The 71785-nt window shown below is 45.4% G+C and overlaps 2 protein-coding genes across 2 annotated transcripts; one reads left to right on the top strand and one right to left on the bottom strand.

The window, feature by feature from the left end:
- Positions 1–15348: 15348 nt before the first annotated feature.
- Positions 15349–25136, bottom strand: LOC311221541 (endoplasmic reticulum aminopeptidase 1-like; the record flags this gene model as incomplete). The annotated part of the gene is made up of 9 exons (XM_084305603.1): positions 15349–15444; positions 15613–15744; positions 16290–16421; positions 17633–17746; positions 18299–18453; positions 18815–18935; positions 19517–19651; positions 20861–20997; positions 25055–25136. 9 exons carry the CDS (start codon positions 25134–25136, stop codon positions 15349–15351), a joined length of 1104 nt encoding a protein of 367 aa, XP_084161729.1.
- A 7608-nt stretch (positions 25137–32744) lies between these two features.
- On the top strand, positions 32745–52498 carry MELK (maternal embryonic leucine zipper kinase; the record flags this gene model as incomplete). The annotated part of the gene is made up of 17 exons (XM_084304677.1): positions 32745–32808; positions 33072–33157; positions 33599–33715; positions 34280–34423; positions 35742–35810; positions 36960–37052; positions 37875–37973; positions 40550–40618; positions 41188–41286; positions 42184–42270; positions 43407–43535; positions 46234–46380; positions 47105–47330; positions 49039–49132; positions 49582–49750; positions 51110–51213; positions 52321–52498. 17 exons carry the CDS (start codon positions 32745–32747, stop codon positions 52496–52498), a joined length of 1974 nt encoding a protein of 657 aa, XP_084160803.1.
- Positions 52499–71785: the final 19287 nt, after the last annotated feature.

Raw genomic sequence — 71785 nt, forward strand, 5'->3', positions numbered from 1 at the left:
ACCTTCCATCCCCTACCAAGACAGAGCTGTGTAACTACCACTGTTCTGTTTTATTCCTGATTCTCCAATAAAACTATATTTAATTTCCTTTTAATCAAACAGTCTTATTGAAACAACATTACCAATGCATGTAAGTATATAAAAAGAAAGCATATTACCAAAAACTTTTGGAATTAGTAAAATTAGTCTTAATGCAAACTAATAATCCAATTACAAAGCCAACGTTTTTCTCTCCTCTCGTTCATGTAAAACTTCACAATGTATAAATCCAACAATTTAGCTTGAAAGTACACTATATGTTTCCATATAGATTTTGTTATAAAATAAGCTCTTAGAAAATCAGAATAGTTACATTAACTCCATGGCTGGATATTTTGCTGATGGACTTGAAATCGGAAACAATAAAGGCCACGAGGTAGGTACTCATCTTGACACTGGTATCAAAATGGTCTTCAACAAGCCATGAATTTATATTCACAGTCTTCATCTAAAAAAAGACAAGCACAGCTCATCATCCGGTAGTACCTCTAAGGACTTTGGCACCAAAAATCAATGTGTTTCTTTTCAGTTTCACTAAGACAATTTCAAAGACAAGTTGGAAAGAAGTCAACCTTGTGCCAGCCCGTCCCCACACAAAGAAAACAGAAACATACAGGTAGTTTCACTCGTAAGTGTTACTTCAACGTTGCTAAAACTAGATAAAGATACTCATTCTAAAGCTTTAATTTTCCTCAGTGTCTGCCAGTACGTCGATATAATTAAGATCACACTTGAGTTGATCAGAAGTTGTCTAAATCTAAACATCACTTGTTACACATGAGAGAAATAAACTACTCCAAACAATGACTCGGCTCTCTCAGATATCTATTTCAAGACAAAATGAGTCGCCTGTTAGAGTTTTCCCTTTTGATTCGCCTCAGGTAACTAACTTAGACTTGGAGTATATTTAGCCACATTGGAATACTAATACTGGCACCCACCATTCATTCATTATTTTATCCACTTTTCAATGCAAGAACTGTTTTGTTTGTTTGTTAGTTTGTTTTTAACCAACTTCCAAAAGACTTCATTTTTTTGAAATGTACTTGGTGTATGGGGAGGCGTTATTCCCTCATTTAAAAGGGTTAGTTTCCTGGCAAATCACGAATCAACAATGCAGAAGAATTTGTGAAGAATCTCTTATGCACAGAGTAAGACCAAATGTATGACATGTGACCCACCCTGCATACGCCTACATATTTGTAACTGCAAACCATATTTGTAGGTGTTACACATACTCCACTTTCACAGATGTTTTGAAGGCCAAAATAAACTATTTTTGTTGTTGTTTAATATATATATAAAAATATATATATATAAATATATATATTAATAATAATTAATATATATTAATATATTATATATATAATATATTAAATATATAATATATATAATATGTATAATATATATTATATATAATATACATATAATATAATAATATGTATAATATCTATTATATATAATATATATATAATAATATATAATATAATAATATAGTATATATAATATAAAAATAATAATATCACAGAATCACAGAATCACAGAATTTCTAGGTTGGAAGAGACCTCAAGATCATCGAGTCCAACCTCTGACCTAACGCTAGCAGTCCCCACTAAACCATATCTCTAAGCTCTACGTCTAAGCGTCTTTTGAAGACTTCCAGGGATGGTGACTCCACCACTTCCCTGGGCAGCCTGTTCCAACGCCTCACAACCCTTTCAGTGAAGAAGTTCTTCCTAACATCTAACCTAAAACTCCCCTGGCTCAACTTTAGCCCATTCCCCCTCGTCCTGTCACCAGGCACGTGGGAGAACAGGCCAACCCCCACCTCGCTACAGCCTCCCTTGAGGTACCTGTATAGAGCGATAAGGTCGCCCCTGAGCCTCCTTTTCTCCAGGCTGAACAAGCCCAGCTCCCTCAGCCGCTCCTCGTAGGACTTGTTCTCCAGGCCCCTCACCAGCTTCGTCGCCCTTCTCTGCACCCGCTCAAGCACCTCAATGTCCTTCTTGTAGCGAGGGGCCCAAAACTGAACACAGTACTCGAGGTGCGGCCTCACCAGAGCCGAGTACAGGGGGACGATCACCTCCCTAGCCCTGCTGGCCACACTGTTCCTGATACAAGCCAGGATGCCGTTGGCCTCCTTGGCCACCTGAGCACACTGCTGGCTCATATTCAGCTGACTATCCACCATCACTCCCAGGTCCTTCTCTGCCTGGCAGCTCTCCAACCACTCGTCTCCCAGCCTGTAGCTCTGCAATAAGCGCCCCAGGTGCAGGACCCGGCACTTGGCCTTGTTGAACTTCATGCAGTTGACCTCAGCCCATCGCTGCAGCCTATCCAGATCCCCCTGCAGAGCCTTCCTACCATCAAGCAGATCAACACACGCACCTAACTTGGTGTCATCTGCAAACTTACTGAGGGTGCACTCAATGCCTCGTCCAGATCATCGATGAAGATATTAAAGAGGACCGGCCCCAGCACCGTGCCCTGGGGGACGTCACTAGTGACTGGCCTCCAACTGGACTTGACTCCATTCACCACGACTCTTTGGGCCTGGCTATCCAGCCAGTTTCTAACCCAGCGAAGTGTGCGCCACTCCAAGCCAAGAGCAGCCAGTTTCTTGAGGAGAATGCTGTGGGAGACGGTGTCAAAAGCCTTGCTGAAGTCAAGGTAGACCACATCCACAGCCTTTCCCTCGTCCACCCAGCGTGTCACTTTGTCATAGAAGGAGATCAGGTTCGTCAAGCAGGACCTGCCTTTCATAAACCCATGCTGAGTGGGCCTGATCGCCTGCTTGCCCTGCAAGTGCTGCGTGATGACTCTCAGGAGGATCTGCTCCATGAGCTTCCCTGGCACTCAGGTCAAACTGACAGGCCTGTAGTTTCCCGGGTCTGCCCTTCCAGCCCTTCTTGTAGATGGGCGTCACATTTGCTAGCCGCCAGTCAACTGGGACCTCCCCCGATAGCCAGGACTGCTGATAAATGATGGACAGTGGCTTGGCCAGCTCCTCTGCCAGTTCCCTCAGTACCCTTGGGTGGATCCCATCCGGCCCCATCGACTTGTGCACATCCAAGTGCCGTAGCAGGTCACCAACCAGCTCTTCATGGATGGTGAGGGCCACATCCTGCTCCCCATCCCCTTCCACCAGCTCAGGGTACTGGGTATCCAGAGAACAACCGGTAGTGCCGCTAAAGACTGAGGCAAAGAAGGCATTGAGCACCTCCGCCTTTTCCTCATCTCTTGTAACTAAGTGCCGTGGTTCCGCTCGAGTGGGCAGCCGAGCTCCGCCACAGCCGCTCCCTCACTCCCCCTCCTCAAAAAGGAATGGGGAGAAAATATGTGAAAATGGCTCAAGGGTTGAGACAAGGATGAGAAAAGCACTCAGTAATTATTGTAACGGGCAAAACAGACTCGGCATAAGGAGATAGTAAGATTTATTGCCTATTAACTAACAAGATAGAGAAGTGAGAAAACAAAGGAAAGAAACCAAAAGCACCTTCCCCCCATCCACCCTCTTCCACCTCCTCCCCCCGAGCGGCGCAGGGGAACGGGGGAATGGGGGTTATGGTCAGTCTACAGCGCTTCTTCTCTGCCACTCCTTCTCGGTCACTCTCGTCCCTTGTGCTGTGGGGTCCCACCCACGGGATGCAGTCCTTGATGAACTGATCTGGCGTGGGCTTCCCACAGGCAGCAGCTCTTCCAGAACTGCTCCAGATATGGGTCCGTACCACAGGGTCCATCCCTCAGGAGAAAACTGCTCCAACCTGGCTCCCCCACGGGCAGCAGCTCCTGCCGGGTCACCTGCTCCTGCGTGGGCTCCTCTCCACGGGCCACAGGTCCGGCCCGGAATCTGCTCCGGCAGGGGTCTTCCACAGGCGGCAGCCTCCGTCGGTGCAGGGCCACCTGCTCCACCGTGGTCTCCTCCATGGGCTGCAGTGGGGGACCCTGCTCCACCGTGGTACTCCATGGGCTGCAGGGGGACATCCTGCTTCACCATGCTCCTCACCACAGGCCGCAGGGGACTTCTGCTCCGGCGCCTGGAGCACCTCTCCCCCTCCTTCTACACTGACCTTGGCACCTGCAAGGCTGTTCCTCACTCCCTTGACTCTCCCGGCTGCTGTGAGGCGCAGCGTTTTTTTCCCTGTCTTAAATATGCTCTCACAGAGGCGCAAAACAACATCGCTTATTGGCTCAGCTCTGGAAAACAATGGGGCCCTTCCCGAACATGGGGCAGCTTCTAGATCTTTCTCACAGAAACCACCCTATGGCCCCCTGCTACCAAAACCTTGCCACGTAAACCCACTACACCAAGTTTCCCCCCGCATCCAGTAAAGGATGGAGATTCTCCTTAGCCCTCCTTTTTGTGTTGATGTATTTATAGAAACGTTTTTTGTTATCTTTAACGGCAGTAGCCAGATTGAGCTCCAGATGAGCTTTGGCCTTCCTAATTTTGTCCCTGCACAGCCTCGCTACATCCTTATAGTCCTCCCTAGTGGCCTGCCCACTATTCCAAACATTATAAACCCTCTTTTTTCTCCTAAGATCAAGCCACAATTCTCTGTTCAGCCAGGCTGGTCTTCTTCCCTGCCAGCTCGTCTTTGGGCATGTGGGAACAGACCGTTCCTGCGCCATTAAGATTTCCCTCTTGAAGAGCGCCCAGCCTTCCTGGACCCCTCTGCCCTTCAGAACCGCCTCCCAAGGGACTCCACCAACTAGTGTCCCGAGCAGCTCAAAGTCAGCCCTCCGAAAGTCCAATACAGTGGTTTTACTGGTCCCCTTCCTGGCCTCGCCAAGAATAGTGAACTCCACCATTTCGTGGTCACTCTGCCCAAGACAGCTCCCGACAATCACATCCTCCACCAGTCCTTCTCTGTTTGTGAAGAGAAGGTCTAGCGGGGCACCACCCCTGGTAGGCTCACTAACCAGCTGCGTCAGGAAGCTATCTTCCACGCTCTCCAGAAACCTCCTAGACTGCATTCTCAGGGCTGTGTTGTGCTTCCAGGATATGTCAGGGAAGTTGAAGTCCCCCACGAGTACAAGAGCTGATGATTTAGCAACCTCTGTCAGCTGCCTGTAGAATTCCTCATCCGTCTCCTCATCCTGGTTCGGCGGTCTATAGCAGACCCCGACCAGGACACTAGCCTTGTTGTCCCTGCCGATCCTAACCCAAAGGGACTCGACCTTGTCATTCCCAACCTCGAGTTCTACAACCTCGAAAGACTCTCTAATATAGAGAGCCACACCACCACCCCTTCTATGCTGCCTGTCCCTTCTATAGAGCTTATAGCCAGGCATTGCAGCACTCCAGTCATGAGACTGGTCCCACCACGTCTCCGTGATGGCAACCAAGTCGTAGCCTGCCTGCCGCACGATGGCTTCCAGCTCCTCCTGTTTGTTACCCATGCTGCGCGCATTGGTGTAGATGCACTTCAGCTGGGCCATTACCTTATCCCCCGGCCTTGCCATTGCTCCCCCTGGCACAGCCCCAACAATCCTTGCTTCAGCCCCATCCCCCTTCCTACCTAGTTTAAAGCCCTCTCAATGAGCCCTGCCAGCTCCTGGCCCAGGATCCTTTTTCCCCTAAAAGATAGCGACCCGTCTGAGGCCATCAGGCCAGGTGCTAAGTAAAGTGCCCCATGATCGAAAAAAACAAGATTTCTGCGCTGGCACCAGCCCCGGAGCCACGTGTTTAACAGGTGGGCTTTCCGTGTCCTCTTTGTTCCCCTCCCTGCCACCGCAGCGATGGATGAAAACACCACCTGCACTCCCGCTCCATCCACTAACCGACCCAGCCCCCTAAAGTCTCGTTTGATAGCCTTCAGGCTTCTCTCCTCAATGTTGTCATTGCCCGCCTGGACTACCAAAAGAGGATAATAGTCAGAGGGGCGTACCAGGTTGGGAAGCTTCCTGGCACCGTCCCTGACCCTGGCCCCAGGGAGGCAGCACACTTCCCTACGGGTAGGGTCAGGCCGACAAATAGGGCCCTCTGCTCCCCTAAGAATAGAGTCTCCAACAACAATAACCCTCCTGTCTTTCTTGGTGGAGGCAGTCCTGAGGTGTGGAGTCGACCTCCTCGCCCTAGGCATCCTCCTGGGAACACTTGCTACCTCTTCCTCAGCTACTGGTCTGTCGAGCTCCAGGGCCTCAAACCTGTTGTGTAAGGGCACCTGGGAAGGTGAGGCCGCAAGGGCAGGGCATCGCCTGCGATGTCGAGCAGGGACCTGTTTCCATTCCTCCTCAACTCCCAGATTCCCTCCCTCTGCCCGATGGCTACAGGGCAGGGGGTCCACCCCCATTTGGGATGTCTCACCTCGGTACCTCTCCTTGAGGCCCTGCAGGGAGTTGCTCCACAAGTCTATCTCTCGCTCACACTCCCTGATGGCCCTCAACCTCTCCACCTCCTCCTTGAGCTCTGCCACCATGCAGACCAGGTCATCCACCTGCTCGCACCTCACGCACGCATTTTCTCTGCCTCCCGCCGATGGCAGCAACAGGTTCAGACACTCCTCGCATCCCGTGACCTGAACTGCTGCATAAATTTCACATTTATGAGATAATTTAAGTACTTTCAAAATCTTTGGCATGCTAAGAATTACCATTTCTCAATCTGTGGTGGGGAACAGAAGTGGATACATAAAGCTTCTTGACCAACCCCCCTGATAAGGGGTTCTGCAGTAAGAGACAACTTGTCAGAGCCCAGCGAGTCCCCGGACTCTTCCTCTCACATCACTGCAGGACGGCTGGACGTGTCGGTGGATTAAGGCCTGCTAAGGCTACAGCCAAGAATCCCACAGCCCAGAAAAGGACCCAGCTCTCCAGCTTCACACAGGGCTTCGCCAGCCATCAGCCTTCCTTGCTGCATGGGCACGCTGCTGGCTTATGTTCAACGTGGTGTCCACCAGGAACCTCAGGTCATTTTCTGCCAGGCTGCTCTCCAGCAGGGTGCCCACAGCATGTCCAGGTGCCTGGGGTTGTTATTCCACAGGTACAGGACTTGCCACAGCTCCACGAGATTCCTGCCAGCCTTAAAGGAGTCCTTGCAAAGGAGTTCAAATGAAAATACGCTCTGTCATCACGGTGGGCTGGTCCGTTCCAAGCGTTTCTAACCACTCCTGTGGCACAGAAGTAAGTTCCTGGGTCCATGTGTACCACTGCTGAAGGACAAAACCACCCAAGGAATGCTGGAAACTCTAGGATGACCAAGGCAGATGACCAGAGCAGAACAACTACCAAAAGAGTTTCTCACCCTGCAGAAAGAGCAGATCTCTAGTAAAGGACAACAGGCTCAGATATCTCTGCAATAAGAACTGAAAATGGAAAAGAAGGTCCTCCGTGGTGGTGCTGGTAACCTCTCCCCAGGAGCATCACCAACATCAGGATGAAGGTACAATTTGAGATCTCAGATACAGACCTGCTAGCCTGGTAGCCTGATCTTTTTCTTCTCACAGAATCACAGAATTGAAGGGGTTGGAAGGGACCTCAAGAGGTCATTGGGTCCAAGCCCCCTGCCAAAGCAGGTTCCTCAGAGCAGGCTGCCCAGGGAGGCATCCAGATGGGCCTTGAATATCTCCAGAGAAGGAGACTCCACAACCTCCCTGGGCAGCCTGTCCCAGTGCTCCGTCACCCGCACCATGAAGAAGTTCTTTTGTATACTCATGTGGAACTGCCTGGGCTCCATTTTGTGGCCATTGCCACTTGTCCAGTCCTCACAAACCACTGAAGAGAGGTTGGCCATGTTATAAACATAAATAGGATCCCTCCCTCAGTCTTCTTTTCCCCAGGCTGAACAGACCCAGGTCTCTCAGCCTTTCCTCATAGGGAAGATGCTCCAGGCCCTTTATCATCTTCCTTGCCCTCCGCCGGACTCTTTCCAGGAGATCCCTGTCTTTTTTGTAGCGGGGAGCCCAGAACTGGACACAGTACTCCAGGTGAGGTCTGACCAGGGCAGAGTAGAGAGGGAGGATCACCTCCCCTGCCCTGCTGGCCACGCTCCTTTTCATGCACGTCATGATCCCATGGGCCCTGTTGGCCACGAGGGCACACTGCTGGCTCATGGTCAACCTGTCGTCCACCAGGACCCCCAGGTCCTTCTCCTCAGAGCTCCTCTCCAGCAGGTCATCCCCCAGCCTGGACTGATACATGTGGTTGTTCCTTCCCAGGTGCAGGACTCTACCCTTGCTCTTGTTAAACCTCGTTAGGAATGTTTTAACAATTCGTGTCCATAAAGAACAGTCCTGTCTGCCTCTGGGCCCTGCACTGGCAATTTAATTCTTGAACCACAGATGCAGTGTGTCCCAGTCTCCCCCTCATTCTAGTCAATTTATCAAGTCTTCAGAAAATACTCCTCAAATTTATGAACCTGTTTGCCTTTGTTATTCCAGACTTCTATTTCTAACAGTTACAGCCTTTTTTTTGTCTTCTTCGAGATTAACTTAACACTGCTATAGGTGTGACTGTCCCCGTGAATGGCTGGTGAGGAATGTTTTAATTACTAGTGAAGTGTCAATAAGAAAGCTGTTTGTGTTTGTATGAAGTCTTTGATGCCTGGGGGTTTCAGAACAACTGATAACAACTAGTGACTGTTATGGGATACTGTGCAGGCCTCTGATATCTGGCCAGGTGGCCAAGAGATTAAGAAGAAGAAAAAAAAGAAACTGAAGGATGGCTAGGAGACAAGACCTGCAGGGGATGCTGTATAAACTTGACACGGTGCCAAGGAGTACAAAGGGGAAGGACAAGAAAAAGTCTTGGAGAGGAAGACTACGAGCCTTCAGCATGAAAAACCCCTAGAGACCCCCAGAGGGACCACCGGAGACTGATGCGCATGCTCTAGTAGGAGGGACTGGACCCCGGAAGCTAATTATAATAACCTGTTTTTTTTAGAAGTAGTAATGAATATGTTTTAGTCTAGGAGCATAAAAATCAGCTACGTGATGTAACTGGTGTGCGTCCTGGTGGAGCGGAGACTCCCTGTGAACCCAGCGCTGTTTGCTTACCTCCATTCTTTTAATAAATCCTATTTTTTTATTTAATCCTATTTTGAAGACTGAGCCATTTCGAACAACCTCATTTGGTTTCTTCCTGCCCAGCTCTCCAGCCTGTCCAGGTCTCGTTGTACTCAAAATTCTCATTTGTACTTTCTGTAGTACTAGTGTTATGCTTGTGCCATTTGGTTGGAAAGGTGAATTTGAGAATTTTGTTGATATTATGTTGATATTTTGTTGACTCTATGTTCGGAATATACCCCTGGCCATTCATGGGTAGCTTCTTAGCACAATAATCAGTACAACTGCCAGCAAGTGCAAACAGTTGTGAGAGTGGGTAACAAATACGAGTACTGCTGGCATATGTCTGTCTATGAGGAAGCCCATTCCTTCTTGTACTTGCTGCTCATCACTGCCCCCACTCAATAGCTCCCTATCGAATTAATGTGATTCCAGCAGGTAACCTTACTTCTTCTAATGTCTTAGCCAATTCAGCATGTGTTGGTGCAGCTCTGTGCTTAAACCTCTGGGGTAAATGAGCAAAAAAATGCTCTATTACTTCCAAAGTAAAAGCAAATTTGTCTTGTTCCTGCCATGGTAATGTGACCAAAAGATATCTCGAACACCAACGACAGCCATCCTTTAAATCCTGCTGTATTAAGCAGATTAGGTATGTCAGACAGACTGGGTGCTGTGACAGTCAATGGTTTAGTAGCTGCATTCAACTTTCTGTAGTTTACTGTAAGCCATCATGTCCTTAACACTTGTAACTGGCCATACTGGAGAATTAAAAGGGGAATGGATTTTTTTAACAGTTTCCCTCTCCACCAAAGATTTTGTTAATTCACCTTTCACTGTCATCGCTAATTCTGGGGACAATCCCTTATTATACCCACACCAGAGGCTCAAACAGGTGCAGGAATCACCTCATCACCTAGTTTTTTCAATCATTACCCTCATGGTCAACTCAGGGCCAGGAAGGTTTGACAGACCACCATTGATCCTGTATGTGCTGGATTGGTTGTGATAGATTTAATTTTGTCCATAGTAGCTCATGTAAGTGCTATGTTTAGATTTTTAATGGAAGTAGTGCTGATAACAGACCAATGTTTTAGTTGTTTCTGCGTAGTGCGTACACGGAGTCGAGTTCTTTCCTCTTTCCAGGCTGCCTGCTAGCAAGTTGGCTGGGAGTACAACAAGAAAAATTTCTTTAATCAACATTTGGTGTGATTTTCAGTATCACAACTGCTATGAGGACTGCAAGAAAAATGCTTGCCAGGTTTGCAGCATAATACCATTAGCCTGAATAAGTTATAAGGCAATAGAAGTCCCCTAGTAAAGGCCGGTGTAAATGCCAAAACTTAATTGGACAAGCTGTTTCCTCCTGTGAGTAGATTATTCAGATTATTTCCTGTATTTCCTGTAACTGAAAAACAAACAAACAAAAACAAACAAACAAACAAACAAACAAACAAACAACAATGTTTACTCCAAAATTTATCCATTTTAAGTAGAACACATACTTTAAAAGTCTGTTTCTGCTACAGTTATGTGAAAGATTTTATCCCAAGTCTTCATTCTATACAGTAGAATAAAAAAAAAATAAATTCCAAAGGACAATTTTCAGCTTCACATTAAGGCCGGAGTCCACCTCATCTTGTAAGTCCCTTCTACCAGGTTAGAATATCACCACTAACACATTGGTACAATTCCTCTACAGCTAGTCAGCTCAGCTTTTGACATTTATATTCCAATGGGACAGGAACTGATTCACTTCTTTCAAAGTTTGTGAAAAGTAATTCCCCCACGCTTATTTTATAGCCTGGCTGAGCGATGCACTGAAAGAACACGCACTACATTCAAGCATGAGGCTTTCAGGTTGTCTCACCGAGACACATCTGACCATGACACTGTTGTGATATGCCGCAGGCGGAGTCCCTAATTATCCAAGATTTCACATTTTGTATTTTAGTTAGCATCATGGCTAAATGTTGCCGTGAGTAAACGGAGAAAGTCACACAACTTCAGCAACTTCAGCATCTCGGCCCTCCTTGGTGAGAGGTTCTGAACTCACATAGGAAAGGCTGTGTGCAGATGAGATTTTTCACTTGAGTGGAAGCTACACTTTTATCTCTTCTTAAATATGCAAAGCTACATCAGGCATGCACGTCTTTGCCAGAGATGCTTAAAACTGACGGTGCGTGTGCAACCAGCTGTTCTTTACCTAGACAAACAGCGGCAGCCAGTGGCCAGCAGGAGGCATTGGCAAACAATTGAGAGACGGTCAGGACAAACGCTTTCAAAGAGGTCAAATTGTTAGCCGAACAAGCAACTCTCTGAGACATAGAAATGAGATAAACCATAAGCACGTCCAACATGCTTGTATGAAAACTTGTGTTTTGCTCCATCATGGGTTCCTTTCCACGGAGGAAGAATTTCAATCTTGTCTTCAAAAACCCATTAGGGAGATCCTTAGAAATGCATTGTAAGCAATTTCACAATGCTCAGGGGTTGGGGCCCTTGCTCAGTGAGGAGGGGCTGAGGCAAAGATGTTTGGTCAGACTGCAGAGGAGCCTCAGAGCAGCCCTCTCGTAACTACAAGGAGGGCAGCAAGACAAAGCCAAGCTATCTCAGCAGGGCATGGTGCGATGATGACAAACAGCAGGCACAGTGGTACAAATCGCCAAAGGGAGATGGCAATTCTTTGGGTGTTATATAAGGGTGTTCTGGTGTCCCACAGACCTTGCTGATGCTGTTTTAAAATAATTAAAAAAGCGAGGTAGGAATTAAAATTAGTTCACTTATTGCGAACCCAGAAGAGTGGCTATTATTAAATTGGGGGAGAAAATACAGCACAAAGAGGCTGGAGATGAGAATGGTTGAATTAAAGGGCAGGGGAATGGGGAGAAAAAGAAACAAAAGAAACAATAAGTCCGCGGGGAAGCGCAGAGAGAAGGAAAAGGAAATATTCTCTACTTCCCATCAACGAGCCATGTTCAGCCATGTCCTGGGAAGCAGGGCATCAAAACATGTAGTGGTTGTTGAGGAGGAACAGCCCCCTTCCCCACGGGAGCCCCCCTAGGACTTGAGGACATATGGAGTCCGTTTAGGCATGATGCTAAACAGGAAGGAGTGGCTGACTCCATCGAGGGGAGGAAGGCTTTGCAGAGAGACCTTGACAAAGCAGAGAGCTGGGCAATCCCCAAGCATATGAGGTTTAGCAAGAGCGAGTGAGGGATTCCACGCCTGGCAAGGGGCAACCCTGGCTGTATGGACAGTCGGGGGGACGAGAGGCTGGAGCGCAGCCCTGCAGAGAGGGATCTGGGCGTTTTGGTCGATGGCAAGTTGAACGGGATTCAAGCAGGGGCCCTGGCAGCCAGGAGGGGCAAGAGCATCCTGGGCTGCCTCCAGCACGGCATCGCCCGCTGGGCGGGGGCAGGGATTGCTGTGCTCTGCTCTGCGCTCTTTCAGCAGCGCCTCGAGTCCTGTCCTGGGTGCACTTTTGGGCAGCACACTAACAGAAGGACATCAGGTTATTGGAGAGTGTCCAAAGGAGGGCTTCGAAGTGGTGAAGGATCGGGAGAGTAAGATGGATGAGGAGCACATGAGGTCCGCGTGTTTGCTCAGCCTGCACGAGACTGAGGGGAGGCCTCATGGCGGCCAGCAGCTTCCTCAGCAGGGCAGCAGAGGGGCTGGCGCTGAGCTCTGCTCTCTGGGGCCACTGACAAAACTCGAGGGAATGGCAAGGAGATGGGACAGTGGAGGGTCTGGCTGCAGGCGAGGAGAAGATTGTACACCAACACGGGGCTTGGCCACTGAAACAGGCCTCCCAGTGAAGTGGTCATGGCAGCCAAGCTGCCGGGGTTCACCAAATGTCTGGCAAGTGCTTTCAGACACGTGCTTTGGTTTTTGGGGGTCACCCAGAGCGCTGGGCTCTGAGGTCACCCAGCAATGGGCTGTGAGGTCAGCCAGCAATGGGCTGTGACCTCACGGCCCCTGCTGCTTATCTTGGGGCGCCGGCAGAGCCTGGCCCAGCCTGGCTCGTGCCTGGACTCCCGCTGAGCGTGTGTGCGAGGCTTGGAGTGCCGAGCAAGGATCTCTTGGGAGATTTGTTGGAGCTGTGCTGTGGGGCCGTCGGCAACTGCTCTCGGTGCCCGTCCCCGCAGCCAGTGCCTGCGTTTCCCCGGCCCTGCCTGGCTCAGGCAGCCGGGGCTGTGGAGGGAGTGCTCGCAGCAGTGCAGGTGAGCTGTGCGGGGACACGTGCCCCGGGGCTCGGCTTGGGGTTTTGTCCTGCTGAGGGGCCGGGGCACTGCCGCTGCCTGCCCTGGCTCAGCCACTGACCCTGACCTCTCTCCTTCTTGCAGCGCACATCAGCTGTCGCAGCGGTGCCAGCCAGGGGAAGCAGCTCCCCATCTGCAGCTCTCCCCAGCCCGCTGCAGCGAGCCGACACCATGGCAAGTGAGGCCCAGGACATCACTTGCCCTGTGTGCCAGGGGGTCCCCAAGGAGCCCAGCTACGTCCTCCCCTGTGTGCACCACTTCTGCTTCGGGTGCATCATGCGCTGGGCCAAGAGAAGCAGCACCTGCCCCCTCTGCAGGCAGCACATCACCTCCATCCGCTACTCCATCTGGGCGGAAGACGACTTCCTGGAGGTGCAGGTGGCCCCCGATGCAGAGGCGCAAGACGACAGCCCCCAGGACGAGCAGGGGGCTGCAGAGCCCATGCCCCAGCCTGCCGTGAGAGGCCTCCCGCCCGAGGAATGGGCAGAGCTCTTCAGGGAGCACCTAGAAGTCCTGGGTCCGCTGCGCTCCTGGGTGCGCCAGCAAGCCAGGGAGCTGTTCGACGCTGCCTGGTGGGACCAGGACATGCTGGAGGCCAACATCGTCGCTTGGCTGTGCCGCTGTGGGCTCGATGAGCACGCCTTGGTGCAGGAGCTGCAGCCGTTGCTGCAGGGCCACACGGTGAGCTTTGTGCAGCGGCTCATCTCCATCATGGAGGAGACGTGCAGCGAGGAGTACCTCGAGGAGCTGGGCTTCCTGGAACCGCGTCCTGCCAGCCAGCTCTACGTGTACAACGGCCCTGAGGTGGACCTCGAGGGCTCCCAAGACACCTGGGAGCCCGAAGACAGCCTGGAGGCCACCCCCAGCCCTGCTGCCTCCCCCCGGGACACTCCTGTCACCAGCCTGCTCTCCTCCAGCAGCGCGGAGGATTCGGACATCGAGGAGCTGCCCAGCACCTCCAGTGCCGCCCTGCCTGGGGGTCCTGGCCAGCCGCGCGCTGCACCCATCCCTGAGGAGCAGGAGGAGCTCTTCTCAGAGCCTGAAGAGGAGGAAGCAGAACAGGCTGCGGTGCCGGGCACAAGCCACGGGCCCTCTCCTCCTGGCCAGGGCAGGGACAGCTCACCTGGGGGGCCGCGGCGCCCCCCGAAGAGGAGAGCCGACAGCGACCCGGACTCTCCCCAGCCCTGCAAGAGGCCCCCGCGCCTTTAGCAGGGCAAATGTGGTTGTCATCCCAATAAAGAGTTGTGACCCTGCCACAGACAGTGTCTTGGTCTTCTTCATAGAATCACGGAATCCTACAGTCATAGAAATGTCGAGTGGCTCAGGTTGGAAGGGGCCTCAAAGACCACCTAGTTCCACTCCCCCTGCCATGGCCAGGGGTGCCACCCACTGGATCTGGTTGCCCAGCCTGGTGATGGGCAATGCCTGCCCACTCGCTCAGGACCCACAGATCCATCTCCTCAGGCCCCCTGGCCTTGCGCATCACCATGTTCCTCCTTCCCCACCCTCCCCCAGACCCCGCAGGGTGCAGAGCAGCAGCGCCGACCCTCCCAACATGGCCGCCCCGCTGCGCCTCCCTCCCTCCCTCCTTCCCTCCCTCCCTCCCGTTGGGTGCCATGCTTAAATGTCCGTGTTTTCAATTTTAGGTGGGTTTGCAAAGGTAAAGCTTGGACGACATCTTCTAACGGTGAAAAAGTTGCAATAAAAATCATGGACAAGCTTGGATACGTAAGAAGAGGAGGAAGATGGAGTGCATAGACAATGAATTTAGTAGCTAAGAACTTCATAAAAACTGCTGTAAATTTGTAACCTCGGCATAGTTAAGTTTACATTGGAACATGGGATATAAGTGACAACTCTGGCTGTTCTTTTTCGGGACACTTTTACATAGTTAGTGACATCTCTTTAAATAGTGCTGTTTTCCGGTCAGCCCTAGGCACAGAGGTAGGATTTCTGTCTGTACACAAACCGATGCCACAGCACAGTATAGTAACACGAGAGGACTCAGATAAATACCAAACTCTCAAATACTGATGAGTAAAAAACTAGATGCTTACTGCATTTGAAGATGACTGTTGGTTCCTTCTGCAAAAGCCATCACCTTGTTGTTCACTTTTATCAGTACCTGCTGTGGGACAAATCTGTAGAAGAAAGTGTTGGTCATCTGTTTTTGATATCATTACCATAAGTATTGGTCACGGGCCTCATTAATATACTACAAAAACACACTATTCACAAAAAGCTATGAAATTTGGGGGAAAAAAATTAAAAGAAAAAAAAAAAAAAAAGAGAGAATAAGAAATACTTGCATTTGTCATACTGTTCCACAAATCTTCATTTTTTGTGTTCTGATAGCTGTACTTCTGCAGGTACTGCACAAGTCCAGCTTTAAAAACATCATCAGTCAGGTAGTCCTTCAACATATTTAATATACAGGATCCCTGAAAAAAAGTGTGACAAAATGTTTACAAAACCACTCCCTAGATAGCAAGATGCTTCTTTCAGAAAATTTTCAGCAGGCTAACCTAAACAGCAGTTCAATTTTGTATGTCTGTCTGATGAGAAATAATTGGGTTTTATATATATTTAAACGGTAATTTGGCTTTCCTTATTTCCTTAAATATATTTTGGATTGAGTAAAATATGCTATTATTTTTTCAATTACTATATAGAGCAGGCTCCAATGAAAAACGCTGGTTGGCTTAAGCACCTAAAATAATGTTTTAATGTTTAAATTGATACACAATAGATAAGAAGGGGCAAAAACCTCCTCTTTTTATAGATGGAACAGGAAACCACAATTTGAACTACATGCAGGAGTTTTGGACTAGGATTGAGATAGAATATAAAGATCAAAACAACATTAAAAAGTATATTAACACCACGGTTCAGGGATGTTTTGTATAAAGGACTGACTGAAATCAGTACAATGCAGACGTATAGTACAATCAGTACAACTGAGAATGAAATCAGTTACAGATTTTACCTTCACATAAGAAACATCATCAAACATTTCTAAAATTTGAGCTGGATCTTCCACAGGAGTAGACACAGGATGTGATGAATTTAATGCATCCACTTCCATGGCATCAAAACAGTTTGATAAGAAATAATCTTCCTAATAGGAGACAAAAATGATTCTTACTACCAAATTTTGCTTAGTGACTACTGAATTCCTATTAGTTCATATTTCAGTCCATTCTACATGATGTTGAAATCCCATAAGGAAAGCCAAACATATCTTTGGTTTCATTCCAGAGCTTTATAGGGAAGGGAAGGGAAGGGAAGGGAAGGGAAGGGAAGGGAAGGGAAGGGAAGGGAAGGGAAGGGAAGGGAAGGGAAGGGAAGGGAAGGGAAGGGAAGGGAAGGGAAGGGAAGGGAAGGGAAGGGAAGGGAAGGGAAGGGAAGGGAAGGGAAGGGAAGGGAAGGGAAGGGAAGGGAAGGGAAGGGAAGGGAAGGGAAGGGAAGGGAAGGGAAGGGAAGGGAAGGGAAGGGAAGGGAAGGGATATAGAGAGGCAAAGGGACCCATAAGGATCATCAAGTCCAACTCCTGGCACCGCACAGGTCTACCCAGAAAGTCAGACCACATGACTAAGAGCACAGTCCAATCGCTTCTTCAACTCCGACAGGCTTGGTGCTGTGACTACGTCCCTGGGAAGCCTGTTCAGGTGTGCGACTACCCTCTCGCTGAAGAACCTCTTCCTGTTGTCGAGCCTGAACCTCTCCTGCCACAGCTTGACACCATTTCTGCAGGTCCTATCACTGGTGATTACAGAGAATAGGTCGGTGCCTGCCTCTGCACTCCCCCTCGTGAGGAAGCTGTAGACCGCGATGAGGTCCCCCCTCAGCCTCCTCTTCTCCAGGCTGAACAGGCCCAGTGCCCTCAGCCTCTCCTCATACGTCTTCCCCTCTAGGCCCTTCGCCATCTTTGTAGCCCTCCTCTGGACACTCTCCAACAGTTTGGCATCCTTTTTGTACTGCGGTGCCCAGAACTGCACACAGTGCTCGAGGTGAGGCCACACCAGCGCAGAGTAGAGCAGGACAATCACCTCCCTTGACTAACTAGCAATGCCTTTATACTTTCCGAAGTCTAAATAGCTTTTGAAAAGAGAATATACTTTGATTGCAATCATTAACTTCCATCACCAGTTTTTGAAATAATTAGATACAATAAAATCAATATTCTTACCCTTCGAGTTAAGATCAGACAGTTCTTTCAAAGGGAAATCAAAAACTATTTCACAGCAAAAACATGTTTGGCCTTCACCCTTACAAATTAGTGGAATTAGAATGCAAATATAGAATAAAAATACAGTAAATGCTGCTTACAGCTTTCAGTTCTGGATGGGTAATGTTGACCGACACAAACTCCATGAATTTTGCAAACCCTTCATTTAACCACAGGTCATTCCACCACTCCATGGTAACTAGGTTGCCAAACCACTGAAACAACAGCAACAACAATTTTAATTTAATTACACAGTTTTTCACAAAAGCTGCTACTGACTGATATGAAATTGAATTTATAGCATGGCACTGACATTTAAGGCACATTTTTGTAGTAATGCAGCTTACTCTGGCCTCTTTCTATTTCATTTCTTATTTTAATGGTAATACTCTACAGCATGGGTTTCCATTACAATTCCATGAAACTTTATACATAAACCAGGTTTGATAGGAGAGCCACGCATAAACGTGTAACAATTCCTAACTTTTTTACCTATATTCATGGCTTGCAATTAATTTCGAGGGTTAGCAATGGTGCAAAGTCCCCAGAGCACTACAGCTACTGAACTATACAGATTTGGGTTACAGCCCTGCATGTCTATGAAGCCCAACGAGACTTTATTGGGAACAGTCGCGTGATTCAGGGATGGACACCCTCAAACCGAAACAGCTCTTTTCAGTCTATATTCTCAAATATCTCTCCATCCACACAGCTGTGACCACTCTGTGGGTCCCTTCTGATCCTTTATTGTTGCTCCTAAATCTCACCTGATGAGCCAGTTCGTGAGCTATTATCACAGTAATCCAAAGTCTAGAAGATGCTGAGGATTTATCAGGGTCATACAACAATGCGGATTCCCGATATGTGGTCAATCCCCAGTTTTCCATAGCACCAGACTGGAAATCAGGAATAGCTGCTAAATCTGGTGGAGGGGGGAGGAAGGAGGAGGGGAGGAGGGAAGCATTAATAAACTGCTAGGATTGTTTGACCCAGTAAAGAACCCAGTCACCTGCTCATCCCACTTCACAACAGCTCCCACATCACACCTTCTTTAAGGCTTCTCCTAAATGTAACAGCAAAAACATACCTTTAAAAAGTTCTCTATAGAAGGATTTTCCGTTCTCAGTGAAGCTTTTCAACATACTCTTAAGTTACATGAAGCAGACAGTTTAAAAACATGGGAGCCAAAATTGTCCCAGTCTTACCTAACTCATTGATTTTACGCAATTTTACTCTCTATTCTTAATGCTATTCTTGAATTCATTAAATTAGGTAACACTTACCTTGTTTAGGTAAGGGATATGAAATGCTGAAGTAATCCTCATAAAAGTCTAAAAGTTTTACTGCCGCATCCAGGGCATAATCAGCTTGGTGGATCTTCTCTGGTACCGTGTATACAGAAATCTACAGTAAACAAGCAGGCAGTATTTAAATGCCAGCATCAAAAGTTTACAGAATTTGTTCTTTAACATAGGTACGTGAGTGGTCATGAAAAGTGACAGAAGAGCACATACCTAACAGCTTTCATACAAAAGTTACTTTTAAAAAATCCAGATACAGATATGTTCAAAATTAGAAATGAGAATTTTACTTTATCCTCCAGAACCACTATGCCTGTAAAAGGACATCTATACCTTCCATCCCCTACCAAGACAGAGCTGTTTAACTACCACTGTTCTGTTTTATTCCTGATTCTCCAATAAAACTATATTTAATTTCCTTTTAATCAAACAGTCTTACTTGAAACAACATTACCAATGCATGTAAGTATATAAAAAGAAAGCATATTACCAAAAACTTTTGGAATTAGTAAAATTAGTCTTAATGCAAACTAATAATCCAATTACAAAGCCAACGTTTTTCTCTCCTCTCGTTCATGTAAAACTTCACAATGTATAAGTCCAACAATTTAGCTTGAAAGTACACTATATGTTTCCATATAGATTTTGTTATAAAATAAGCTCTTAGAAAATCAGAATAGTTACATTAACTCCATGGCTGGATATTTTGCTGATGGACTTGAAATCGGAAACAATAAAGGCCACGAGGTAGGTACTCATCTTGACACTGGTATCAAAATGGTCTTCAACAAGCCATGAATTTACATTCACAGTCTTCATCTAAAAAAAGACAAGCACAGCTCATCATCCGGTAGTACCTCTAAGGACTTTGGCACCAAAAATCAATGTGTTTCTTTTCAGTTTCACTAAGACAATTTCAAAGACAAGTTGGAAAGAAGTCAACCTTGTGCCAGCCCGTCCCCACACAAAGAAAACAGAAACATACAGGTAGTTTCACTCGTAAGTGTTACTTCAACGTTGCTAAAACTAGATAAAGATACTCATTCAAAAGCTTTAATTTTCCTCAGTGTCTGCCAGCACGTCGATCTAATTAAGATCACACTTGAGTTGATCAGTAGTTGTCTAAATCACTTGTTACACATGAGAGAAATAAATTACTCCAAACAATGACTCAGCTCTCTCAGATATCTATTTCAAGACAAAATGAGTCGCCTGTTAGAGTTTTCCCTTTTGATTCGCCTCAGGTAAGTAACTTAGACTTGGAGTATATTTAGCCACATTGGAATACTAATACTGGCACCCACCGTTCATTCATTATTTTATCCACTTTTCAATGCAAGAACTGTTTTGTTTGTTTGTTAGTTTCTTTTTGACCAACTTCCAAAAGACTTCATTTTTTTGAAATGTACTTGGTGTATGGGGAGGCGTTATTCCCTCATTTATAAGGGTTAGTTTCCTGGCAAATCACGAATCAATAATGCAGAAGAATTTGTGAAGAATCTCTTATGCACAGAGTAAGACCAAATGTATGACATGTGACCCACCCTACATACGCCTACATATTTGTAACTGCAAACCATATCTGTAGGTATTACACATACTCCACTTTCACAGACATTTTTTGAAGGCCAAAATAACCTTTTTTGTTGTTGTTGTTTAATATATATATATATATATATTTATACGGTCCTGAATAATATTGTGTCTGTATTCAGATACATTTTAATATTAATTCTTAAAATCTAAGACAAAGACTGAAAGCATTTTATGAGTAAAATAAAGGTTAGCGAGATTACATTGTTCTCAAACCACTGCAGAGAACAGGAACCCCTAGGATGCAACATCTGTTGCATTCCTTTATAACTGTGTACCAACACCACCAGCAATCATTTACTCTCAGAAAAGAACTGACACAATCTTTAGGTCAATATTCCCATGAACAGCAACTTCCTAGGTATTCTCTTCTCCTTTTACTTTCTTTTTTAAAGGTCATCAAGCAACAGCACAACATTGAATGTATCCACCTACAAGGGGCATATTGGACAGCGCAAGGTGCTTTGGTTCCCTCCTAATCTTAACTGAAAATCTGGCTTTGAAAGCTGGTTCATCGAAACACAGGAAGGCTGTTCTTGCAAATGTTGGCTCAAAATGCGTTGCTGCGAGCACTGTAAGGAAAAAAGAGAAAACCTTTAGTCCACATGCCTTCATATGCACAGTGTTGACCACCTTGTGTGAAAATCAAGTAATTTCTGCCCTCCGGCCCTTCTTGTAGATGGGCGTCACATTTGCTAGCCGCCAGTCAACTGGGACCTCCCGATCGCCAGGACTGCTGATAAATGATGGACAGTGGCTTGGCCAGCTCCTCTGCCAGTTCTCTCAGTACCCTTGGGTGGATCCCATCCGGCCCCATCGACTTGTGCACATCCAAGTGCCGTAGCAGGTCACCAACCAGTTCTTCATGGATGGCGAGGGCCACATCCTGCTCCCCATCCCCTTCCACCAGCTCAGGGTACTGGGTATCCAGAGAACAACCGGTAGTGCCGCTAAAGACTGAGGCAAAGAAGGCATTGAGCACCTCCGCCTTTTCCTCATCTCTTGTAACTAAGTGCCGTGGTTCCGCTCGAGTGGGCAGCCGAGCTCCACCACAGCCGCTCCCTCACTCCCCCTCCTCAAAGAGGAATGGGGAGAAAATATGTGAAAAGGGCTCAAGGGTTGAGACAAGGATGAGAAAATCACTCAGTAATTATTGTAACGGGCAAAACAGACTCGGCATAAGGAGATAGTAAGATTTATTGCCTATTAACTAACAAGCTAGACAAGTGAGAAACAAAGGAAAGAAACCAAAAGCACCTTCCCCCCATCCACCCTCTTCCACCTCCTCCCCCCGAGCGGCGCAGGGGAACGGGGGAATGGGGGTTATGGTCAGTCTACAGCGCTTCTTCTCTGCCGCTCCTTCTCGGTCACTCTCGTCCCTTGTGCTGTGGGGTCCCACCCACGGGATGCAGTCCTTGATGAACTGATCCGGCGTGGGCTTCCCACAGGCAGCAGCGCTTCCAGAACTGCTCCAGATATGGGTCCGTACCACGGGGTCCATCCCTCAGGAGAAAACCGCTCCAACCTGGCTCCCCCACGGGCAGCAGCTCCTGCCAGGTCACCTGCTCCTGCGTGGGCTCCTCTCCACGGGCCACTGGTCCGGCCCGGAATCTGCTCCGGCAGGGGTCTTTCACAGGTGGCAGCCTCCGTCGGTGCAGGGCCACCTGCTCCACCGTGGTCTCCTCCACGGGCTGCAGCGGGGGACCCTGCTCCACCGTGGTACTCCATGGGCTGCAGGGGGACATCCTGCTTCACCATGCTCCTCACCACAGGCCGCAGGGGACTTCTGCTCCGGCGCCTGGAGCACCTCTCCCCCTCCTTCTACACTGACCTTGGCACCTGCAAGGCTGTTCCTCACTCCCTTGACTCTCCCGGCTGCTGTGAGGTGCAGCGTTTTTTTCCCTGTCTTAAATATGCTCTCACAGAGGCGCAAAACAACATCGCTTATTGGCTCAGCTCGGGAAAACAATGGGGCCCTTCCCAAACATGGGGCAGCTTCTAGATCTTTCTCACAGAAACCACCCCTATGGCCCCCTGCTACCAAAACCGTGCCACGTAAACCCACTACACCAAGTTTCCCCCCGCATCCAGTAAAGGATGGAGATTCTCCTTAGTCCTCCTTTTTGTGTTGATGTATTTATAGAAACGTTTTTTGTTATCTTTAACGGCAGTAGCCAGATTGAGCTCCAGATGAGCTTTGGCCTTCCTAATTTTGTCCCTGCACAGCCTCGCTACATCCTTATAGTCCTCCCTAGTGGCCTGCCCACTATTCCAAACATTATAAACCCTCTTTTTTCTCCTAAGATCAAGCCACAATTCTCTGTTCAGCCAGGCTGGTCTTCTTCCCTGCCAGCTCGTCTTTGGGCACGTGGGAACAGACCGTTCCTGCGCCATTAAGATTTCCCTCTTGAAGAGCGCCCAGCCTTCCTGGACCCCTCTGCCCTTCAGAACCGCCTCCCAAGGGTCTCCACCAACCAGTGTCCTGAGCAGCTCAAAGTCAGCCCTCCGAAAGTCCAATACAGCGGTTTTACTGGTCCCCTTCCTGGCCTCGCCAAGAATAGTGAACTCCACCATTGCGTGGTCACTCTGCCCAAGACAGCTCCCGACAATCACATCCTCCACCAGTCCTTCTCTGTTTGCGAAGAGAAGGTCTAGCGGGGCACCACCCCTGGTAGGCTCACTAACCAGCTGCGTCAGGAAGCTATCTTCCACGCTCTCCAGAAACCTCCTAGACTGCTTTCTCTGGGCTGTGTTGTGCTTCCAGGATGTGTCAGGGAAGTTGAAGTCCCCCACGAGTACAAGAGCTGACGATTTCGCAACTTCTGCCAGCTGCCTGTAGAACTCCTCATCAGTCTCCTCATCCTGGTTCGGCGGTCTATAGCAGACCCCGACCAGGACACTAGCCTTGTTGTCCCTGCTGATCCTAACCCAAAGGGACTCGACCTTGTCATTCCCAGCCTCGAGTTCTACAACATCGAAAGGCTCTCTAATATAGAGAGCCACACCACCACCCCTTCTGTGCTGCCTGTCCCTTCTGAAGAGCTTATAGCCAGGCATTGCAGCACTCCAGTCATGAGACTGGTCCCACCACGTCTCCGTGATGGCAACCAAGTCGTAGCCTGCCTGCTGCACGATGGCTTCCAGCTCTTCCTGTTTGTTACCCATGCTGCGCGCATTGGTGTAGATGCACTTCAGCTGGGCCATTACCTTATCCCCCGGCCTTGCCATTGCTCCCCCTGGCACAGCCCCAACAATCCTTGCTTCAGCCCCATCCCCCTTCCTACCTAGTTTAAAGCCCTCTCAATGAGCCCTGCCAGCTCCTGGCCCAGGATTCTTTTTCCCATAAAAGATAGGGACCCGTCTGAGGCCATCAGGCCAGGTGCTGAGTAAAGTGCCCCATGATCGAAAAAAACAAGATTGCTGCGTTGGCACCAGCCCCGGAGCCACGTGTTTAACAGGTGGGCTTTCCGTGTCCTCTCTGTACCCCTCCCTGCCACCGCAGGGATGGATGAAAACACCACCTGCACTCCCGCTCCATCCACTAACCGACCCAGCCCCCTAAAGTCTCGTTTGATAGCCTTCAGGCTTCTCTCCTCAATGTTGTCATTGCCCGCCTGGACTACCAAAAGAGGATAATAGTCAGAGGGGCGTACCAGGTTGGGAAGCTTCCTGGCAACGTCCCTGACCCTGGCCCCAGGGAGGCAGCACACTTCCCTACGGGTAGGGTTAGGCCGACAAATAGGGCCCTCTGCTCCCCTAAGAACAGAGTCTCCAACAACAATAACCCTCCTGTCTTTCTTGGTGGAGGCAGTCCTGAGGCGTGGAGTCGACCTCCTCGCCCTAGGCATCCTCCTGGGAACACTTGCTACCTCTTCCTCAGCTACTGGTCTGTCGAGCTCCAGGGCCTCAAACCTGTTGTGTAAGGGCACCTGGGAAGGCGAGGCCGCAAGGGGAGGGCATCGCCTGCGATGTCGAGCAGGGACTTGTTTCCATTCCTCCTCAACTCCCAGATTCCCTCCCTCTGCCGACGGCTACAGGGCAGGGGGTCCACCCCCATTTGAGGAGTCTCACCTCGGTACCTCTCCTTGAGGCCCTGCAGGGAGTTACTGCACAAGTCTATCTCTCGCTCACACTCCCTGATGGCCCTCAACCTCTCCACCTCCTCCTTGAGCTCCGCCACCATGCAGACCAGGTCATCCACCTGCTCGCACCTCACGCACGCAGTTTCTCTGCCTCCCGCCGATGGCAGCAACAGGCTCAGACACTCCTCGCATCCGGTGACCTGAACTGCTGCATAAATTTCACATTTATGAGATAATTTAAGTACTTTCAAAATCTTTGGCATGCTAAGAATTACCATTTCTCAATCTGTGGTGGGGAACAGAAGTGGATACATAAAGCTTCTTGACCAACCCCCCTGATAAGGGGTTCTGCAGTAAGAGACAACTTGTCAGAGCCCAGCGAGTCCCCGGACTCTTCCTCTCACATCACTGCAGGACGGCTGGATGTGTCGGTGGATTAAGGCCTGCTAAGGCTACAGCCAAGAACCCCACAGCCCAGAAAAGGACCCAGCTCTCCAGCTTCACACAGGGCTTCGCCAGCCATCAGCCTTCCTTGCTGCATGGGCACACTGCTGGCTTATGTTCAACGTGGTGTCCACCAGGAACCTCAGGTCATTTTCTGCCAGGCTGCTCTCCAGCAGGGTGCCCATAGCATGTCCAGGTGCCTGGGGTTGTTATTCCACAGGTACAGGACTTGCCACAGCTCCACGAGATTCCTGCCAGCCTTAAAGGAGTCCTTGCAAAGGAGTTCAAATGAAAATACGCTCTGTCATCACGGTGGTCTGGTCCGTTCCAAGCGTTTCTAACCACTCCTGTGGCACAGAAGTAAGTTCCTGGGTCCATGTGTACCACTGCTGAAGGACAAAACCACCCAAGGAATGCTGGAAACTCTAGGATGACCAAGGCAGATGACCAGAGCAGAACAACTACCAAAAGAGTTTCTCACCCTGCAGAAAGAGCAGATCTCTAGTAAAGGACAACAGGCTCAGATACCTCTGCAATAAGAACTGAAAATGGAAAAGAAGGTCCTCGGTGGTGGTGCTGGTAACCTCTCCCCAGGAGCATCACCAACATCAGGATGAAGGTACAATTTGAGATCTCAGATACAGACCTGCTAGCCTGGTAGCCTGATCTTTTTCTTCTCACAGAATCACAGAATTGAAGGGGTTGGAAGGGACCTCCAGAGGTCATCGGGTCCAAGCCCCCTGTCAAAGCAGGTTCCTCAGAGCAGGCTGCCCAGGGAGGCATCCAGATGGGCCTTGAATATCTCCAGAGAAGGAGACTCCACAACCTCCCTGGGCAGCCTGTCCCAGTGCTCCGTCACCCGCACCATGAAGAAGTTCTTTTGTATACTCATGTGGAACTGCCTGGGCTCCATTTTGTGGCCATTGCCACTTGTCCAGTCCTCACAAACCACTGAAGAGAGGTTGGCCATGTTATAAACATAAATAGGATCCCTCCCTCAGTCTTCTTTTCCCCAGGCTGACCAGACCCAGGTCTCTCAGCCTTTCCTCATAGGGAAGATGCTCCAGGCCCCGTATCATCTTCCTTGCCCTCCGCCGGACTCTTTCCAGGAGATCCCTGTCTTTTTTGTACCGGGGAGCCCAGAACTGGACACAGTACTCCAGGTGAGGCCTGACCAGGGCAGAGTAGAGAGGGAGGATCACCTCCCCTGCCCTGCTGGCCACGCTCCTTTTCATGCACGTCATGATCCCATGGGCCCTGTTGGCCACGAGGGCACACTGCTGGCTCATGGTCAACCTGTCGTCCACCAGGACCCCCAGGTCCTTCTCCTCAGAGCTCCTCTCCAGCAGGTCATCCCCCAGCCTGGACTGATACATGTGGTTGTTCCTTCCCAGGTGCAGGACTCTACCCTTGCTCTTGTTAAACCTCGTTAGGAATGTTTTAACAATTCGTGTCCATAAAGAACAGTCCTGTCTGCCTCTGGGCCCTGCACTGGCAATTTAATTCTTGAACCACAGATGCAGTTGTGAGAGTGGGTAGCAAATACGAGTACTGCTGGCATATGTCTGTCTATGAGGAAGCCCACTCCTTCTTGTACTTGCTGCTCATCACTGCCCCCACTCAATAGCTCCCTATCGAATTAATGTGATTCCAGCAGGTAACCTTACTTCTTCTAATGTCTTAGACAATTCAGCATGTGTTGGTGCAGCTCTGTGCTTAAACCTCTGGGGTAAATGAGCAAAAAAATGCTCTATTACTTCCAAAGGAAAAGCAAATTTGTCTTGTCCCTGCCATGGTAATGTGACCAAAAGATATCTCGAACACCAACGACAGCCATCCTTTAAATCCTGCTGTATTGAGCAGATTAGGTATGTCAGACAGACTGGGTGCTGTGACAGTCAATGGCTTAGTAGCTGCATTCAACTTTCTGTAGTTTACTGTAAGCCATCATGTCCTTAACACTTGTAACTGGCCATACTGGAGAATTAAAAGGGGAATGGATTTTTTTAGCAGTTTCCCTCTCCACCAAAGATTTTGTTAATTCACCTTTCACTGTCATCGCTAATTCTGGGGACAATCCCTTATTATACCCACACCAGAGGCTCAAACAGGTGCAGGAATCACCTCATCACCTAGTTTTTTAAATCATTACCCTCATGGTCAACTCAGGGCCAGGAAGGTTTGACATTGTTCCTGTATGTGCTGGATTGGTTGTGATAGATTTAATTTTGTCCATAGTAGCTCATGCGGTGCTATGTTTAGATTTTTAATGGAAGTAGTGCTGATAACAGACCAATGTTTTAGTTGTTTCTGTGTAGTGCGTACACGGAGTCGAGTTCTTTCCTCTTCCCAGGCTGCCTGCTAGCAAGTTGACTGGGAGGACAACAAGAAAAATTTTTTTAATCAACATTTGGTGTGATTTTCAGTATCACAACTGCTATGAGGACTGCAAGAAAAATGCTTGCCAGGTTTGCAGCATAATACCATTAGCCTGAATAAGTTATAAGGCAATAGAAGTCCCCTAGTAAAGGCCGGTGTAAATGCCAAAACTTAATTGGACAAGCTGTTTCCTCCTGTGAGCAGATTATTCAGATTATTTCCTGTATTTCCTGTAACTGAAAAACAAACAAACAAACAAACAAACAAAAACAAACAAACAACAATGTTTACTCCAAAATTTATCCATTTTAAGTAGAACACATACTTTAAAAGTCTGTTTCTGCTACAGTTATGTGAAAGATTTTATCCCAAGTCTTCATTCTATACAGTAGAATAAAAAAAAAATAAATTTCAAAGGACAATTTTCAGCTTCACATTAAGGCCGGAGTCCACCTCATCTTGTAAGTCTCTTCTACCAGGTTAGAATATCACCACTAACACATTGGTACAATTCCTCTACAGCTAGTCAGCTCAGCTTTTGTCATTTATATTCCAATGGGACAGGAACTGATTCACTTCTTTCAAAGTTGGTGAAAAGTAATTCCCCCCCGCTTATTTTATAGCCTGGCTGAGCGATGCACTGAAAGTTTTCCCTCCGCTATCAGAACATTTCAAAGCACAGAGTTCAGCCAGTGCATGAAATCTGTTGTTCATCCAGACATCTTTAGGGCGAGTCTATTTTGCCTTTCAGAAATTCATAAGGATATCAGCATGGTTGAAAATATCAATAAAGTTTAGGAAACACAATGAAAGGAGGAAAAAGAAAAGGCAAATTTGAGCTTCAGAGCTGTACTGACAGATCTGAAATTCTGTGGGGATTCCGTAGGTTGGAAAAGCACAGCAAAACTCACGCCTGAGAATAAGGGACCATGAGGCTGCCAATACGCTAAGGTTACTTACTGTATCAGCATGCTTAATTACAACAAAGTAACAACATGTATTTCTTACCTCTGATATTAATTCCGATATACTCTCCCTGCTCTGGTTGTGAAACACGGAAAGCTCTGTCACGCAGTCCTCGTCAAGGTGTCCCTGCTGCAAGAACACGCACTACATTCAAGCATGAGGCTTTCAGGTTGTCTCACCGAGACACATCTGACCATGACACTGTTGTGATATGCCGCAGGCGGAGTCCCTAATTATCCAAGATTTCACATTTTGTATTTTAGTTAGCATCACGGCTAAATGTTGCCGTGAGTAAACGGAGAAAGTCACACAACTTCAGCAACTTCAGCATCTCGGCCCTCCTTGGTGAGAGGTTCTGAACTCACATAGGAAAGGCTGTGTGCAGATGAGATTTTTCACTTGAGTGGAAGCTACACTTTTATCTCTTCTTAAATACGCAAAGCTACATCAGGCATGCACGTCTTTGCCAGAGCCACTTAAAACTGACGGTGCGTGTGCAACAAGCTGTTCTTTACCTAGACAAACAGCGGCAGCCAGTGGCCAGCAGGAGGCATTGGCAAACAACTGAGAGACGGTCAGGACAAACGCTTTCAAAGAGGTCAAATTGTTAGCCGAACAAGCAACTCTCTGAGACACAGAAATGAGATAAACCATAAGCACGTCCAACATGCTTGTATGAAAACTTGTGTTTTGCTCCATCATGGGTTCCTTTCCACGGAGGAAGAATTTCAATCTTGTCTTCAAAAACCCATTAGGGAGATCCTTAGAAATGCATTGTAGGCAATTTCACAATGCTCAGGGGTTGGGGCCCTTGCTCAGTGAGGAGGGGCTGAGGCAAAGATGTTTGGTCAGACTGCAGAGGAGCCTCAGGGCAGCCTTCTCGTAACTACAAGGAGGGCAGCAAGACAAAGCCAAGCTATCTCAGCAGGGCATGGTGCGATGATGACAAACAGCAGGCACGGTGGTACAAATCACCAAAGGGAGATGGCAATTCTTTGGGTGTTATATAAGGGTGTTCTGGTGTCCCACAGACCTTGCTGATGCTGTTTTAAAATAATTAAAAAAGCGAGGTAGGAATTAAAATTAGTTCACTTATTGCGAACCCAGAAGAGTGGCTATTATGAAATTGGGGGAGAAAATACAGCACAAAGAGGCTGGAGATGAGAATGGTTGAATTAAAGGGCAGGGGAATGGGGAGAAAAAGAAACAAAAGAAACAATAAGTCCGCGGGGAAGCGCAGAGAGAAGGAAAAGGAAATATTCTCTACTTCCCATCAACGAGCGATGTTCAGCCATGTCCTGGGAAGCAGGGCATCAAAACATGTAGTGGTTGTTGAGGAGGAACAGCCCCCTTCCCCACGGGAGCCCCCCTAGGACTTGAGGGCATATGGAGTCCGTTTAGGCATGATGCTAAACAGGAAGGAGTGGCTGACTCCATCGAGGGGAGGAAGGCTTTGCAGAGAGACCTTGACAAAGCAGAGAGCTGGGCAATCCCCAAGCATATGAGGTTTAGCAAGAGCGAGTGAGGGATTCCACGCCTGGCAAGGGGCAACCCTGGCTGTATGGACAGTCGGGGGGACGAGAGGCTGGAGCGCAGCCCTGCAGAGAGGGATCTGGGCGTTTTGGTCGATGGCAAGTTGAACGGGATTCAAGCAGGGGCCCTGGCAGCCAGGAGGGGCAACAGCATCCTGGGCTGCCTCCAGCACGGCATCGCCAGCTGGGCGGGGGCAGGGATTGCTGTGCTCTGCTCTGCGCTCTTTCAGCAGCGCCTCGAGTCCTGTCCTGGGTGCACTTTTGGGCAGCACACTAACAGAAGGACATCAGGTTATTGGAGAGTGTCTAAAGGAGGGCTTCGAAGTGGTAAAGGATCGGGAGAGTAAGATGGATGAGGAGCACATGAGGTCCGCGTGTTTGCTCAGCCTGCACGAGACTGAGGGGAGGCCTCATGGCGGCCAGCAGCTTCCTCAGCAGGGCAGCAGAGGGGCTGGCGCTGAGCTCTGCTCTCTGGGGCCACTGACAAAACTCGAGGGAATGGCAAGGAGATGGGACAGTGGAGGGTCTGGCTGCAAGCGAGGAGAAGATTGTACACCAACACGGGGCTTGGCCACTGAAACAGGCCTCCCAGTGAAGTGGTCATGGCAGCCAAGCTGCCGGGGTTCACCAAATGTCTGGCAAGTGCTTTCAGACACGTGCTTTGGTTTTTGGGGGTCACCCAGAGCGCTGGGCTCTGAGGTCACCCAGCGATGGGCTGTGAGGTCAGCCAGCAATGGGCTGTGACCTCACGGCCCTCGCTGCTTATCTTGGGGCGCCGGCAGAGCCTGGCCCAGCCTGGCTCGTGCCTGGACTCCCGCTGAGCGTGTGTGCGAGGCTTGGAGTGCCGAGCAAGGATCTCTTGGGAGATTTGTTGGAGCTGTGCTGTGGGGCCGTCGGCAACTGCTCTCGGTGCCCGTCCCCGCAGCCAGTGCCTGCGTTTCCCCGGCCCTGCCTGGCTCAGGCAGCCGGGGCTGTGGAGGGAGTGCTCGCAGCAGTGCAGGTGAGCTGTGCGGGGACACGTGCCCCGGGGCTCGGCTTGGGGTTTTGTCCTGCTGAGGGGCCGGGGCACTGCCGCTGCCTGCCCTGGCTCAGCCACTGACCCTGACCTCTCTCCTTCTTGCAGCGCACATCAGCTGTCGCAGCGGTGCCAGCCAGGGGAAGCAGCTCCCCATCTGCAGCTCTCCCCAGCCCGCTGCAGCGAGCCGACACCATGGCAAGTGAGGCCCAGGACATCACTTGCCCTGTGTGCCAGGGGGTCCCCAAGGAGCCCAGCTACGTCCTCCCCTGTGTGCACCACTTCTGCTTCGGGTGCATCATGCGCTGGGCCAAGAGAAGCAGCACCTGCCCCCTCTGCAGGCAGCACATCACCTCCATCCGCTACTCCATCTGGGCGGAAGACGACTTCCTGGAGGTGCAGGTGGCCCCCGATGCAGAGGCGCAAGACGACAGCCCCCAGGACGAGCAGGGGGCTGCAGAGCCCATGCCCCAGCCTGCCGTGAGAGGCCTCCCGCCCGAGGAATGGGCAGAGCTCTTCAGGGAGCACCTAGAAGTCCTGGGTCCGCTGCGCTCCTGGGTGCGCCAGCAAGCCAGGGAGCTGTTCGACGCTGCCTGGTGGGACCAGGACATGCTGGAGGCCAACATCGTCGCTTGGCTGTGCCGCTGTGGGCTCGATGAGCACGCCTTGGTGCAGGAGCTGCAGCCGTTGCTGCAGGGCCACACGGTGAGCTTTGTGCAGCGGCTCATCTCCATCATGGAGGAGACGTGCAGCGAGGAGTACCTCGAGGAGCTGGGCTTCCTGGAACCGCGTCCTGCCAGCCAGCTCTACGTGTACAACGGCCCTGAGGTGGACCTCGAGGGCTCCCAAGACACCTGGGAGCCCGAAGACAGCCCGGAGGCCACCCCCAGCCCTGCTGCCTCCCCCCGGGACACTCCTGTCACCAGCCTGCTCTCCTCCAGCAGCGCGGAGGATTCGGACATCGAGGAGCTGCCCAGCACCTCCAGTGCCGCCCTGCCTGGGGGTCCTGGCCAGCCGCGCGCTGCACCCATCCCTGAGGAGCAGGAGGAGCTCTTCTCAGAGCCTGAAGAGGAGGAAGCAGAACAGGCTGCGGTGCCGGGCACAAGCCACGGGCCCTCTCCTCCTGGCCAGGGCAGGGACAGCTCACCTGGGGGGCCGCGGCGCCCCCCGAAGAGGAGAGCCGACAGCGACCCGGACTCTCCCCAGCCCTGCAAGAGGCCCCCGCGCCTTTAGCAGGGCAAATGTGGTTGTCATCCCAATAAAGAGTTGTGACCCTGCCACAGACAGTGTCTTGGTCTTCTTCATAGAATCACGGAATCCTACAGTCATAGAAATGTCGAGTGGCTCAGGTTGGAAGGGGCCTCAAAGACCACCTAGTTCCACTCCCCCTGCCATGGCCAGGGGTGCCACCCACTGGATCTGGTTGCCCAGCCTGGTGATGGGCAATGCCTGCCCACTCGCTCAGGACCCACAGATCCATCTCCTCAGGCCCCCTGGCCTTGCGCATCACCATGTTCCTCCTTCCCCACCCTCCCCCAGACCCCGCAGGGTGCAGAGCAGCAGCGCCGACCCTCCCAACATGGCCGCCCCGCTGCGCCTCCCTCCCTCCCTCCTTCCCTCCCTCCCTCCCTCCCGTTGGGCGCCGCGCGGCGGCCGCCATTGGCCGCGTGCTGCCGGCGGGTGGGCGGGGCGGGCGGTTCAAACGGCAACGGCCGCGCCGGGCGCTGTGGCGGAGCGGTGAGGCGGGGGGGACACGGGCCCGGCGGGGGGGTCCCGGTGGGTCCCGGTGCTGCAAGCGGCCCCTCCGCGCCTCGGGGCGTGCTGTGAGGGCAGCGCAGCCACGCGTGGCGCTTTGTCGTTGCAGGTGCCGGGCAGAAGGGCAGGCGCCCGCCGGCCTCAGGATGTCTGTGAGCTGCGATGAGGAGATTCTGAAGTACTACGAGTTGCGCGAAACGATTGGGACGGGTAGGAGTGCCCTCTGAGCAAAGACACCTGCCTGCTGCCTGCCTGGCCGCTCTGGCAGCTGTCTGAGCACAGAGTGACTTCAAGCCCGTGAATTTTGGAGCAGGATTCTGAAGCTAGTTGGCAGCCCATCACTCAAATCGCCTCTTCCTCTAATGAGGGCATTGCACGCAATTCGTGCTGCGTACTCTGCTCTGCAAGCGGGATTAAAAGGATGAAAGCATGTTATCGCGCTGAGCTTTAAATGTCCGTGTTTTCACTTTTAGGTGGGTTTGCGAAGGTAAAGCTTGGACGACATCTTCTTACCGGTGAAAAAGTTGCAATAAAAATCATGGACAAGCTTGCTCTAGGGGTAAGTCAAAAACATTTAACATTTGATAGCATCATCTGTTTCTTGTGCAGTTCTCAAGTGCAAGGGGGTGCGGTACATAAAGATGCTGCCTACTAGCCCTCCTGCCTTTTAAAGGATGCTGTAGAGTTCAAGGAATGTTGTTAACAAAGCACCGGAAACGTTGTGCCTTCTTGTGAAGCGGGCAGTATTCACTCGCTGTAAAATGGAGGAAGTTGAAAATTATTACAATAATTCAAACAAAATGCTGATGAAAACACTAGTTATTTTATGTCTTCAGGTTTTGCTGATCAGGATTATATGGGGGGAATGGAAGAGCTGTAGATGAGTTAATGTTGAATAATTTACTGTCAGAAACATGCTGTGAAATTTTGACTTCTGCAATAGTTTACTGTTGTGTCAAAGTAGTCATCAAATTCATACCTTATGTTCATGGTCTCTTAGGATGACTTGCCTCGTGTTAAAACAGAAATTGATGCCATGAAGAATTTAAGTCACCAACATATTTGCCGGTTGTATCATGTAATAGAGACATCCAAGAAAATATTCATGGTCTTAGAGGTAAGAAATAGTGTTTTTGCCACGCCTGAGGTTACAGTACACGATCTGTCTGCTTTAGCAGTATGCGATAATATAACAGTAAAGTTGAAATGATGCATTTCTTAAGAGGTTACCTAACTGATGAGTTTGTTCAAGATTCATTGCTTTAAACATTAAGCTGAAAATACATATTCTGTCTTCTCGTAAAAGCCACTCTTTGGTGTTCACAAAAAGTGAAATAAGTTTAATTCCTACCTCGCATTTCAATTATTTTAAAATAGCACCAGCAAGGTCTGTGAGACACCAGAACTCCGAAGTGATTGTCATCTCCTGGGTGATTTGCACCACCCATGACAAGAGTGTAATGTCTTGGATACAAAATTTGAGGCAAGGGTCAGACTTCTTGGCTTGTGTGGTTTGCTGCAGTGGTGACCCATGCCAAACTTTTGGATACTGATAAAGCAAAGGGAATATGTAGAGAGTCCTACAGCTGCTGTCCAGTGCTTTCTGTGATCTCATTGCTACTTAGACTTCCTGGATATGCTCTAAACATATTCTCTTTTGCGCTTTACCTTCTTATTGCAGTATTGTCCTGGAGGAGAGCTGTTTGATTACATTATTTCCAAGGACCGTCTTTCAGAAGAGGAAGCTCGTGTGTTTTTTCGGCAGATTGTTTCAGCAATTGCTTATGTTCACAGTAAGGGATATGCCCACAGGGACCTCAAACCAGTAAGCCTGAATAGTAGTTGCATTTTTGTAAACAATAACAAATGATCTGATGTCTTCTGGAAATGTATTGTTTCTGCTTGCTACTGTGTGCCTCAGCTGAGCCGGATGTGGCTGACCCTGAGAAGGGATTTTCCTCTGAAATAGAACATAGTACTGAGAGTACTGCATTCAGCTCTGAGGCCTCCAGCAAAAGGACACAGAAGTATTAGAACAAGTCCAGAGGAGGCCACAGAGATGATGAAAGGCTGGAGCACCTCTCCTATGAAGTCAGGCTGAGGGAGTTGGGGTTGTTCAGCCTGGAGAAGAGAAGGCTCCAGGGAGACCTTTTAACAACTTTCCAATACCTAAAGGGGGCCAAAGGAAGGCTGGGGAGGGACTCTTTGTTGGGGATGTAGGGATAGGACAAGGAATAGTGGTTTTAAACTGAGAGTGTAGATTTGGATTAGCTATAAGGAAGAAATTCTTTACTCTGAGGAGTGTGAGACACTGGAAGAGGTTGCCAAGAGAAGCTGTGGATTAAGACCAGGCTGGATGGGGCTTTGGGCAGCCTGGTCTAGCAGGAGGTGTCCCTGCCTGTGGCAGGGGGAGTGGAATGAGAGGATCTTTAAGGTCCCTTCCAACACAAACCGTTCTGTGACTCTCTGCTCATGCTCTAAATGGGAGCAGACCAGAGATATGGAACTAATTTGGATGTTGGTTAGGCATTTCTGTTATGCTCTTTGTTCCAGTATGCACCTGGAGAGAGCCTTGATGGTGTCAATCTGTTGTGCACACTGTCATGGTTTTGTGCCTCAAGGAACAGAGTCTGATAGCTTAAATGAAGGATATGTATAGACAGGGTGCAGAATAAGATGCACGCTACTGGCCCCATCCTATAGCTTCTCTGTCTTTGCAGATTAAGCATTGTTTTAGTGGTTGGAAGATTTGAGTGTTTCTCCAGAAACTGGTTAGAACTTTACATTTTTTAGAGATGCTGATATCTCTGAGAAAAGCAAACCCTTGGAGCTCAGGCAATTTCCCAGACAGCTGATGAGATCTTTGTCTCCAAAGAGCTTCTCTCCAAAAAAAAGAAAGCGCTGTTTGTGCCTTTTGCAAGGAATTGGCTTCTAGACAATGAGCTGGTGAATCCGGAGGAGGATACGATAACTTGGGTTGGAAGCGACTGCAGCGGTCTCTGCTTGAACCTGGTGCTCAAAGCAGAGTCAGACGCAGTGTCTGAGGGCTTTATCCCGTGCCATCTCCAAGCCCTAAAAAAAGAAAAGGTGGTTCCTCAGATGCTCAGCTGAAAAGCATTGCTTGCTGCTTTCTCTTTCACCAGGAAAATCTGCTGATTGACGAGGAACATAATCTGAAGCTGATAGACTTTGGGCTCTGTGCAAAGCCAAAGGTAAGAGTATCTGCTCGATCCAATACTATGTGCACCAAAGAAATGCGCGTTTGACCACAGAATGCAATGCAGTGACTTGCCCAAACACCCTAAAGTAAAGCCATTGATGTGGTTGGGATGCAATTACTGCTTCCTTGGAAGGGACTGAACTGCGCAAGAGAACAGTTAACAGCTGTGGCTCTGAGCAGTCTGTTAAATCGTTTTCTTCATGTAGACCTGATATTTTTGTAATCTAAGGCAGAGATCATCTGGTATGTACAGCACCTTCTGTCTCATACAAGGGCCCGTAATATCAGATTGGCATGCACTTTTCCTTCATGCATTTTTCACCTGTGTATGTCTTTCTTCAAAAGATTTTTGTGGAGATGGATATTGTGGATAGAACCAACAAGTTTATACAGGTGACAGATGCAGATCTTCTGGTTCTGTGTGTTTGTACTGAATTGTTTCTTGATCCTAGAAACAGTTTTGAGGAGCCTTTTCTGTTTGCCTTTTTAACATGCAAGGTGGGTGCTGGTGAGGATCAATGTAACGAGGAGACAGTTTTAGGGATTCCAAGGGAGTTATTCACCCTCAGCTTGTTTTACTTGACTCAATAGAGCAAGTTAGAGCATCATGCTGGTAATCAGGACCAACAGAGCATCAGTTCAGTGGAATAACATCATCTTATTGTGATCTGTGTAGAAGACAGTGCATGTGAAATAATAACATGGTTTTGATAAGGAAGTGTTTTATCAGTGGGTCTTTGAAAAGTTATTGCATTAAATATTGTCATAAATAACCATCTAGCCTCATGCTCAGTAGCTCTTAGATCACTTCGTCACAGGTTTGTATCTCTTATCTGCACGTTTGCACAAGGAATTCATCTTAATAGATGAGGAGCTAAGGAAAAGAATGCATCTTGCCAAGGAACATAGACAAAGGAGCAGTTTGGGATCAGAACATGTTTGTGGTTTTAGATGCTTATGGTCTTAGACTATTTGCTTAGTAAATCCGTAAGTTACAACAAAGCAAAATAAAAGGTGAACATAGATGCATTGCAGAAAAAGAGGGAGCCTCTGATGCTTCTACTGTGTCAGTACTAGATGACATAAAGCGTGTTAGAGCCAAGGCTTCAGTGTGATTATTCCGATTTCTGTGTTATTCTAGGGAGGCCTTGATTACCATCTGAACACCTGCTGTGGAAGCCCAGCGTATGCAGCACCGGAGCTGATTCAGGGCAAAGCATATATTGGATCAGAGGTATGTAGCAGAGTTTTAGTGTGTGATTTTTTTTTTTTTTAATTTTTTTTTTCTCCTCTGGTGCCCTGTTTGTAAAGGCAGTGAAGTTGGGGTATGCTCACTTGGTTTCCCTCCTGAATGCCCCTGGACAGCATTACTTTGGTACTTCCCACAGCTGCCTCAACTAGCCTTAGCAGTCGCAGACTCAAACAGTACCATTGGCCACAGGTCAGGTAGCTGGCTGGTTTATCTCTGGCTAATCCTTACCTACCTCCACCAGTTGCTCTATCTTTTAGTGCCCTACAAAACAGCAACGTTCTTCTACTACAAAATCTTTGAAAGAGCAATGTCCTCTGTCAATTACTCCTCACTTGTCACAAATTTTTGTGCAATCTCAAAGTTCTAATGATTTGTCAGGCTTTTCTTTAGCTTGCAAGTTGTGCATGAAGACTTGATCCCTTTTTGTTGCACAATGTTGTAAAAAACAGAGCGCAGAAAATGTGAAGAGGTTTCTCAGCTTTGATTTCATACCTGAAACTCTGGGACTACTTGCAATTTGCATTTGTTAATCTATCCAAAATGCTGTAACGGGAATCCCTTCAAGCTTCTTAAGTTGCTTTGCTATTAGGATGGAGTCGGTCTTTTGTTTGCTCTCATAGCTTTGCACTGCTGTTGTTGGCCTCTGATTCTTGCTTTTTTTTTCTTTTTTTTTTTTTTTAAACAAGATGAGCCTACTCTTCATGAAGTGTGTGGGGACTTTGCCAAGGGCGGACCATATGGTCTGTCATGAAGCCCTTTTGTATACATCTGCTTTGTGAACATCTACGCACTTTTATTTTTTAGGCAGATATTTGGAGCATGGGTGTACTGCTGTATGCTCTGCTGTGTGGCTTTCTCCCTTTTGATGATGACAACGTCATGGCAGTCTACAGGAGGATAATGGTAGGTGTTGGTTGTGCTAGGAGGGACATGGCTGAGTGTTGCTAGAGGTTTGCATTTCTGGTGACAGAACCTGCTAGGCTTTGCCTAAGGTAAAAAGGCCTTTGTGCTGAATTTTGTCCCTTTCTGCTGCTCTTCCTAGCATTTTGTGCATTTCTTCCATTGGCCTTCCCGGTACACTAGCCTGGTGCAACTGGTGGATGATAGCAAGTGGAGTTTCAGAAGAAGAATTTTCTTGTCAATGGGCTGGATTTTGGGGGGGGGGATCCTTCATCTGCCTTCTCCATATGCTGTGACAGAACCGTAAATCTGCCATCGGATTTTCCAAGATTGACTGTTCTTGAATACCAGCTATTCTCCTCTCTGGGAAAGGCAGGATTCTGCCACCGATATTGAGATTTCCTCCTCCAGAATAAGCATGCAAAGAGCTTTCTTCCATTCGATGCTTTTCCTGAAGAGGGCTGAAACCTAGGTGCAGCATTGTAAATGTCATCCAACAAGAGCTGAGCAGAGGGCTCAGCCCCCTGGTGTGTTGGTGCTGCTTCCTAATTCAGCCCACGGTAGTGTTGGGCATCTTTTCTGCCAGAAGACACCCCTGGCTTACATTCAGTGTGCTGTCTGTCAGCACTTCTTTGTCCAGAATGAGGAGGAAATGCAAGACCCCATAAATTGCCTCCAACAGAAAAGGCTGAATAAGTAGTAAGTAACAGCACTGAGTTGTTGGTTCTGTTTCCCTGTAAATTCCTCCCAGTACAGCTGAACAGCTGCTGTTTGGCATCCTGTAGACATCTCCACAAACAACTTGCAGGCTGCCAGCAAATTTCTGTTCACAAAGCCTCCAGTAAGCCAGCGGAGTGTGGAACAGCTGTGTTGGCTGAGGTCTTTGGCTTCCTCTACCTGCTTCTCCTTCCTTGACCAAGAGATTGGTATGACTGGAAAGTAGAGCATCCTGAAGAGGATTCAAGGACTGTGGTGGTAGGAGGGGACAGGAGATCTTTTGGAGTCTTCAAGGATGGTTTCTGCGGAGTTGAGGCCTCACTTCACGAGAACCAGGAGCTGCATTCTTTGGAGAGGTGAAACATTGGCCAGTGGAACTTGTTGAGGTGAACAGAGATGAGCAAGTTTTAAAACTCAGTCTGAGTGCAGTGGAAGAGGGAAGCCTCGCAGCTATTAAGATGCAGGCTTGCTATTTCTGCTCTGAATTTGTTTTAATTCTGTGTGGCTGCGAGATGAAAATTGCTTGAAATGGAGACACTTAGACATGCTTGTGGAATTTAATTTCACAGGTTACAGATGCTGAAATGTACTGTAATCTCAGCTCAAGGCTGTTGGAAGGCTGCTGCTTGAATCTAGGCTCTACAATTACCTTAAAAGAGGCTCTAGCGAGATGGGGACAGGTGTCCCCCAGCACCAAGCAATAAGACAAGAGGAAATGGCTTCCAGTTGCTCTGGAGGAGGTTTGGCTTGGCTATTAGGAAAAATTTCCTCATTGAAAGAGTTGAGAGGTATTGGAAAAGGCAGCCCAGGGAAGTGGTTGAGTCAACACTCAGGCATTCAAAAACCATGTAGATGAGGTGCTTGGTGACATGGTTTAATGGTGGGCTTGGCAGTGTGAGGTTAAAGGATGGATCAGCTGATCTTAGAGGTCTTTCCCAACCCACATGGTCCTGTGGTTGGAAGTAGGATCACAGCGCTTGCACACGTTGTTTCTTTCCCTGGAATGTTCCACATCTCTTCATTTGGGAATACTTAAGACAACCAAGTACGTGCTATAGCTCCTGCAAGAAGAAAATACTTCTGGAGTGATCTTATGCTTCTGGTAGCTCTTGCGAGGCATTTGCCTTCCAGCACTGTCCTCAGTCAAGGAGATGCTACTTGTTTTACCTTGTGTCCTGATCTGTAGTGATATATTAAAAGCAAAATGGGTAATGGGGCTCCTTGGATCCACATGCAGATCATGTGGATTTGATGCCTTACTTTCCCAGTAAAGCTGCACTGTGAAATCTGAAATCTGCCCACCATCTGTTTCTAATGATATCACTAACCATGTTTGTGAGGATGGAACAGGAGGTCTGGTGAGAGCATCTGCAGGAGTAGCGTGCTCCTGATGGATGGACCCCATGGTGCAGACCCATATTGGAGCAGTTTCTGAAGAGCTGCTGCCTGTGGGCAGCCCCCGCAGGCTCAGTTTGGGAAGTACGGCATCCCCTGCAAGGGACCCCATGGGGAGCAGGGACAGAGAGGGAGGTGTAGGGAGCAGCAGGGACAAAGCATTATGGACTGACCTATTCCCTTGCATTGCTCAGAGGGAGGAGGTTTTTAGTTCTCACTGCTCTAGTTTATTACCATTTGTCAATACATTACATTGATCTTCATTACACCAAGTCTGTTTTTGTTATAACGGTATCTGGTGAGTGATCTCCCTGTCCTTATCTCAACTCTCAAACATTTTTTGCATGTGGCTGTTCTTCCTTTTTTGCTGAAGAGAGATGTCACTATCACCTAAGTAATTTAATAATCCTGTTTGACCTAACTATTCAAGGCTCATTCTACACCCTCTTTATTTTTTTTTTCCACAGAGAGGAAAATATACTATTCCAAAGTGGCTCTCTCCTAGCAGTACGCTGCTGCTTAGCCAAATGCTACAGGTAAAGGTGCTGCTTCTACTCAGATAGGTCTACAAAATGCTATTTCATTAGGTCAGAATACTACTCCTATGAAGTACTTAGAAAATATTTGGTGTTTGAAGATTAACTCTTATATGTCTGAATCCTTGAAGGAAAGGTTAGCCTTGTCTTCTGCAGAAAATTCTCATGCAAGAATGTAATAGTAGTTCATGGATATAGAAATTAAAATGTAAATAATTAAATGAAGTCTTGAAGCACCGTGCATTTGGGTGTTCTATTGATACAGCACAATTAAGAAGTGTTTATAAATGAGATGTTTTATAAATGAAGCTGAGCATATTAAATATGCCTTCAGGCTACATCTAGGCAGTGTAGTCACTGCAGAATGTTACTGGAACATGTACTGTAACCATAGGTGCTGTAACTGTTATTCACAGCTCAGACATTTAACCTTCCTTTTGGTGGGGTTCTGAAACATTGTTGGTTTCTATTCTATCCGTTCTAAGCACCCAGAAGGTCTGAATAAAAGATAAGTTTTTTCTTCTATTCTCACAGATTTGTGTAACAACTTGATTCTTCCTGCCCACTAGGTGGACCCAAAGAAGCGGATTACAGTTAAGCATCTGTTAAGTCACCCGTGGCTCATGGAAGGTTATTCAGATGCTGTCCACTGGCAAAGTAAATACCCAGTAAGTACACTTGCCAAGGAGGTTCCTTGGCATTTCATGTAATCTTATTTGCTGTCACAACGGTACTGGTTCTTTGCCATTTCTTTTGAGGAGGCATTTCAAGGTGTGTTGTCGTTGTATTCTGTAGTTGATGCTTAATTAGCAAAACAGCTAGCTTCTCATCAAAATGTGCAGAATTTCTGTATATGAGCAACCAGTTGATTCTCCAGGCTCCTTGGTCAATACTTTTGTTTAGGGGGTAAAAAACAAGTATTATTATTTTTCTTGGACATGCTTATGGTTTATCTTAATTCTAGTTCTCACTGAGAATTGCTCGTTTGGCCAACAAGCTGACCTCTTTGAAAGCATGTTTGTCCTCTCTGTACTTCAACTCTTTTGATGTGTGTGAGTTGAGGATAGTGTGGGGGCTTGGGGGAAATTCCAGCTGTCACCAAGTGCTGATGAGCAGCTGATGCTCATTTGCAGCCAATGTCTCCTGCTGGCCACTGGGTGCCGCTGTTTGTCTAGGTAAAGAACAGCTGGTTGCACACGCACCCACCGTCGGTTTTAAGCGGCTCTGGCAAAGACGTGCATGCCTGATGTAGCTTTGCATATTTAAGAAGAGATAAAAGTGTAGCTTCCACTCAAGTGAAAAATCTCATCTGCACACAGCCTTTCCTATGTGAGTTCAGAACCTCTCACCAAGGAGGGCCGAGATGCTGAAGTTGCTGAAGTTGTGTGACTTTCTCCGTTTACTCACGGCAACATTTAGCCGTGATGCTAACTAAAATACAAAATGTGAAATCTTGGATAATTAGGGACTCTGCCTGCGGCATATCACAACAGTGTCATGGTCAGATGTGTCTCAGTGAGACAACCTGAAAGCCTCGTGCTTGAATGTAGTGCGTGTTCTTGCAGCAGGGACACCTTGACGAGGACTGCGTGACAGAGCTTTCCGTGTTTCACAACCAGAGCAGGGAGAGTATATCGGAATTAATATCAGAGGTAAGAAATACATGTTGTTACTTTGTTGTAATTAAGCATGCTGATACAGTAAGTAACCTTAGCGCATTGGCAGCCTCACGGTCCCTTATTCTCAGGCGTGAGTTTTGCTGTGCTTTTCCAACCTACGGAATCCCCACAGAATTTCAGATCTGTCAGTACAGCTCTGAAGCTCAAATTTGCCTTTTCTTTTTCCTCCTTTCATTGTGTTTCCTAAGCCTTATTGATATTTTCTACCATGCTGATATCCTTATGAATTTCTGAAAGGCACAATAGACTCGCCCTAAAGATGTCTGGATGAACAACAGATTTCATGCACTGGCTGAACTCTGTGCTTTGAAATGTTCTGATAGCGGAGGGAAAACTTTCAGTGCATCGCTCAGCCAGGCTATAAAATAAGCGTGGGGGAATTACTTTTCACAAACTTTGAAAAAAGTGAATCAGTTCCTGTCCCATTGGAATAAAAATGTCAAAAGCTGAGCTGACTAGCTGTAGAGGAATTGTACCAATGTGTTAGTGGTGATATTCTAACCTGGTAGAAGAGACTTACAACATGAGGTGGACCTGATTCTAAAAATTGTCCCTTGAATTTGAATATTTTGAATAAGGGAGAGTAGTTCTCTCAATTAAGTTTGTGGCATTTACACAGTCCTTTACTGGAGGATTTCTAATGTGTTATAACTAATTCAAACTAGCAATACTATGCTGCGAGCCTGTCAACAATTATACCTGTGGTACTCATTGTAGTCAAGCTGCTGAAAATCATACCAAAAATAAATGTTGCTTGGGGTTAGGCTGGAACATGACACAAAAAAAATGAGAGTCTGGTTGAAATACTAGGCAAATCTGAATTAACAGGGGCTTTGCCATTCACTTCTGTGCAAAGATTCTTGTCTTGGCCTTAGTTTTCACTCTTAATGTTTTTATTATACAGTAAGTTTCAAGCACGAAGAAGTGTCTTCTATATTTCAAATGTGTTGTGTGAATCAGCTGAAGTTTGAAACTATCTGAACATGATCAAACTTAAGTGTTACACGTCAGGTGGAAAAAAAAATCAGAAATGCAAAACTTTTCAGAAGGCTGAGCTTACCGTCTACTTACAACTTTTCCAAAGACATCTAAATACCTTTGTTTTCTAGTGGAATTACGACCAGTTGTCAGCAACATATCTCTTGCTTCAATCCAAGAAGGCTCGTGGCAAGCGCATTCGCTTACGGGTTCCATTGCTAACAGAGCATGCCAGCACAACTCCCTCAGCAGGCCCAGAGGTAAGTTTCAGAGTTCAACAGGACAACATTCTGATAAAAACGTTTCCATGTCAACAAAGTTCTGCCTGGGAAAGCAGATTGATGCCCTAATCATCAGTAAGAGAGTATGTATGCAGCCAGCTCACCTACATGTTGGATGAAGGGAAGGTGACAGACATTGTCTGTCAGGATTTTAGCAAGGACTTTGATTCTGTCCTTATGGCATCCTTCTAGTCCAGCTATGCTATGAAGAGGTGAACACTGCTCTGGGTGATGAAGAGGCTCAGTGGCAGAGCCGAGTGTTGTGGTGAATGGGCCTACTGGCTGGTAGACAGCTAGTGGTGTTCCCCGGGGCTCCATCCTAGGGCCAGTCCTGCTCAACATTTCTATCCATGACCTGGATGCAGGTGTGGAATGCATCCTTAGGGAGTCTGCTGATGATACTCAACCAGGAGTGCCTCTGACTCCCTGGAGGGAGGAGAGGTCTTGCAGAGGGATCAGGACAGATGGGAGCACTGGGCAATCAGCACTGGCATCCAGTTCAGCAAAGGGCAATGCCGGGTGCTGTGCTGGGATGGAGCAGTGCTGAGGTTGGGCACAGATGGGACAAGTGGCTGGGGAGCAGTTCAGCAGGAGGAGACCTGGGGATGCTGGTGGCAGCAGGCTCAATGTGAGCCAGTGGTGAGCCCTGGCAGCCAAGGGGGCAAACCTGTGTTGGGGTGCATGAGACACAGCCCGGTCAGCCCACCCAAGGGGGAGCATCCAGAGGTGGGCAACAAAGCTGGTGAAAGGGCTGGAAGTCATGTACTGCGAGGAGAGGCTGAGGACATTTGGGTTGTGTAGTTTGTAGAAAAGGAGACCAAGGGGTGACTGCATTGTTCCCTGCAGCTTCCCGAGGAGGGGAAGCACACAGGGAGGTGTTCACCTCTGACCACTGAGAACTAGTGGAAGGATGTGTGGGAACAGTACCTTGGAAGGTTCAGACTAGATGCCAGGAAACGTTTCTTTGCCAAGCGGGTGGTCAAAGACTGGAACAGGCTTCATAGAGTTGGTCATTGCTCTGTGCCTGTCAGTGTTCAAGAGGCTTTTGGAGAATGACCTCGTTAATATGCTTCAACTTTTGCTTGGCACTGAAGTGGTCAGGCAGTTGGAACTGATGATCTTTGAAGGCCCCTTCTGACTGAATTGTTCTGTTCTAAACAGTTCAGTCTCCTCATTGTTTGTTTTAGCCAGCTGGGCTGCTACTACAAAGTAGTACTACTGGAACAACTAGTTGGGAGTACCACAGAGAATCTCCCTTTAGCAGCTCCTGAAACCAAAATAGCCCATTCTTTGGCCTGTGTGAGTGTTCCAGATTGCCTTTTGTGATGGCAACCTTCTTACTTTTCCGTATTTGTCACTAAATATTTTTGTACCTTGTTAGTTTTTTGGCTTAGTAAGGAAGGTCTTCTGAAACATCCTGGCATGTCATCCAGGCAGCCTACTTTGAAATGACGTGGATACTATATAAGTGGATGGTTAAAGGGCAGAGACCTGTTCCTCCTCATCTGCTTCCTTTTTGAACAGAATCTCTGAGAGGAGTCAGGTTATTTTGAGTAAAGGAAACATTTTTTATTTTTATTTTTTTTTTCCTGAGGAATTCGAATCTTAAGTGCTTTTGTGTGTAGCTAGTTCTTAATTTTTGTTCCTGTGCTTTGGCAGAAAAGTGCACATAGGTTGCTTCAGAATTTGTCTGAAGTTGCTAAATTGCTTGCAATATCGTATGTAGTATGCAGCTATCTGTAATGTCAGCAGTAATTATGCTTGACAAACTCAAAAGCATTCAGTAAAATTTCAGACTTAGTGTAAGCCATTCCTTCCTTGACCTCTGAACTTCTGTATAAAAATGTTAGCTAGCTAGCCGAACATGCTATTCTCTGTAAAGACAAGCTCTCAAAGTAAATACATTATTAGGCATCTAATTCACTTGAAAGTAAATTATTTCAGTTCATTCATCCAGCTGCTCTGTAATACAGATGAGATTCCTAAGATTAGTAGTGCTGCATAACAGACTATGTATCATATGTGACTTCAGCAAAGTGGTATGAAACAAGTCCTTGGGAAAGGGGCTCCCGAAATCAAAAACTAGAAACTAAGGATCCTGTGATATTGTTATTGAATGTGGTGTGAGACATGAAAGTGAGAAATCTTGAGTGAAGTTGTGAATTGTATGATTTAGTAAATCATACTTTGTCTAGGCTTGCATGTAGGTGAAGTCTTCTGAATGCTGGTTCAAGTGTTACTGTGGATTCTGCAATCACATGTTTTGGATGTGATGTGTTTACTGTTATCTGTCCCCCTTTCAACCTTCGCTGCCTTCTTCTCTGGGGTTCTTTCCAGCTTATTATTTGGCTTTTGATGAAAAGAGCTCATGGTCCAAGTCTTGAAATCAAAGGCAGGTATTTGTGTGAGTTGCTACTCTTCTTGACACTGGTTGGGAAAGATGTGCTTTGAGAATAATTTCCTATCTGCTCTTGATATAATTGACAAATCAACTGACAAATCTACAATGGCAATATTAAGATCATATCATAGGCTGCTGCCATGGGAATTTCCATTAGCTGTTAGGAATTTATATATAAAAAAAAAAAAAGGCAGTTTTAGATGTTACTGATTTTTCTTCTGATGAAATCTCACTTTTAATACTGCAATGAAATCTCAACCGAATCTTTCTTTTCAGTCTGAAAAAACTGTGACATATGGAGATGCACCAGACTCGAGTGAAATGCCGTATGCATTTGGATCCATGGAATTTTCTGATGCAGCTTCACTGTTTGAAGAGTCTCCATTGGAAGAGTTTATTCTAAGTAGTCACGGAACAAAGCAGGTGTTTGAAGAACTAGTGTTAGTTCCTTAAAGAAAAAACCAAACAATTCTTAATGCAGAAATCTTTTTCTCGTTGTACATAACACTTATTAAATATTTCAACATTTAGTGTTCCATGGCCAAAAAAAGTTACAGACTGAGTAAAGAAGTATGCTCAGCTAAATAATTAAAATGATTAATATTAAACACGATTAATTTAATGAGAACCTTAACTGTGACCTTTAGTTTGCATAAAAACAGCACGTAAAGGAATAAGCAAATGAGTCAAATAGGATTTTAAAACACATTGGGAAATAAGGCATAGCTAATGAGATTTTGGAGCTAGGCTAGAGCTGGACTGGTCTTTGAAGGTACAGGAAGAAGTTCAGTATTGGCAAGAAAATCCACAGTGAAGCAGTTCAAATTTATAAGCTTAAACCAAATGCAAATTCATAGCTGTGTTTAGATTAGCTGGTGAGGAATAAATACTATTAAATATGGAAGCTGGAGAATTTAGATGATCAGATAAAAGTCAAATGACTCAATCTGTCAGAAATCAAGTCATTGTAGGAGGGAATTGGAGGTACTGAAGATTTTAACTGTTTTGCTCAATAGATGAGTAGTGTATAATACTTCTATAACCATTGTGTCTGACCTGCTTAGATTTTAGAATTTCCTTGTCAGTAACTTCCCTGAATGTGATCAGAATACAATAAAAAATGTTTTTTTTGTTACATCTCTGGCAGCATTCAAGGCATGATGCTCAACTGGATAATACGGAATTCACACTGTCAACTCCAGTGACAAGAAAAGTGGCATCAAAGAAGCATGCAAACAAAGAGAATGTTGATACAGAGTCAGCGTTAAAAAATGAAATGCCCTTTGCGCTTCCTGCACCAAAGACTCCGCTCGGAAAGAGTCAGATAGAGAAGCAAGGACAAGGCATATCCATTCAAGTACCTGCCTGCAAAGGTATGTTGTGTGTAACAAATGAAAACCAAGAACATGTGTTGCTTAGGAATACTGTAAATTAAAATATGAACACAATATTTGTGTATCCAAAGCATCTGTTTCTGTAAGACTTTTGTTTTGTCACAGTATACAGTCACCAGCCTGTACATCAGACAATGTGCTGCAAGAGGTTTAACCATATGTCAGGGAGTCATACTCTTATGTTAATTACAGAAGTCATTACTTCTTACAGTTTAATGTGAATGTGCCTTTGAATGCACTTGACTGGGAATCAAGTGTTGTATTCCTAAAACTAGCATATGTTTCTGCTTTCCCATGAAGGTTTAGAAGATTTCTTCATTCTTTGTTTTTTGTTTGCTATTACCTTGAGTGAAAACAAAGCTATGCTTTTAGTCATCTGGTTTTATTGCTTTTAGCTTTTAAAAGAAATCTAACTGCTGGATTTCTCATGGTAGCCTATCTATTTTCACAGTACCTGTCCAGAGTGGCAGTGAAAGTACTTCTGTTAACAATGTGAAGTCTTACAGTTATGTGATGGACCACAGAAACCTGCGTACATTATGTCAGCTCATCTAAGTTCCAAAAATGTCTATCCTCAGCCTTCATTCTTATAAAAACTGGCACATCCTGTATACCTCTTACTGTTTCCTTCAACCATTGAAACTAAAGTTTTGGTGTTGATTCTGTAAATGTTAATTCTGTCATTCAATACTAAGGGCTCCTTACAACAGGAGACTTTTCTGTTCTAGATAATAGGGGATATTGTTGAGAAACACTAGGTGATTGCAGGATGACTTACATTATAAAGGGTATTGAACACATCACTGTCCTTCGTTAAGTATTTAAGGAAGTATTTAATGGCTAGTAGTTCGTACAAGTTTGATTTTTGTCTTAAGATTATATGTGGTAACTTGTGATGTTTCTCTTCATGGTAAGTTTAAAAGGTTAAAGTAGGTACTTCTGAATTGAGAAATGCAGAAATATGGTTCTGGCTCATTTTAGTTAGATATTTCTGAGAGTTAAACTAAACTTTTTGTTTCACTGAATGTTCCTACATTCAGGATAGGTAGGAGTAATTCCTAGGGATAGCAAGTGGTGGAAGTAGCAGTTAGTAATTTTGAGATCATCATTGTCTGGGGCCAAATGCAGTGCTATAACACTGAAACTTGGAGCATTTAGATATGGTTCAATTGTAACAGCTCTTATATGGACAGTTTCACTTATGGTTTACTTCTGCACATTTGAAACAACTCTGCCAGTGTTGATAGTGGAACTTTTTATACTAATATGTAGTGTGTATTATTAAACATGGCTATATCATTCACACCTTTTCATATAAAGGAAATGACTTGGTTTGGAATGCAACTGTTTAACATAGCAAATTCCTCAGTATTTATCATAGGACCAGTGGCAGAGCAAGAAAGCACTTCTAATCCTCTTTTCTTCCAAACTCATAATACCGAACTGCATGGTCACTCAAAGACTTGACTTGTAGAGATCTAGGGAATTCAGCCTCAGTTTTACTTTGTGTAGCAGGGATAGTCTTGTTATATTAAAAATATGTTTTATTACTCTGAAGATGCAGGCCAGAGATAGATGGGGGCTGATCTTAAAAAATAAATCACTAATTACAAGAAATCCTGAATTAAGAAAAAATCCTGTTTCAAAAACATACCTGACCTGTTTTGGCTTGAATGTTTTCTTTCAGAGAGCCAGTTCACAACAGTCACCCCAATTAAGAAACCCAAAAATCCAGCAAATACAAACGAACTGACAGCAGCTGAGGTTCTTCCTGAGAGAAGGTAAATGTCCAGTTATTTGTATACATTTCTGATTTAGAGCAGTGCTACCTTAATCCATGAACAGCTTAGGAAGCCTTGTTTACAACAGCAAGCTGTATTCCCACTATCTGGGTTAAAACCTTCCTAAAACCTTGTTCTATATTCACTGGAAAATATTGAAGGCAGAAAAAAGTTTTAAAACTAGAAGTCAATTATATTCAGAATTCATTCCTGTTTTCTGTAATGTAAATTCTTTCTTGTTCCAGTTCCCTAGAGTGTGGTTTTCATATAAATCTCTGAGTTTAAAGCTCAACTGACTTTTAAATAGAAACTCTCTTAATACACTACACTTGGTTTTATTTACTTCATTCTGTCAGCTCCAGTAATACTGTAATAATGTATTTGATATAGCTAGCTTCTGAATACTGACATAAAACAGCTAATTACATTGTTGTTTTTTTCTTTAGCAGGTGTCACTCAGTGGAACTAGATCTCAACGTAGCTCATGTGGATAGCAGCCAAAAGAAGAGAAAGGCCAAGATATTTGGAAGCCTTGAAAGAGGCCTAGATAAAGTGATCACAATGCTTACGCCGAGCAAAAAGAAACGATCCACTAGAGATGAGCCAAGGAAACTTAAGGTATGGCTGCTGGGGAAATCTGATGTGGAAATAGAGGAGAGTTGTTGAAAACATCCAGTACCTTTAGTACTGGCCTTGTGAAAACTTCTGTGGTCTGACTTGCCTGCACTCTACAGAAAAATTGCAGTTGCTCTTACTGCATTTCTGTTACTGTGATAATTGCACCAGTTATTGCCAGGGGAGTCAGTGCTAGTCTGAGCTCAGGCAAGTTGCCAGCACATCAAGGGGGGGATTTGACCATTGCTTTTTGTGTGCCATATAATCAAATAAGAGGGAAACAGGATGGGTTTAAAGGGGAGCCCTAGCTGAAAATGTTTAATCACGTTTTTGTATAAAGCTAGCTCTCCCTCTGATGCCATAAAGTGAGTTTTGATTATATCCCTTGCTCATTTTTTGTATTCTAGGAGTGATATATATGGGAAGGTATTCCAGGACAGTTCTTAGAATTCAGGAGAATCTGAGATTAAGCTTAAAACCTAAAGAACTGCAGCCTGTAAAAGAATTTCTGACGCTGTCAGCATAATTTTTGATTTTCAAAGTTTTGATGTCTCTTCATCCAAACCAGTTTATTACTACTAGTTCTTTAAACAGCCTTAGAATAAAAAGTTCCTTTGCACAGAACACTTTAACATTAAATTAATAACTTCTACCTACCAAAGTTGATTCATAGGTTTGGTATTAGTTTTTCTAGATTATAAATGCATTGGCATAACACTAGACATTTCCATGCAGTGAACAGTGCCATATAAATCACTTAAATGGAATTTATATTTGAACAGAAGTTGTCTCTTCAAAAGAGAAGTTCAAGAAGTCACTTAGTGGACAAGTCTATTATGTGCAGCATTAAACCTTGAGATAAACAAAACTATAATCATAAACTTATGGGTAGTAAATAACCTTGTTTCCTTAAATGCTGTGATGCCTTAAGGCTAGAAAAGCCTCATGGAACCGTGTGTGTTACTTGATACTAGAAGCACCGTCTTGGCTAAGCAATAAAGGATAGACAATCTCCCAACTAAAGGGTGCTTTAAGCACAGTCTTCTGTCTGTCTTTTGTATCCTGTCAAGCAATTACTTCCGGTTATATATAAGACTCTTTGCTGCCCTGGCCCATCACTGCTGCTTTGGATTTTATGCCGGATTAGAGATTGTGCATGCTTTGATATTAATTGTCCAGAAGTTCACCTCTAGTGTTTCTGCTGTTAACTACAGTGCCTTAATGATAATAGGGATTTGAAGCCTTCTTGTCAATATGGTTATATGTTCTGAAGCTTTCTGTATGAAAAGTTTCCATAATATCTTCAGTTTGGGGAGAAAGATGACTTTTCTTGACTTTTTTTAATGGGCTGACTACTTTTAGGCACACTATAATGTTACCACTACTCAGCTGATGAATCCAGACCAACTGTTGAATGAAATAATCGCCGTCCTTTCAAAGAAGCAAGTGGAGTATGTTAAAAAGGGGTAAGTGGAAACAAGGATGACTTCTGCATATACACATCTAAATAGCCAGTACCCTAGTCCTTGATAAAGCAAAGTATTTAAATTTACATTCTTGGCCACACTGTGAAATATGATGCTTTCTGAGAAAGTATAGAGAACATTAAATGTTTATGTGTGATGAAAATTTCCCACACAATGCAAAATAATGTTACATGAGGTCTCATAGAGCTCTTTGACAAATATTAAACAGTAATGGTGAGGTGACACTTAGAAGCTGATGTGAGTTTTGTCTATTCTTTGTGAAATTTTAAATATAAAAGGTTGGTTATGACACAAGTTAGACACATTGGGAGGGTAATGTTGATACCTGTAACCCTTATTATTGGCAGTAAAAACATAAATATTTGGCCAAGAGATCAGTGTATTTTTAAAAGCTGCAAAGAATCCATGCTTTGTGCAAGTTTATTTTAAATTTTAGGATTTGCTAATGAGATAAAGTACTCAGACTAGTGTCAATTCCTATTTTTGATCCAAAAATTAATATCTATTTGCTAGTTTTCCAATGCATGAAATAAATGTCTTGCATCGCTCATTAATATGTATCTTCTGAAGTGCTTGAGTATTTAATTGTCCAGTATGTCAGAATATGCCTGGACCTCTGATGCTCAAGCTCAAAATGTGGGCAGGTACATAACTACAGAGAAGAGCCCCTCTCTAGTGTGGTGATTTAAATTTCAGAATCAGTTTTTCCATTTCTCATACTAGCAAGAGTCGAGCTGTAGCCAGCCTCTCAGCAGTGGTCTCTGCAGAGAGGAAACCGGTCTCTAGGTAAAATGCAGGAACACCCCAGTGCCTTCCAGCTCTGTGCTCCATGAATCAGGGTCTGTGGCAGCAGTTCCCATGGCTGGGGTAGGCCTTTACTGTCATCTGTTTGTACTTGGGTACAAATGACAGCACTGTAGGACTGATGTATTCAAAACTCTCAGTTGACTTCACTATGGGTTGTTTTCTTAGTAACGTGAATACCAGTAGGGTAATTTCTGTAAAGCACTGTTACTCATTCAAAATGGTATTTCAAAACAAACATTAAACAATTAAATGATTTTATTTCTCCTTTGTTTTGTACAGTTATACTCTGAAATGCCAAACGCAGTCAGATTTTGGCAAAGTAACTATGAAGTTTGAGTTAGAAGTATGTCAACTCAGTAAACCTGAAGTAGTTGGTATCAGGAGACAACGGCTTAAAGGTGATGCTTGGGTCTACAAGAGACTGATGGATGACATTTTATCTAGCTGCCAAGTGTGACTGGTTGGTGCACGTGCTGAGAAAGAAGCAGTTTTGAAAGAAGCAGGCTTTAATCATCATTCTAAAAAGATCTGTTTCGGAGAGTAATTATTGATCACATTCACAGCTGTATTTGAGAATCTGTCTTGTGTTTTTTAACCATCCCTCTTTGTATATATGTTTCCGTCATCTTTTCCCTTTATAAGAAACTTCTCAACTTTTGGTATCTTAACTCTTCTGAAATAAAAATTTAAACTGTCTTTACCCCAACCCTGCTTCCCCATTTTTCACATACGCAAATATAAAAGGTATTGGTGTTCATATACTGAAGCTTATTTTGGTATAATTTCAGTTATCATGTACATGTGGTACAGAAATTCATTTGCATAATTCTTTTCTTGTCTCTGTTTAAGTAGGATTTATGGAGATCATTAACTAAGTCACAGCTGTGGTTCCCAGAGTTACAGTATATGCTCAGTGTCATACCAAATAGAACTGTCTTCAATAAATGTGAAGTCAAGAGGGCTAGGATTTAGAGTGCTATCCCATATAAAACATTACTCTAGCTCATTAGTAAGCCTCAGTGATGCTTAAAAAGTGTATGTACTTTCTGATGCTCTTGTGTTAAGTGGTCGTCGTTGTGTTAAGGGTAATGTAACACCTTTGAATTTGTGAATGGAATCATTTGCAGCTTACTGTTTAAAGACAGCTGGCAGTGATGTTAAGGGAGGTGAAGAAGTGATGGGAGTCCTCCAGCCCCTCCTGCCCAGCTCTTCTCCCGTCCCTCTTAGAAAATGTATGTTTTACAAGCACTTGATATGTCACATAGCAGCGTTTATCCTTTAGCCTGCATCAGCAACATGTCAGAGCATGAGCAGCAACCACACACCAGTGTAAATCCAAGTACTAGCAGTGAGAGGACAGTTTTGTTGAAGCCCTTCTATATACTATTTTCCAGTACTCTCTAGGCAAGCTGCTTTTTTTTTTTTTTTTTTTTTTTTCCTCTTCAGAGCTGAGTTATCATTTGTCTGCTTTTTAGGTAGATAAAGGGTTTGGGAAGTGTTTACTGAATTTCAAGAAAAGGTAGAAATGTATCTGAGGGTGTGTGGGAGGAGAGGGCTTCAGTTCCTCTAAGTGTTTTTGGTCAAGAACCTTTCAGATGCAAAAGGATATAAGAAAAGGGCAACACCATGAATAAGGAAAATACAATGACACAAACTTGACCAGCAATTGCTAGGAAAGCCAACACTGTGAGCCAAACCTCGTCAGTCATGGATGGATGTACTTGTAGTATGTGGAAGTATTTGTCTCAGTAAGGTTATCTGAGGACCTCGGCACAAGGGAAAATAAGGAAAAGGGGGAGTCAGAAACAAGAAATAGAGGGATGTAAATAGTGAATGTCAACAGACAGACTGTGCCCGTGTGTCTAAGGTACGTGCTTGTCTCCACTGCTGCCTGAACCTGCAGCTGTGTCCCCTGGCCCAGTCAGAGAAGCTGGGCTCCAGCAGACAGCCAGAACCATGCTGGGTGGCACTGGTCTGTGCCGGGCAGAGCTGCTGGAGGAAGCGGCCACGTGTTTAACATCCCTCACCAATGCTAATATCCAAATGTAGGTGGTGAAGCCCACCCAGTGAAGGATATCTTATCAGAGGTGTGTGACCAGCACATGAATTGTGTTTGTGTTGATAAAAGCATACCTAATCTATTGTTCCAACAAATTAGTGTTAAAAGTTTCATATCAGCACTTAAATAATGTCTGTACCTGGCTCCTCCAGCTGGAATATTGATTTTTCTATTTGATTTTTGGATGTTGAAACTTAAGCCTGCTAAATATCAGATGGAACTCAGCCAAAAATGCCAGCAGTGCATCCAAGGGCAGTAGCTGGTCCATATCTGGAGTACTGCAGTACTGAACAAACTGTTTTTTGCTTGTTTTCTTGCTTTTTTGTTTGAATACAAACTTTTCCCCAAGAATTTGGCTTCTGCATGGAACTTGATCTGAATTGCAATAAGGATAGGAAAATAGAAGGGCCGATTGAATGATGCATATTGATAAAAGTCTAGTTAATGAACAGTGTGGTATGTTTTAGATCACCAACCCCAACTGCAAAGCAAATTGGATGCAGAATTGAAATATTGGCTTGCTTTTACCTTCCTTGAGTTTATATTCAGAAATTAATACAGAATTATCCTCTTATCCTTAAATACCTGTACTGCCAGTAGTTAGTAGAAAGTTCTGCCTGAAAATTGCGTGGTCCCTAAGAATGAGAAGACGGATGTTATGAAAGGACAAACAGTAATTAAGATGTCTTGTTCCTTCGTTCTTTTTAAGCTAAAAACAATTGGGAGATAATTGATTCAAGTTGTCTTACAAGCTCTGGTGTGTGAAATAAGGTTCCTCTTCATAAGCTACAGCCTTTTTTTTTCTTCCTAATGTTCCTTGCTATGAATGAATGACATCTGGCGATAAGAATCGGCAGAGTGGGCAAGAAGCAAGATTCTTTCCTGTTGTTTATTTTATTTTGTTTTGAAATTAAACTAATACTTTGCTATTGGTATTTTTTAATCTTCTTTTTTTTTTTTTTTTTTTTTTTATCGAGAATGCTGGAATTCTATTTCAGCTGGTCCTTGGTGGGGTTCAGAAGGAGACAAAAATGAGAGTTAACCAAAAAATGAGCTGTGTGGGTAAAGAGGAGCATGGATGGTGTGCCAGAAGCCCCCACAGGCAGGCACACGGGGCCAGGATGCATGTTTTGCTTCCCTGAGTTCTGACCGCATATCTTGCAGCCTGCCAGGTTGTATATCATCATACCTATTAGTCAGTCTTGGAATCAGTTGGTATGCCGTGCCTAGGAAGCTATCCTTACTTCAGTCTCTTAGCTAGGAACCTCTTTTAGAGGTCAAACCTAATTTATGTTCGTTGCACACAAATGTGCTCATAGTGTTACCACTGAGCGTAAGTCTTATCTCTCTGTGATGCTACAATTTCTCCAAGTATATAAGTAGCCTTGACTCCTATTTGTTTACCACTCAAAGGTGTAAATGTAAAGGCATTAAAGCCCTTTCTTAAAAATTCTAGCATACACATATATATATTTCATAGAAAATACCATTCTTATATTGCCTGCCTCTTTTCTTCAGAACTTCTCAAAATTGGGTGCTTTAACAGAGGCAGGCTGTGTGTGTCAAAGGAAGCTGACGAATAGAAATTGTAACTAGCCTCTGTTAAGGTTGGGACAGAGTTGTGTGATTTCATTAGAGAAAAATAAAATTTGGAGGAGAATGAAAGAAAAACAAAATATGTTAACATACAGAAGCTAACGTAGTGACTAAGTCCATAGAGTCAGAGTTGGTTAAACACACCACAAAGAAAAAACAGCACAGACTTGTTTTCCAGGCTTGGTCAGGGTAGAAGCTATTAGTCTAATTGCTTACACGTTGTTTAACTTAATTAAAGTTACTGTATTAACTAAGAGAATTCCTGTTCTGACATCTGTAATGTATGAAAATAGCAAAGCGTTGCACATACAAATAGGAATGCCATATGGGAAGCTTATCAAATATCAAAATGCAACCAAGTTTTGTTGAGAGAGACTGATAAAATGTTAGTTGCATCATTAGAACTTGTTGCTAACCACCAATCCCTAAAGATTTAGGCTCTGGGTGCTTGAGAGCTATAATAGAAAGGTGGCTTCATTCCAACATCTTAAGATCTTTTAGAATCCCAAAAGCCATACGGGCCCACATTAAGCCTATTGCATGAGAAACAGTGCATGAGTATGGTGGGGGTTTTTTTGGTTGGATATGTGTGTTTAAGTAGATTTGAATTACCTGACTCACCAAAAACACTGTCTATTTCTGAAAGCGTGTTTTCCTACACTTAAAACTTCGACTAGTCCCGTCTTCCATAAGTAGGGATATTGCAAAGAACAATCAATTTATACTGTATTTTCTAGGAGAAGATGAAGATTGTAGTGTTAGATAACACTATCATAGCCTTTGAACAACATGCAGCATAATTTATATAGTTCATCAAGTTAAAAAATAGATCAGGCAGATGTATTTATTTTTGTCAGTCAGCTCTAACAAAATCATGTAGATTCAGACACCCTATCAACTGTTTCCTTGACTTAGAATGAGGGCTGTGCTTCATTAGAGAAAATCATTAGAGAAATCCACTGTCATTTCTGTTTTCATCGTATTAGGTTTTTGGCAGAGAATTTATTCAGTTTCTAATATATAGTTATTTATGTGCTACTAACTAGCTTTTCTGCATTCCCCAGAGAAAGCTACATTAAAAGTCCTAATGTGACACCATATATTTTTACTAGACTAGAAAATAGTTACAATTTTAATTTAAATTGAAATGACTGTGTAATGGCTGGACAAATCATTCTCATATCCCTAGAGCTCTTAATTGCAATTCTCCATTGTATGTATGCATAAATTTTCTTTTCAAGTGCTCATTCTGAAATACTTACTAATTTTTTTTTTGTATGTTCTGTACTCATTTAATATTTTTTTTATAGCTAACTACTTCATGATTAAACTTTAATGTTAAATATAAATGGTGGAAGCAATAAGCCTGTTCAAGTGTTGGGAAAATACAGTCTGTTTATATTTTTGGATGCCTTTAATTCAGTGAACTTCTTTTTGTGGAAGGACAGCAAAGAAAAACAGTATTGCTTAGAAATGCTTTACCCAACAACCCCCCAAAGACCAATCCTGTAATCTTTCTCTTGCATCATCCGTGTTCTGATTCAATTTGTAATATTGCTGGAGACCTGTCAGTAATTAATGATTTGCTGTTTATTGCTGCCCCTCTGCCAGAGGTTGCAGACCCTGCTTGCCCTGACAGTGCTCTGCTTTTGGGAGTGCCCCCCAGCATCCCTCAGGCAAGGTTAAATGGATTCCTACACCCACGGCTTGTTCAGTTTGCAGTGCTGATTGTGCTGGCAGCAGGTTGGCAAGGTCCACGTTAGCTGCCCTGTAGGCAGACGTGGGACTGTGCTAGTTCCAGCAGGGTCAGGGGAGAGCAGCCAAGGGGCAACCTCATGCCAGGTGGGAGTTGGCACCCATCACAGCCTAGGATCTCAAAAGGAAGCTGTCTGCCCCTGTTTTCTGTAGGGATACCTCCATTTTCAAAGTTCACCTGAGACACCTGTGACAGCCTGTCCACTACGAAAGCTCTTGGGGTTTGAGGTTTTGTTGTTGATCAATGCCGTGGTGATACTACACTCTGCCTTTCAGCACACTTAACAATAGTTTTTTTCACCCATAACAAGTTTTTCTTCCAAGTGCCCTCTGACCCACATTCTTGTGTCCCTTCTCATCTATATGGCCTTCATCCTCATCTTCCCTTCCTGCTCCACCAGTTTCACCTTCCCAAAGACTTTGAACTTTCCAGTCGGTGACAGCTCTGACCTCCTTTATCTCACACCCATGACCTCCTTTCCCTGTATTCTCTTTTTCCTTTGGTAATTCCAGTGAAATCAGTAAATTGAGGTATAGTAGCAGGTTTCTAGGATTTGCACCTCTCTTGACTCACATCAGGCCTTTCCCTGGAGTGAGGGAGCTGGGTCTTCCTGTAAAGGTCTGGTCAGAGGGAGGATGCTCTGCATTTGGACTCACAAAATCCCCCTCCCCCCACCAGGAGCAGGGAGACTCACACAGCTTGGGAAATGCTAGCAAAGTTCTGCAGAATTCCACAAGTTTGAGAAGGAATATAGCAGCAGGCACAAAACAGGCAGCATTATGCAGAACTGCTTTTGCAGCAGAAGGAAAAGCAGTGTGTGTTTTTTTCAGTGTGAAAGATGCTCAGGATTTGCCTTGAAAAATGTTGCTGGCAAATGTTAATATTAAATTTGTATTTGCAATCTGAAATTTCTGATCAAAGCTATTTTTCTTGAACACTGTTAGCTATCCGGGAAAGGAGGAGGTCATACAAGACATCCAGCCATGCTCCAACACTCATTTTCTAGGTTTGGGTTTCACAGGCAAACAGAAAATGTAACTGAGTTGCTGGATGTGTCAGTCTTGAGTGTTAGCAGAGAGAAATAAAGGTAAGACAAAGTAGTGAAGTGGCTTCCTGACATTGGTAGTGGCATCTTCATTTTGAAATGTGAAGATCTGCAATCAAATCCTTCAAACAGTTTCAGTGGCCTCATCACAATATTTTATAACATCTTACTGCAAATACTCAGAAAAATATAGATTCTCTTTTAATTGAAAGTTCTGCAGTTAGAAACTCAACTATTTTGTGTAGTAATAAGTTTTCAGTTCTGTTGAATTTGTGGAGTAAAAAGGGATCTTAACATTAAGGTCTGGGCTGCTTAGAACAAGAACCCTCTTTCATATGCACCTCTGTAATAAAAAACTAAAGCAAAAGATAACAGACTGCAACAAGCCCACGAAAGGTGATTGCCTGTGCATCTAAAAAAAGAAAGGGAAGCTGCACTCAGCCTGGAAGGGGTGTCATGAGATTGGGACCTGCAGCTGTGTGGGCGTCGGATGAGATCCGATTCTCAGAGGTGGAAGAGCTAGGGCTCAAGGTCTGGTGTGGGAGCAGCTGTTGTGGTGGATAGGCCTCTGCAGCTGTATCTTAGGTGAATGTGCATTTAGTGCCCCAGACCCTGAATTTTTGACCGCTGCTGCTGTACTCTGATGGCCAATCATGCAGACCAGTGGTGACACCCTGAGCTCTGCAGCCATCAGAGCTGCTGTGTGCTGGTGTGGGGACATGGCTCGTGCATGTTGCTATCAATCCTGGGCTCAGCACCATCCTTGCTGAGCTTGAGGATGGTGACAGTGGCAGGGGGTACCACCTGCACACCAGCTTCTTGAGCCCCAGTGGGCTGGGGGGGCAGTAATCCCCGTGGTGAGAGGTTTGCAGACCGAGTGGCCCCCTGACGTGCCGCAGACCTGATGCTGCCTGCATGTCTTCATTGGCAAGGGTTTTCCCCGCACCCTTGTGCTGACCAACCTTGTCTTCCCAGGGCTTGGAGTGTAACTCAACTGTTTAACTCATCTGAGTGATGGGCCTACTGGTCTCCCTTCCCTTTGAAAAGCTAACCGGGAGCCACTTCATGTCATCCTGGGTTGAAGCAAAACATGATTCTTCTTGACTTTGTTTTCAGGGTCAGGGGAGATGTTTTGTTCAACCTGAAGGGAAATGCATATCTTGACTTTCAGATAGATCTCTCTCAGAAAGGGGCTGGCTCCACAGCAGGAGGAGAGAATCATTTCAGCATATCCATAGCAGATGATTTTGAAAAAAAATAAATAAATAAAAAATAAAAAATAAAAATCATGATGCTCAAAGACATTCCCTTCCCCCTAAAAACAAACAAACAAACAAAAACAACAAAAACAACAACAATGAAAACACTTTCTGGACCTTTGTCTTGCTCACTTTGGCTCCAGAGACTTCTGGGGACCACAGAAGCAAGTTATGAGTCACACACTTGTCTATGCTGCTCTGAGACTTTGTGAGATAATGTGTGATGGGCAGCATGAAATGATGTATTGGTTTTCTGTGTTCTGTGGTGCTTTCAAATCCTGTGGTCCTGTGTGTATGTTTTTTTTTTTGTTGTTTGTTTGTTTGTTTGTTTTGTCTGTTTTGTTGTTTTTTCTTTTCTGTTTGTTTGTTTTGATTGTTTGTTTGTTTATTTTGTGTTGCTTTGGTTTGGTTTCCTAATACACTGTGATTTTGCAATTTGGACCAGATCTTAAGACGCATAATCAACTTGTTTTTCATTTTATTTTCTCTCTCTGATTTTCTGCAACCAGTTTATAAACCTGAGGTTTAGTGGGGCATCCCTGTCCCCTTTTCACTTTCCTTAGTTTATACATCTCACTAAAAATGTGGTGTCTGGAGCTTGTGAGTTGTAAATCGTTGCTTAGAGTGGGAATATTCAGATAAAATCTCAATAAGGTGATTGCCATCATCTTATACTCTTCCTTTGACATCCCACACTGCTCACATTCAGATGGTTTCAATGGATTTATACAGCTTACTTAATTTAATTCAATTTTATTTTATTTTATCTTGTTAGGGAACGTCATTCTAACTGCTTTTCATGTATATGGTTTCACTTAGCAGTGGTCTTAAAGAAAAAGCTAATTTCTTCTCAAAAAGGAAAACTCAGGAGCTTTTACAACCCCCACACAAAGTATAACAAGAGTGGCCAGTGAGTTTTTGGTGTATCAAAGAGAATTGATTAAATTTGATATCAGGGACTGTGCAAGGTAAATTAATTAAATTGACTAAGTAGGGCTCAGGTGGTCACAGCCAGGTCATGATGATCTCTGGGTTGCTGCTGGCATGCCAAGTTTTATTAAAATGATAGTTACAAAAGAAGAAGATCCTGCTTACTATGCACAGAACAGAAAGAAGGAAAAAAAAAAGGTTAATCAACAAATCATAATCATATAAATGAGCACAAGCTCATCTTGAAAAGCAATTACTTTTCTGGGCAATTTCATTCAACAATGGTGGGCTGTGCTCTTGTATCATGTCTGTGGCAGAGACACAATTAGCACCAAGATGGCCTCATTATGTCCTATCAAATGTAAACAAAATAATAAAAAAAATATCCCTTGCAAGTACATCCTGTTTGGTGATTTTTGAGTATTAATACATTTTATGTTAATTTAATCCTAGAATGGATCTTTAAGGGTATGCCTTGTAAATAATTAGTAGAACTCCATTTAGAAGCAGCACACCAAACCTTTCCCCTGAAGGATGCTGAGCAGTATGTTGTATTTTCTGCAGTAAGTTATATGAATATTACTTCAGATGCAGCTTCTCTAACCTCAGCATTGATTCCTCTGCTGAAAGGAAAAAGCCAGAATTTCACCACATTTGAAGCTCCAATGGCTTTATATATGGCTTTATATATATATATATATATATTTTTTTTTTTTTTAATTGAGGTTTTGAATTTTCAGCAACATAAAGTAAGTACCTCTGTCCTTCCCCGGCTGGTGACACCATGTCAACTTGATGGGGTTGGCGGTGCCCAGTGCTTGTGCAGCACAGCGCTGGTTTGTCACTGTGGCCCTGACAGTGGCTTTTCTCCACAAGCCCTTTCTTTATTATTAGTATTTAACTACAGTAATTGAGTGAGCAGGACAGCTGTGTGCTCTTGTGCCATGCACCTTACCTCACACTTACCCTCGTAACCTTGGCAGTCACTTGCAGAGCAGGAGATGCCGCATGCCATCCTCCTCGTAGCCCATCCCCACCACCTCTGCACCTCCCTCAGTGTCTGGGACTCTTCCTGCCTCGCCCCAACAGCAGTACCCCCATCTCCCCTTGCAGAACACAGCCAGAGAAATTCCTGTGCAAAACATCCCTGGAAACACTTCTTTCATTTCCCATAGCAAAGAGCTGGGCCAAGCCTTCACTTGTGGAGCACCATCTGCAGATCTCCACAGGTTCACACTCCAGTCACAGCCTGGTTCTGTGGCCTGCTGCCTCCTGAGCACGGCCTGGGGAAGTTCAAGCCTAGAGCTGTTCCTGGTTATCTGGGGACTGCTGCCACGTGCAGGTGAACGAGGGCCCAGCACGTACATCTGCTTTTCTGAGAGGTTCTGCCTTCCCACCCCCCGGCTAGCTGTGCTTCATGGATAGCAGCCTGTCCTGGAAGCACGTCTGTCCATACAGACTTTATTTTAATGTTTCCCAGAAGTCTATGGCTTTTGATTTTCCTTGAGACTGAGGGCATATAGACAGCACTGCATGGCTGAGCAAGGGCCCAACAGCCTCAGGGAGTGGAAATCAGATCCGAGGCTGTGGGCAGGGCAGAAAGGCTCCCAGGGTGCTGCTCAGACCATCAGGGCATGGACACGGAGCTGGTTTGTCAGTAAGATCACACATGCCTGTGATTCCTTCTCAGAACTTTTCTTCTCTATGTTTAATACTTTGCATTTTTCCCTCCTTTTGCCACTTTCAGCGTTCATCCTCAGAGGCTTCTCTCTCCTGGTGCTGTGGGAACCCCTCTGCATGAACCAACCACTTGTGCCGCCCTCTTCACCCTCACCACTCCTCTCATCCTTTTCATGAAGCTTCTCTGGATTCATTTCCCTGTTGGCTGGAGATTGCTGGGGCATGACTGTAAAAGCCCACAGTGCCAGCACGGCAGAAGACTTTCTTTACAAATAATTTTCAATGATCTCTTGCTTCTAGGAGCTGTATCTGTGGCAGAATCCAAAAAGTAGTACATTTACATCCTTCACAAAATCTTCTTCTCTCCTGAGCCTAGCAAAATCTTCTTCTCACCCAGCCTAGGCACATTTGGGAAAGGGAATCTCTCTACACATGGCTGTTCTTGGAAACAAAAAGATCTAGGGCTTGGTGTAAAAGACTGAAAAATATTGAACCTATCTTTTCCCTTCCCTATCTTAGTGCAGAAATGCACAAAGAGGGGGGTTGATTTCTGCTCTTCTTCCTGGGTGATCAGAGGTGTGCTTCTTCCCCCTCCCAGCCCTGGTCTCCTACATATCAGATAGTACCTGCACTACTCTCCCCCCTTCTGGCTCCCTTCATGTGTAACTGAAGAGACTTTGGCTGTAGTAAAGTAATCAATACCCGATGGAGGAGAGAGGACACATGCACAGAGCACATATCACAGTGGCTCCTCTTAGAGACCAGGATGAGGTGTTGACAATGTGCTCTCTATAAAGTATGAGTACATGTTCTCAGTGCATGTATTTCTGAGTGTGGACATTGATATTTCTGTCCAAGCATTCAAGTATTACATCATCAGAAAGACTGTCTCTGTGAGGACAACTGTTACAAGTAACAGACCCTGTTTTTAAATGCATATCTAGAGATTATTATTATTATTATTATTATTATTATTTTTAATCTGCCTACATATCAGCAGGCTGTAGAAATGGCCTGACCTCATGAAGTTCAGCAAAGGCAAGTGCCCTTTGACCTGCCCCTGGGGAGGAACAACCCCACGCATGCATAACTGTTGAAGCCGCCCAGCTGGAAAGCAGCTTTGCAGAGTAGGACCCGGGGATCCTGGTGGACACCAAGGTGAACATGGGCCAGCTGTGAATGACAAGGCCATCCTGCTGAGACTGTCTCCAGCAGATCCAGCAGGTGAGCCTGCTGCTCTGCTCGGCACTGGTGGCACACCTCTGAGGTGTGGCATCCAAGTCTGGGCCTCCCAGAAATGCAAAGGTGATGCAGGAACTGGAGCATCTCTCCTATGAGGAAAGGCTGAGAGAGCTGGAGACTGTTCAGCACAGAGTAGAGAAAGCTCAAGGGGATCTCATCAGTGTATTATTTAAATACCTGAAGGGAGCTGCAAGGAGGATGGAGCCCAGCCATTCCTGATGGTGCTCAGTGCCAGGACAAGAGACAATGGGCAAAACCTGAAACACAGGAGGTTCCCTGTGACCATGAGGAAACACTTCTGTGCTAGGAGGGTGACTGAGCACTGGAACATACTGCTTAGAGAGATTGTGGCATCTCCATCCTTGGAGATATTCAAAACCCAACTGGCAATGGTCCTGGGCTGCTCACACTAGGTGGACCTGGTTAAGCAGGGAGTTTGGGACAGGTGATCTCCAGGGATTCCCTTCAGTGTTCAACATTATGAGATTCAGCCCTGGATTTTTCAAGGAAACAGTGATTAGTGTAAACTTTTACCTTTATCTTGTTTCTGTAAGGGAGCCTGCACTGAGTCTCGGATTTCTAAGGCAATGGAAAAGCCTTGATTCAGACAGGAACAGGAACCAGTACAACTCACTGGTAACTTAGACTATTGAGTAGAAAGCATGTCTGTAATGCTTGGTAGGCCAGTTTATTATTTATTTATTTGTGTCCTAACACAAATTATGAACAAATACCATGAAACAGATTAAAGTCGTGGTCAGGAACCAGGAATCATTCCATGTCTCGTGTTTCCTGACATGCAAACATTTCTCCTGGAAAAAAAAAAACAAAAAAAAAACAGGAATGTTATTGTGTGTTATGATTTTGTTATTCTGGTCCTTATTTGAAAGCTATTTATTTATTTTCAGTGAGGTGTGGATATTTCTGTAACTTTGGGTGGGAACATGTTTCTATTCCTTTCTTGAACTTATCAAAGCAAGAGTGCCCATTTCTTGTATGAGGCTGTTAGTGCATTTATTTGTCTGTCCTTACTTTTGTTGCCACAAGAGGGCATGTTTACTATTTCAGTAAAATGCAGCGGGAACGAAAAGCGGAGGTCTTTGTGTATTGAGGATTATTTTTTTTTTCTCTTCCCTTCCTAAAGTATTTGGTACATTACTGGTGAATAAACTATTAGTCTATTTTGACATGGATAATCATGCACCAGGAGGAGCACTTTTCAATCTGTATCATAGCCGCATAAAGACGATAAAATCTTTCATAGTAAGTCCAAAAAAGACCTCTCAAAACAGTTCTCTGTTCAGAATGGCACTCCGTAGTTACAGATGAGATATAAAATCTGCATTTGCTTGTGGCTATAGCCGTATATAAAGAAGTCCATAATTGTTACCTGGTCAACAATTCCCACAAAAATAAAACTTAATAGATTTAAGATCAGTTAAGCTAGATTTGGAAGACTGTGTAGATCTTGTAAGCTTATGGCAAGTCACTGTGCCTGCAGAAAGGATGTATTGGTCAGTTGGAGTCCAAAGGTTAAGCCTTGTGTCTGAAATCCTTGAAAGCACATATGGTAAATTTTCTTAGAAATGGATAGAGATTAAGCAAATTTGATTATAAATGAATTGAGAGTGAAACCTCACACCACACTGAAGAAGCCATAACTGTACAACATTATGGAGAGAGATGTCCTTGCCTTTTTTAAACTGTTCTAGAAGAGGGATATAATTATCTGGTAAAACCTATTGGTTATCATTTTCTATTAGTTCTATAGGACACTTCCATTATGGAAGGTCACTTTTCTCCAGATATTATATTGTATTTTGTACAACAAAGTACTCATAGAATGTGACATTTGGTGTTCTGCAAAATAAATTATGATTCTTGTCCTGTGAGAGAAGCTAAAAATAGGCAGGAGAGAGCAGACTGATACTTTACAGCATATGCCATCTTCAAATACACAGCAAAAACTCCTATCTCATGGGGGTGGGAATCTTAACACAAATATGTACTGCTTTTTGACTTGCTAATGGATGTTTTGGAGGGGATTTTTTATCTTGTGACATTTTCATTGCTCCATGGTTAATAAATATCAGCTCCACACATTGTAACAGTTTTGTCTGCCTGCCTCTTGCACACAAGTGAAAGATGGAGGAAACGCACGTGTTTTATACCAGTGATAACAGAAGACATATTTTTAGTTTTATTTTCATGAAATTTAGCATTTGATTGGCCAATCCCCTGCACAGAGCATTATGAAGTTGCATCCTTAAACTCGTGTGATTACCACATTCTGCTCTGTATGGTGCTATGGAAGACAGGATGTTGTGGAATGAACTGTGTGCCATAGTGCTCAATTCCATGTTCAAAATCCATGTTGCTTTGCACAAGTCCAGTGCTGAACTCTACCGTAATATCTAGTTCTCTAAAATTGAGTGCATGCTAGAAGTTTCTGACTTTCTTCCAGGAAAAGTACTTCAAGATTTTTTCCTTAGTAAGTTGATATTTTAGCCAATTTCCCTAACACCTACTCCAATTTCCTTGCTAAGAAAGAGCTTGATAAGTAAAAAGAAGAAACTGCATCTTATTTGCAAGACTTAAATGGAATATTTTCTAGGCTGGGCTAGCAGATCTCTCATTACCTTTGATCAGGCTGTTGCTCCTGCTTATGGTCCCCTTTGTTCATTTTCTCTCTCACAGTTTTTAGGATTGGATATGTTTTATGATGGTGCTGCTGGGCCCATGCCATTTGTTAGCAGTTACACAACATCATGTGCACACAGGAGATACTCATTTCTTACTAACCACAGATGAATAAAAACTTGCATTAATAGTGAAAAGTAAAATATTAAATCTGTGCCTTATGCAAGGGTGATTGATAGCTTCCATTACAATCCATTAGATATTTTATTCTTGTTAAATGAAGAGCAGACAACTTTGTCAAGTATTTTTAGTTCCCCCTGGTCGTAGTGGCTCAATCTATTCTCAGGGATGTCCTGTAAATGGCCACATATGGCTTTGTGTCTGTAGGAGTGATGACCGTACAGCTGGCTTTCATTGCCCACCAATTTACCAGAGCCCCCTTTATTGTGAGTCTGACAGCACCAGGGAGCTTTGTAGAACTAACAAAATATATCTATTGTCTAATTGTCTATTTATCACCTTCCAGGGATTTGTGGGCCTCTCATCTGAAAGCAAAGGGGGGACGGACTTGAACAATGATCCTTGTCAGGGCAGTTGCTCACTTTAAATTAGGGTCTCATTGCTAAATAACTAATTTAGTCCTGCTATCAGACAGAAAAAGTGGGTATTCAGTGCAAAGTGCCAGCTGGGGAATTGATTATGTCTCCTCTTAGTGTGCATGATAAAAGTGCTAGACCTGACCACTCCTGAAGGTGGAGGTAGCTCCTTGGAGGCAGGCAGCTTTTTGTCACAGAGGATTAGCAAAGGATCCACCAAGCAGAAACCCCCGAGCAGCATAGGTGAGGAAGAAAAGTGGTTTAGGACAAAGTGGGTTTTTTTTTGTTTGTTTGTTTGTTTGTTTTTGTTTTGTTTTGTTTTGTTTTTGTTTTTTTTCTGTTCCTGATCAATGTTATAGCAACGGAAGAAACATATGTGCTTATTCCTTTTCATAACTAAATCTTGGAAACTATTTATTTAGCTCTCTGAGATGAGTGCTGACCTGCCTGAGTAACCTCAGTACTGAAAACTGGAAACTGCAGTCTTACATTAAGTTCCTTAAGCCGTTTCCAGTGCACAACAGAGGGTCTGACAACATCCAGAAGACACCATCCCCTTTCAGCCTTTCCTTCTCCTCTTCTGTGCCCCAGCCCAGGCATACCTACTGCAGACAGAAGTTTTCAGAAACAGAGGATAGAATTTTTCGCTCTGTTCTGTCTCTGCAACAGATGGAAATGCCTATTTCCCCAAGAGAATGACACTTGGTAAACGCAGGCCAGCATAAACATGCACTTATTTCCTTTGGGACATTTGTCTCCCTCCTTGAGTCTCAGTATGGCATTGGCTCTCCTCTGCCTCTAATCCAAAGATCAGTGAAGGAATGGGCAGAGGCAGGATCTTTCTTGATTCAAGTCTCAGATTCAGCTAGTACTACTTAGGTTTCCATTTAACGCTGATATTCATTACTCCAGGGAAGGAAAATATATGAAGTTGAAACACCTTTTCCTTCTGCTCCTGCAGGTTGGGACAACTGGACCATGCGATCCATGGCTTATGAGGTCCTTCTGTGCACCCTTTGCTTGCTTACCTCTTTGTGCTTGATGCACTTCACATCCTCTGGATCATTGGCAGCAGCTATAGTAAATGACCACAGTAATCAGCAGCAAATGCCAGTCTTCTCTTCAGCTAGTTTGGACAAGCCAAGCCTGAAGGGGTACTTCTCTTACCCTCTGAAGCTTCAGTTTAGCAGATCAACCTGCTCTCATCCATAGTATCTACCCTTAGTGTCCTAACTTTAGTTACTGCACGCTCTTCTATTCAAAAACCACAGATGCTGGGGGGGGTTGAAGGAAAATTATTTTATTGTATTTTTTTTCAAAAATCCACATCCATTTTCAGCAAAACCAGCAACTCTGACGCAATGACAGGATTTTCCCCTGTGGCCTCTTTACTGCAGCACCAAAAGATAAAAATTCCCTCTTCCCCTCAAAATACTGCCTTTAGAAATAAATTTTTCAAACCTGACTGCATCTCTTGCAGGGAAAAGCTCTGTTCCTTTCAGGAGTCAGGCTACTTGGCATAAGATTAGCAGAATACGGACTGCAATATTCCTGTTTAAAATAGTTCCTCATTCCAGCCCAGTGGAGTCCTGATGCTATGGGGAGACAGCAAAACACAAAATCTCCAGAATAGCTGGCAGGCACATGGACACTATGTGCAGAGCCAGCCACTGTGCTTTTAGCAGCTGCCTAGCCCTGTACTGGGCCTGTAGCTCAAGAAAGTCAGGAAAAAAATAATAATAAAAAAAAAAGGTAGCACACAAAGCCTACGCACAGTGTTGCTGTCAAAGATATATGCTGTCATCACTCACCAGGACACGCCACGTGACACGTGGTTTGGGCAGTCTACTGTGACAGCACATGACAAGCACACTGGTTCCCAATCAGACACCCACTGCTCGCTGTGCTCAGCCCACAGCAGCACAGCGGTGCCTGAGACATCTGCACTTCCTAACAAGAGGGGAGCTGGTTACAGACATTACTGTGCAAATCCTGCCCAGTATTTCAAAAAGTGCTCCCATAATAATAAGCTACCACATGCTACTGTGGAGGTCTTCATACAGACAAAAAGTGCAGAAGTTTTTACCTACATCTTCTGCCCTGGTTATTTTTCAAGAAGCTGGTGTACACCCAGCTGTAAAACATTTCATTTTCCATGTTTCAAGAATTTCTGTTTCATTCTGAAGCCTTTATGTATTTAGTAATTAAAACCAATAACTGGACTTATGCCTGATAGCCATTAGAAACTAGCTGAGTGACTTGTGCTGATAACACAGAATGTGTTAGAGGGGCCATCTTCACGTGCTCAGATCAGATTGGGTGGGACAGGCTGGCAAAACCGTCTTTGTTGAGTGAGGATGACTCAGATACACCCACAGACAGAACAGCCAGGTGGATGTTCATGGGGGTAATGGCTCTGTACTGTATTCCCATCACATTCTGTACACAGGCAGATGGTTTGTTTCTTCTCTGGCACACCCAAAATGGTTTGTTTAACTTACAGTCTTTCTACGGTCTCTCCCCTCCCATTGAAATATTGTGAAATTTATTCTCCTTATAGTAGGGCTTTTGAAATGTACCCTGGGGACAGCCCTTTCCCCTTCAGTGTCTGCCTCTCCTGGCCCCATGCAGATACTATCTCTCAGGGTTGGAGCCAAACACCTGCTGGCCAAAATGTCCTGTTCCAGCCTTCCTTATCCCCAGCCAGGCTTGGTTACCCAATAATTTGATCTGACATTGGATTTCCAGTCTAATATTCTGTAGTCAGGACCACAAGGTAGACAGGAAAGGGAGCAGCATATGTGTGGGACACCAAAGAGCACTCTGGGGCACAGCTCTCCATCTGCCTGGGTGCAGTGTCCCAGCTCTGCTTGCCACTGTGAGCAGTTCAGACAATCTCTATACACAACATCAGGCTTTTTCCTATTGGTTACCATTCCTTACCATGCATTTTTAATAGTTTTAGCACTGTATCCATATGGGAATGGGGAATGTGTGTGTGTGTCTGCTGTGACCCAGCCTTTTGCAAAGCACTGGGTGATGCCTGGCTGGCACCTTGGGATGTGCTGGCACCACTTCTAACCCCTTAGGTAAGCCATGCGGGGCTGAGCAGGGCTGCCCAGCCTTGCCTGACAGAAGCACTGAGCAGTGAAGGCAGGAGCCTGCCTTTTCCCTGCAGCCGGCATCCTACAGGCATGCGGGGTGCTGCAAGGAAGGAGGACCTCCAGCTACCGGGCAGGCAGGGGTGAGCAGTCAGGGCATGGGTCTGGAGACTGAGACATAGGGAAGGCAGGATCAGCCCCGATCGCCCTGCACCCATGCTTGAGCCAGCAGCATACTGAGGAAAAAACAGGTCTGGGGGGCTCAGCAGCCTGCTGGTGTGGTTGCTCTGCTTCTGCACCCGGCACCCTGGCTCTTCTTGCCTTCCTGCATGCTGAAGGATGAGGAGGACTCTGGCTCTGGCTGGGATAGGACCACAACATACCTATTCCTGTTGTCCCCAGCTTTACTTCTCTGTCCCAAAATTTCCTTTCAAACCTCATAAAATGTTTCTCCTCTTATGACTGCTTGATTCTTCCTGCCTAACCCAAGCTTCACTTTAGTCTGCAGGTCTTTAAACCTGGTGTGACTGTATACACAGTGGATCATCTGTCTCCCTGCTGGAGCATTACCTAGGGTAGTGCCCACCATTAATCAACAAGTGCAGCAAGAAAGGACTGTTCTTCTAAAACTGGACACAGAAGGACCAGATGGACTTCTGCATTATGTGACTCTTCCCAGACTGAGAGGTGACTGTGCGGTCCCCAATTCACTTATGGTAGAGACCTTCAAACTTTTCTCCGAAGAGGAAAAGTGATAACTGGGTTTCCATTTCTCTTGTTATTTTGGCGTCTGACTGAATGAATCCCCCTTCCTGATGAAGGGCCTGGCTTACAAAAGGTGAAGGGTGACATGCATGGATTTTGAGGTCCTTGTCTGACCAAAGGATCATCACAGAGGGAGCCTGGAGAGGAAAGATAAAAATCAGCACTGACATATTTGCAGTACTGCATCCCTCTTAGTTGCAGGAGAGATTTACAGCTGCCCTATGCACCTTGATATGCTGTCAAACTGCCAGGAGGGAGAATGCACTTAAAAGATGACATCAAAATGTCAATGACGATACTTTATATCATTCACATTAATATTAATTAATAAACAGGACATACATAAATATTTTTAAAAATCAGTATGAGGGATAAATGTTAGTGTGTTAATAGAGACATGAACTGTAAAATTGATACGACAGTAGAGAGAAATAAAGTTTGTGACATAAAACAAAAACCCATAAACCCATGGCACAGTCAGACTTGGAGCTCAGCATGGGACCTAGAGGCCACTGGAGCCACATGCTATGTGCATGGCTTGCCACATTCATCAAAGGGATCAGGTCCCCTGTGGACTAGTGGATCACACAGGACATGTTTTCACCCGGTGTTCCCAGGGCTGACTCTGTGTGATCTATGCCTTTCTGAAAGGTTTTCGTGGAGACGATGATAACTGTTTGAAAACTGAAGGCAGGTCACATACTGTCCACAGGCCTTTCCCAAATGGGGTTTACCTCTGGATGATATAAATGTTGTTCTGACACCAACAAGTAAGGAAGGATAGTTCCAAGCTTCAGCATTTGCATGATTTCTCCTGATTGAGACAAGATAATGATGCAGTTTAATTCTTTTCCTGTCTTTTGTGACTGGAAACATGCTGGCTTCCAGGTTTGCATTTCTACACACCTAGTTTGAGGCAGTGTGGTCTATTTCTGCAGGACAGCAGTTGACCCCAGGTGGGTAACATGAGCAGTGGAGAGGACAACCCTTAGCCTGCTGCAGGGTTCTTACCTCAACAAGGAACAGAAGTTCTTGCATGCACTCAGGTTAATGCTTCTGTGTCTCCACTGCTTAG

This window comes from Netta rufina (genome assembly GCF_964035555.1).
Source record: "Netta rufina genome assembly, chromosome: Z".
Lineage (NCBI taxonomy): Eukaryota > Metazoa > Chordata > Aves > Anseriformes > Anatidae > Netta > Netta rufina.